General features: G+C 36.5%; 1 protein-coding gene across 4 annotated transcripts; it reads right to left on the reverse strand.

Moving 5' to 3' along the window:
- Nucleotides 1-7,028: 7,028 nt before the first annotated feature.
- Nucleotides 7,029-49,066, reverse strand: LOC136173568 (arylacetamide deacetylase). Of its 4 annotated transcripts, none has more exons than XR_010664248.1 (7): nucleotides 48,883-49,066; nucleotides 42,124-42,346; nucleotides 41,110-41,179; nucleotides 39,722-39,893; nucleotides 31,232-34,644; nucleotides 29,569-29,642; nucleotides 7,029-7,391 (listed from the first exon to the last, which is right to left on the reverse strand). XR_010664248.1 is itself a non-coding variant. In XM_065943254.1 (5 exons), the coding sequence occupies exons 1-5, from the start codon at nucleotides 49,018-49,020 to the stop codon at nucleotides 34,048-34,050; spliced, it is 1,200 nt and encodes a 399-aa protein (XP_065799326.1). In that variant the 5' UTR covers nucleotides 49,021-49,066; the 3' UTR covers nucleotides 28,358-34,047. The 4 variants fall into 4 exon arrangements, 1 of the variants encoding a protein (XP_065799326.1); XR_010664247.1 differs by lacking the exon at nucleotides 7,029-7,391 and adding an exon at nucleotides 25,567-25,622; XR_010664246.1 differs by lacking the exon at nucleotides 7,029-7,391 and adding an exon at nucleotides 25,591-25,622 and having other exon boundaries at nucleotides 29,569-34,644.
- Between the last annotated feature and the right edge of the window lie 4,636 nt (nucleotides 49,067-53,702).

Genomic DNA, 53,702 nt, shown 5'->3' on the forward strand with positions numbered 1-53,702 from the left:
TTGTGATATGAACTATTCCACAATATCTTCACTCTGAGCTTCTAAAAATAGATTGTGATTTTTTTTTTTAATCTTACTCTGTGTAGTTTACTGACAGTTTTAAAGGTCTTTGGGGATTACAGAAAACACTAACTAGGTAGATGATTTCATCCACAGTATTCTAGTCAGTGCATATTTGGTTGTAAAGAAGACTTATTTTAAAGAGTACTCATAAATAAGAATACAAATATAAGTGAGGTTAGGCCTCAATGAGAATCTGGAAGTTTAGAAGTCAACAATTAATGAATGGAAGCTGGTCTGTTAGGGCTTCCCTGCTGGCTCAGTGGGCCAACCTGCCAATGCAGGAGAGGCAGGTTTGATCCCTTGGTGAAGATCCCCTGGATAAGGAAGTAGCAACTCAGTCCCATAACCTTGCCTGGGAAATCCCATGGACAGAGGAGCCTAGTGGGCTCAGAGTCAGATGTGACTTAGCAGCTAAACAACAGTCTGTCTGTCTGACTTTCTCTGTATTTACCTATATCTATCTGTCCATATGTCTGCCTATCTATGTGTCTATCTACCTATCTATCATCACTATCATCTATTCTCTCTCATTATTTACGCCATCATCTTCTCTTTATGTTTGGCTTCAGATGGTCATTTTAGCAACTAAAAAACTGCATATTCTTTCATCACAGTTTCCTTAGCCTAATGACTTCATTCCTAATTTTTGAAAGAGAGGTCTAACTTTCTAAGTTCACTTTTTCAGCTGGGTCTATGAGTCTGCAGTAAGGAATAGACAAGGCATCAGGTCAAGTGGTCTATGTTGAATGCAGTTTTCCTTAGGAAGGAATAAGGATGGAATGAGCAGTAAGGCATCTCTCATAAACAAGCATTTTAATCACAACATGCTTAAAATTATAGTCTTTCTCTTCTCCACATCCTTCCTAATACATATCCACAGGATACTCATCTTCTCTGTATTCTTAACTTTATGAAAGGTTCATCTATTGATAGTTATCCAATCAAGTTATCCAGTCAAAAAAAAATAGAAGATTGATTTATCTTCCTTATCTCCACATATCCAATCAGCTCTCAAAGTCTGAAGATTCATTGGTTTTGTGACTATAATACCATTCACTTGATGGAAATTTATGTAATCTATTTCACTTCAATTTTTTTAAAGGATAAATTTAATACAATACTCATATTTTATAGGTTAGGAAACAAAAAACAAAGATTTAGAGCAGTTAGTTAACTTACTCAAAGTGACCTGCACAGCAAAAGGCAACTGAGTTTTATCCTAGCATTCTGACTCTAGAATTATCCCTGAAGCAAGGAGTCCCTTGGCTAACTTTATGGGAGTTTGGAGTACTTGTAAGCAGGTGAAACTTGAACTTGATGCAGATATTTTACTTTTAATGTTAACCTTATATTGGGCAAGTTAATGATTAATTCCTATCTTAATCAACTGTAAGGAAGCTGGTTGGATGGTGATAAATTAATGACTACTCTGTGCATATGTCTGTACTATTTCCTGCCTCTATTTCTTTTTCCAGCCACAGTTCCTTACTATTATGTATTCAGAATGCCTGGCTCAGTTCAGTGCTTGGATCTCCACTTTGTAAATTGTTGAAAGGACAAGTTTAAATAAATCTAATCTTACTTAAGCAAACTCATGAGTATTTCTACCTAAAAGTAAGATGCAAAGAGAAAGGCACAACTTATTTATCTTTCCCATAGTTAAAGGAAATTTCAGATGAGGGGAAGGGAATTCAATATATTATTTTATTATTTCTATAATTTTATTTTTATTATTTCAATTATTTTTCTTTATCCTATCCTACATGGGCCCTATTTCAGATTTGATTAAACATTGCAATCTTTTCCTCAATATTTAGAATAGGAATGTCTTAATTCTTTGCAAATATTTGTTCATGGTAATTGTTTGCCCGTCTTCATGCATATGTTTGTGTAACTGACTGTGTGGATGGCAAAGAGTGTAAACCATGTAACTAGAGTAGGGTTTCTGTGAACGTCACTTGAATAATAAACCTCTGATTGTTGCATATTTGTTCTTATGACATTGATAGCCAAAGCAATGATTTATTTTGTGTTAATTCTTGGTCAGATTTGTGTAGAAATCAATAAACCATTTTATAATGTCCTACTTTCTGTCTCATTTTATAGCAATATATTTACAGAGAAAGTTGGGATTGTATATACAAAATGTTTTCCATTCAAGATTACAGGATCTTGATTTATGATGTTACTTATTTTTTAGAGAAAATGTACTTTGCCTTATTGGCCACTATTTTGTACTGTGTTTTTAAACTTCTTTCCCTTCAGTCCCTTGTAGCTCAGTCAGTAAAGAATTTGCCTGTAATGCAGGAGACCCAGGTTCATTTCCTAGGTCAGGAAGATCCCCTGGAGAAGGAAATGGCAACCCACTCCAGTATTCTTGCCTGGAGAATCCCATGGACAGAGGAGCCTGGCGGGCTTCAAGCCATGGGGCTGCAAGAGTCAGACGTGACTCAGCAGCTCAACCACCACACTTTAGTCAGTTCAAAACTCAGTTTCCCCCTAGAATTTTTAAATAAATTTGTTAGGGCACATAATACATTTTGCTGTATAAAGTTACTTTGTTATTTTCATTGTTGAAACTCTAGATACTTCTCAAAGAGAGAGCATGCAATTACAGATCAATAAATATTTCATTCCTATCCCAAAGAAAGGCAATCCCAAAGAATTCTCAAACTACCCACAACTGCACTCATCTCACACGCTAGTAAAGTAATGGTCAAAATTCTCCAAGCCAGGCTTCAGCAATACGTGAACCGTGAACTTCCAGACGTTCAAGCTGGGTTTAGAAAAGGCAGAGGAACCAGAGATCAAATTGCCAACATTCGCTGGATCATCGAAAAAGCAAGAGAGTTCCAGAAAAACGTATATTTCTCCTTTATTGACTATGCCAAAGCCTTTGACTGTGTGGATCACAATAAACTGAAAAATTCTTCAAGAGATGGGCATACCAGACTATCTGACCTGCCTCTTGAGAAACCTATATACAGATCAGGAAGCAACAGTTAGAACTGGACATGGACCAACCGACTGGTTCTAAATAGGAAAAGGTGTACGTCAAGGCTGTATATTGTCACCCTGCTTATTTAACTTATCTGCAAAGTACATCATGAGAAACGCTGGGCTGGATGAAGCACAAGCTGGAATCAAGATTGCTGGGAGAAATATCAATAACCTCAGATATGCAGATGACACCACCCTTATGGCAGAAAGTGAAGAGGAACTAAAAAGCCTCTTGATGACAGTAAAAGAGGAGAGTGAAAAAGTTGGCTTAAAGCTCAACATTCAGAAAACTAAGATCACGGCATCTGATCCCTTCACTTCATGGGAAATAGATGGGGAAATAGTGGGAACAGGGTCAGACTTTATTTTGGGGGGCTCCAAAATCACTGCAGATGGTGATTGCAGCCATGAAATTAAAAGACGCTTACTCCTTGGAAGGAAAGTTATGACCCACCTAGGCTGCATATTAAAAAGCAGAGACATTACTTTGCCAACAAAGGTCCATCTAGTCAAGGCTGTGGTTTTTACAGTGGTCATGTGTGGATGTGAGAGTTGGACTGTGAAGAAAGCTGAGCGCCGAAGAATTGATGCTTTAGAACTGTGGTGTTGGAGAAGACTCTTGAGAGTCCCTTGGACTGCAAGGAGATCCAACCAGTCCATCCTAAAGGAGATCAGTCCTGGGTGTTTATTGGAAGGACTTATGCTGAGGCTTAAACTCCAATACTTTGGCCACCTGATGCGAAGAACTGACTCATTGGAAAAGACCCTGATGCTGGGAGGGATTGGGGTGGGAGGAGAAGGGGACGACAGAGGATGAGATGGTTGGATGGCATCACCGACTCAATGGACGTGTGTTTGAGCAAATTCCGGGAGTTTGTGATGGACAGGGAGGTCTGGCGTGCTGCGATTCATGGGGCCACAAAGATTTGGACACAACTGAGCGACTGAACTGAACTGAACTGAACTGAAATATCACCTGAAATAAAAGAACGCTCTGCCGAATTGATTGAATTATGTTTATTTTTCTGTTTCATGTTTATTAAAGCATTCTCCTTTTTTCTCTAAGTTTTAGAATTAAACTCTTGGCTATATTCATTAGGAGTTCCAAGGACATATTCTGATAAGAAAGGTATAGTTGAATTAGAATTAACTACTACGTTTAGCAGTGTGGAGTCATTGGTGACAGTCCCAAGAGTATTTTGGAGGAATTATGAGGTAAAACACAGATTTCACTGGATATATGAGGATATAAATGGAGAAGAATTGGAACCTAGGGTTAACACTTTTGAGAATTTCTCTATGTTTTAATCCCCCATTTAACCACCAACTTTCAAAATACCTTGTGTCTCAAACTCCAAGCTTACCTGGCTTTCTATGGCCCGAATCAGCTTGCTTTTCATAGAGATTTGCTACTGACGCTGGCAGGACCCTGTGGGGCTCCTGGTCATGGAAGATTTTCTGTGTACCCCATTTGTTATTTAAGCTTCAGCCTCCATGACCTTACCTGAGCTGCCAAGGATAGGTTCAAACAGCTTTTAATCCAGGAAAGGAGGGGCTACAGAGAAAAGGGGGAAGCAGTGAAGAAAGAACAGTACAGCCTTAGGGCAGGGTTCTGGTTCTACTTCAAAGGATACACATTACACTACCTTTGAATTCTTCTGTAAAACTAAGGCTCCCAACAAAAGGAAAATGCTAACTACTTGATGAAGCATTCTTCATCCCAGATACAGTCACACAGCTTGGTAACTTTGAGAACCACAGAAGCTCATCAGGAGACCACTTGAGATGAAATCAAAGGAATACAGGCACTCAGTTGAGTCAATTCAGTTCAGTCGCTCAGTCATGTCCGACTCTTTGCGACCCCATGAATCGCAGCACACCAGGCCTCCCTGTCCATCACCAACTCCCAGAGTTTACTCAAACTCATGTCCATTGAGTCAGTGATGCCATCCAGCCATCTCATCCTCTGTCGTCCCCTTCTCCTCCCACCCCAATCCCTCCCAGCATCAGGGTCTTTTCCAATGAGTCAGTTCTTCGCATCAGGTGGCCAAAGTATTGGAGTTTCAGCTTCAACATCAGTCCTTCCAATGAACACCCAGGACTGATCTCCTTTAGGATGGACTGGTTGGATCTCCTTGCAGTCCAAGGGACTCTCAAGAGTCTTCTCCAACACCACAGTTCTAAAGCATCAATTCTTCGGTGCTCAGCTTTCTTCACAGTCCAACTCTCACATCCACACATGACCACTGTAAAAACCATAGCCTTGACTAGACGGACCTTTGTTGGCAAAGTAATGTCTCTGCTTTTTAATATGCTGTCTAACTATCCTTCCAAGGAGTAAGCGTCTTTTAATTTCATAGCTGCAGTCACCATCTGCAATGATTTTGGACCCAAAAAAATCAAGTCTGTCACTGTTTCCACTTTTTCCCCATCTATTTCCCATGAAGTGAAGGGACCAGACGCCGTGAACTTAGATTTCAGAATATTGAGCTTTAAGCCAACTTTTTCAGTCTCCCCTGTCACTTTCATCAAGAGGCTCTTTAGATCTTCTTTACTTTCTGCCATGAGGGTGGTGTCATCTGGATATCTGAGGTTATTGATATTTCTCCCAGAAATCTTGATTCTGGCTTGTGCTTCCTCCAGCACAGCATTTCTCATGACATACTCTGCATAGAATTTAAATAAGCATGACGACAATATACAGCCTTGATGTACTCGTTTCTCTATTTGGAACCAGTCTGTTGTTCCATGTCCAGTTCTAACTGTTGCTTCCTAACCTGCACACAGGTTTCTCAGGCGGCAGGTCAGGTGGTCTGGTATTCCCATCTCTTTCGGAATTTTCCACAGTTTATTGTGATCCACACAGCTGAAGGCTTTGGCACAGTCAATAAAGCAGAAATAGATGCTTTTCTGGAACTCTCTTGCTTTTTTAATGATCCAGCAGACGTTGGTATTTTGATCTCTGGTTCCTCTGCTTTATCTAAAGCTAGCTTGAACATCTGGAAGTTCACGTTTCATGTATTGCTGAAGCCTGGCTTGGAAAATTTTGAAATTACTTTACTAGCATGTGAGATGAGTGTAATTGCGAGGTAGCTTGAGCATTCTTTGGCATTGCCTTTCTTAGAAACTGGAATTAAAACTGACCTTTTCCAGTCCTGTGGCCACTGCTGAGTTTTCCAAATTTGCTGGCATATTGAGTGCAGGCCCTCGACACATTCAAATCCTCATCAGCAATCTCACCCTTGAAACACTGCTGTAGAACTTCTCACCAAACCCCTCTGGATTGGGACACACAGTTTTGATGCCATTAGTTCACGGTGTCCCTGTTTCCTGGCAAAGCAAAAAAGCTCTTCTTTTCTACTTCCCCCAAAACTCTGTTTCCAAGATTTGAGTCAGCTCTGGTGCACAAAGGTCAAGTTTTTGGCATCACTACTTTAGCATTTTCAAAAATTTGTATCTTCCAAAAATTTGTAAAGCTCTCTTTTCTCCATTTCTGCTATTTTTTCCTTGAATATTTACATGATGTAATTCCCTCATTCTCATTTTAGTGATGTTTCTTGAGGAAGAAGAGAAATCCACATTTGTTCAATGCTCTGTTTAAGTAGAAACAATTTCAGATTCTTAGGGAAAGGTTATCATATCATTTATATCCTATATTGAATGAAAAGCAGAATATTAAATTTATTTTAGGGTAAATTTGACATTTATTTTTACCTAATTTTTATTTTTCTAGGCCTAAATAAATAAAAAATCCTAAGTTGAAATTATATTCTCAGTCATTGCATTTAGAATTTCTCTTTAGCCCCATATTTGGTCTAAAATCTGAAGAAGAAATCATACAATTTTAGAAAAGTCAAATAAAGCATTATAAAGCATATATCAAAACCAAACTTCCAGAAAAATAAAGAATGCACATTTATTATGAATCGATTAATCTTATAAAATAGTTGAATAAAGCTCAGTTAAAAATTCCTAAAAATACACACCAGAAAGCAAATGATACATGTGGGTTATTTGATGGATACACTTAAATGTATGTGGTTATATAATTATTGAGTATAGGAATTTAATTTATGAGAACTAAAAAGAAATAGATTGAATGACACAGTGGAATTTATGAGGTATGGGAGCAGAATTTCCCATTCTAAAATATATCTCTCTGGCATGTTAATTAACTTTTCCTCCTTCTTCCTCTTCTCCTTCTTCTTTTCTGAGAAACAACAGGTGTAGGAAGGGCTCTGAAAACCAAGTAGGAGCTGTCATTTTGTAAGACTCATTGATGTTTGTGAGGGATATCGCCATTTGTAAGGGTGTTTCCTTCTCTACATCTGAAAGAAGATGACAAAAGTCATTTTGAAACACATTTAGAAACACATCAATAGAAAAGCAAGGACAAATTTGCATCACAGTTTACCCTTGTTTACTGTGCTTTTCTTGGTAATCTCCCATAACTGAACCCCTCTGACCTCAACATCCTCTTTTGTCTTTAGCTGAAAATGGTACTTAAGGAGAGGCCTTTGGCCACTTTGGCCAGTGACTCAGTTTTTCTGGGTAACTCCCATGAATATGTGCTATTAAACTTTTGCTTGGTTTTCTCCTGCTAATCTGTCCCATGTTAATTTAATTTAATGTCAGTTTCTTCCAACAAGAAGGATAGAGGAAAGTTTCTTTCTCTCTTTATAGTCAGGCCATTAAAAATGGTTGTTCTCTTGCTCTCTGTTCATCCCCCTCTGCTTGTCCAGTTGCTACCTCACCTACATCCAACTTACATGACTTATCTTCCCTTTTCATTGTAAAGCCTAATTAGTAAATGCTTACACAGTTGCTCCCAGCTCCAACTAGCGATTGTTCTAATCTTTAGATCAAAACATCTTCGCTATGATTGCTTATCAAAGGGGTAGTGAGAATTGTGCTTCTTTGCTGGTTTCCCTGGCACAAACTTGATGTTAATTCTTCCTTTATAACTAATAACTTCCCCTCCCTTTGCCTCCATAGTGAAGATTGCTGCCATGTCCTGCCATCTGTCCATCTGTTACACAAGGTGGGGTGAAACTCCAGGACCTTGCTTCAGACGTATAAGACCCTGTATCCACTAAACCCTTGATGTCTCTGCCACTGACTGCAGGCTCTTTCTTCCGTCTTCAGGCTGGGAAAGGACAGAGCTTGTAGACCTGTAGCGCTTCCCAGGTGACCCAGCGATAAAGAATCTGCCTGCCAGTGCAGGAGATGTGAGTTTGATCCTTGGGTCAGGAAGATCCCCTGGAGAAGGAAACAGCAACCCCCTCCATCTTGCCTGGGAAATCCCATGGACAGAGGACCCTGGCGAACTACAGTCCATGGGGTTGCAAAAGAGCCAGATACAACTTAGTGACTAAGCAACAACAACCCCTCAACATTAAAATGCTGAAAATAGTAAATTATAACTTTACAGCTTGTTCCTGTGGTTTTGTTTTAAACACCATAGAAACCAAGTGTCTGAGATAACTAAATTATAAAACAGAAAGATAGAAATGGTTTGTTTAGCACTTCATTTCCAGAATACTAAAGGTCATGTAAACAATCGATTAAAATATACTCTGATCAGTTAGTACGTTGAATGGGGACACAGGAAAACAGCTTGATGGTAATAAAGCAAAATCATTTTCTTTTAATTCATAAGAATGATTAGTAAACATTATTCATATTCTTGCAAGAAATGCTTCCTTTAGTATACTCTTTATAGGCATAATCCTAAATGCTACAGGGTTTCTATTAAATTTGGAAAAAAATAAAAATTATTGATATTCCATTGCAGTGTTCAGTAACATAACATTGTATGTTCATTGCTTTGTTATTATTAGTGATAAACAGTTCAAGATGCTGTGTAAAATTATAGTGAGCAAAGCACATTTTCCTAAATCATGCAAGTGCATCTGTGATGTGCTGCCTCATATGATGTGCCTCCCACTTTTATTGAGTAAAACTTCATTTCTTACATATTCCAGAGGCAAAATAAGTAGTTTCATTCTGTTTAAAACAATTAAACACTATATCTCTTTCCAGACTTTATGGCCAATCTGTGCATTCTCATTCTATAGTACAATGGCATCAGAACAAGAACGCATTACAAAATAATGGGAAAAAGTATTGGCTCAGTTGTTTGTAAACCTAGGACTGAGTCTTAAGTGCACTGAACTGAGTTTTTCACCTCTAACAGCCTAAGATTCTTCATCTCTAAAATAAGGTTGTATGCATGCTAAGTTGCTTCAGTTGTCTGTGACTCTGCAACCCTACGGACTGTAGCTCAGCAGGCTCTTCTGTCCGTGGGACTCAACAAGGAAGAATACTGGAGTGGGTTGCCATCTTCTTCATCAGGGAATCTTCCTAACCCAGGGACTGAACCCACGTCTCCTGCAGCTCCTGCATTGTAGCTGGATTCTTTACTGCTGAGCCATTGGAGAAGCCCAAAATAAGGTTGCTAGAGGATCAAGTCATATGTCATAGGACATTTGAAATACTTTTAGACAATAAGATATTATAATATTATTATTATTACTGAAATTTAACTTAGCATCTTTTCAAATAATACTGTAATAAAAAGTAAGGCATGTTAAAAGATTTCTTACAACCACAAATACAAATCTATTGCTAAAAAAAAAAAAGATAGCAAAGGCTATGTCTCTGGCCAAAGGGCTGGGATTCAATGGAGAAGAAGCACGAGGAAACTTTTTAAAGGGTGATAGCAATGCTCTGTATCTTGTTAGGATAGGATTTGTATAGGCATATATATTTGTCAGGACTCAGTGTTTGATATATTTAAGACTTATGTATTTCCTTATACATATATTTATCTCAAAGAAGGCAAAAACAAAAATAACTACTATACTCTGGTTAGTGAAATGTTTACTAAAATGTTTAGAGGTGGAATTTACTGATGTCTGAGACTTTGACATATACTAAAAAACAAATTTGATTGATAGAGTTGATAGAGAATGAATAGATGAATAGAGAGCTAATGAAGCAGATGTAATGAGATATTTGTCGTCAAATCTAGGGGATGGGTGTATAAATATTTACTTTACAACTCTTTCAACTTTTATGTATGTGTGCCAATTTTTACGTTAAAAGTTGAAAAAGAAAGGACCAAAAAAACATAAATAAATAAAAACATACCCCTTCCCAAAAGATATGCCTTGCCTCTAGCTCTTCCTTAAGGGTTAATGAATTGACCTGAATGTCTATATTTGTAAAGCAAACAGAATATAAGTACCACCTCAAAGTCTCCAGCTAAGAAATCCAAAAAAAGGAAATATATTGAGAGCGAAACCAGATGAAACCGAAAGTAAATAAAATCAAGTTTTTGAATTTTCGAATAGACAAAGCATAGCTTAACTAATGAAAGACCAGATATGACTTGTCATTAAATAAAACGAAAACTAGAGAAGAGTTGGTTAAGCATTCTCAGTGAATTTCCAACTGGAAATGGAAAAATTTTATACTTAAAAGTATAAAGTGGCAAAAGTGAGAATATCAAATAGAGACTATGACAGAAACAATAAAAGAGGAATTAATGAGGAAAAAAGGAAATAATTTTAAAACTAAGCTAAACAGAAAATGTCAAAATTTCCTAGTGATGAACAATTTTTATGCTATAAATATTTCTCCAAGATATAAAAAGCATGACTTATTATCTGGTTTCTTTCGTGAAGAATTTAAAAATGTGTTTTTCTTTCTCCCACTTTTGGCCAGAGCAAAACTGAAAGGAAAATATTAGCTCTAGTGTATTTTGGAGATACACAGAACTGAAATTAAATCTTAGGAAATAATTTGAATTTTTAAAAAATGAAGTATTGAAAAATATCTTAGAAAATAGAATTTAGTTTCCAACCTGTTGAGAATTTCACTTGGAAAATAGAATTTAGTTTCTAACCTGTTAAGAATTTTACTTGTAAAGTGACTTAGGAAAAAATATATGAAATCAACATATTTGAAAATAAACAGTGAGTAAAATTAAATTCTACCTCTGGACACACAAAGAAGGCTTTGAATAACGTGTTAGGTACCTCAGAAAAATCATAAACTTTTGGAGGGCAATGTATGAGAAAGCCCACTTGTACACTTAAGAAATTCTGCTCACCTCCAGGCCCTGCCGAGCAAGTAAGGCCTTATTCTGAAGTTTTATTTAGGGGTGGCTGTGACTGGTTTGACCTTTGGTTTAAGTGGGCTAGTTTGGAAAAGTAAGTGCAATAATCAGAAAAAGAGGCAGAATCAAGAGCAGAAGCCAACACATATCTCAAGGTTTTCTATGAAGTTAAGGTTGTTGTTGTGTCATTTATTCAATTTTAAAACAGAAGTCCAGAACAAGAAGAGGACCCCTCTCTGAGAGAGAAAGATACTTGAAGTGCCTGACACACAACAGCAGATTAAATATTTGCTGAACAAATAAATTATAAAATAGAACATCTGTAAATGAATATTCCAATGAGGAAATAATTCACCACTTGAGACATGTTTTTAAAATGATAAAATTATGGAGAATGATTAACTTTTATTTATCTGTTCAGTCGCTCGGTCATGTCTGACTCTTTGCAACCCCATGGACTGCAGCACGCCAGTCTTCCCTATCCATCACCAACTCCTGAAACTTACTCAAAATCACGTCCATTGAGTCGGTGATGCCATCCAACCATCTCAGTCCCTGTCATCCCCTTCTCCTCTGGCCCTCAATCTTTCCTAGCATCAGGGTTTCTTTTCCAATGAGTCACTTTTTCACATCAGGTGGCCAAAGTACTGGAGTTTCAGCTTCAGCATCAGTCCTTCCAATGAATATTCAGGACTGATTTCCTTCAGGATGGACTGGTTGGATATCCTTGCAGTCCAAGGGACTCTCAGGAGTCTTCTCCAACACCACAGTTCAAAAGCATCATTTCTTTGGTGCTTAGCTTTCTTTATAGTCCAACTCTCACATCCATACATGACTACTGGAAAAACCAAAGCTTTGACTAAATGGACCTTGTTGGCAAAGTAATGTCTCTGCTTTTTAATATGCTGTCTAGGTTGGTCATAACTTTCCTTCCAAAGGGTAAGCATCTTTTAATTTCATGGCTTCAGTCACTATCTGCAGTGATTTTGGAGCCCCAGAAAATAAAGTCTGTTACTGTTTCCACTGTTTCCCCATCTATTTGGCATGAAATAATGGGACCAGATGCCACGATCTTAGTTTTCTGAATGTTTAGTTTTAAGCCAACTTTTTCACTCTCTTCTTTCACTTTCATCAAGAGGCTCTTTAGTTCTTCCCTTTTTGCAATAATTGTGGTGTCATCTGCATATCTGAGGTTATTGATATTTCTCCTGGCAAACTTGAACTTTTATTTTATCTTAGCAATAAATCGTAACTAGGCAAAAAATAAATAAATAAACATTTAAAAAATAGTTTAGTTTGTTAATTCTGTTTTTATGAAACAACTCTAAATCTTTAGACTCTACATCTGAACATAAGTTGCTATTATATGACAGCTGTGGAAGTCTCAATTTATAAAAAATAAAATATTTGGTGAAGTAAGTTATCTGAGTACTGATATATATTCTATTAAATGAAATAAGGTAAACTATGACTTTTTCCATTCTTCTTAGCAGCTGGGGGGGACCTTTGCATATGTTATCTACATAAAAATTCTACATATTAGATTTTAAATTACAAAGTTAACCTCATAGATATATTTTAAAAGCTCGCCTTTATTACACATTCAATGTTTTGTTATAGAAAATAGATATGGTCTTCATAAAAATCAGCATATTACTTGTGAACACTATAATATAGACCTGTTTGAATATAACTACTTTCTATTTTTTTCATTTCATGAACTTACTCAGGAAGTGTCAATATTTATATAGCTTTTAAGTACAAAACACCGTGATGGCACTGGAGAGGAATACAGAAGTGAAAAATGAGTGAACTACTACTAAGAGAAAAGAGGATGAAACTGTCACTGCTGACAAGTAAGTAAAGTTCTTACTGGAGAATTAAAAAGGATACAGTTTTGAATTGAGCCTTGGCGAATGAGATGGATTATGTTCAGTCAAGTGGTGTTAATTGACCAAAGTCCTGTTGTGTTTTGGGCATAACATTTTGCCAAGTTTTATAATTTGATTCTGGAAATAGAATATAGATTGATTCGTGGTAGACTTTAGAGGTAAACAAATAAAAAAAAAAGATCTTGAACATTCAGAAATTGATAAAACTGAGGAGAAAACAAGTAAACAAATAAATATAGCTCTGATTTCAGGCTATTATTGTTAGACGTAAGTAACCTTAGAAACAACAGCACATTCCAAACTGCACATTTTTGCAAAACCTAACTGTGTTTAACTTACATCCCTAAGTTGCTCTGAGCCTAATAGCTACCTTAACAGCCAATTGATTTGGAGCAAACATGATGAGACAACAACATCTCAGGAAAAAGAAATGATCAGGACAGCTGGAAAGCTCAGAGTCTTTAGAGGATGAAGTCTGTTGTCCCTCATGCAAAAGTACTGAATCTATTCCAGTTTGGGGATATCTGATGACCTGAGTCATCTCAGAACTGGATATGAAATTCACAGTCTTTCTGTGTGAAGGATCTGAACCGTCATCGTTCTTGGCCTTGTTATACTTGGCTCTCACCCTTTGTTTCCCAAGTGTGGTTCTCTTACTGATGGCAAGTCACCACATGATCATAGGGGATGCCAGGACATCTGCTCACGTACTCAGAAAGATTCAGTCACTTACAGTTAACTTTCAACCTTTGGGAATACATCAAGTAGACAGTCTGGTTTTAATATTCTAAAGAATATTAAGCTTTCAGCATTCTTTAGCACTTCCTATTGCCCTTATAGGGGCTTTCCTGATAGCTGAGTGGAAAAGAATCTACCTGCCGATGCAGGAAATGCAGGAGACACAGTTTCAATCCCTGGGTCAGGAAGATCCTCTGGAGGAGGGCATGGCAATCCAATTAAGTATGCTTGCCTGGGAAATCCCATGGACAGAGGAGCCTGGTGGGCTATGGTCCATGGGTCGCAGAGTTGGACACCACTGAGAAACTGGGCACACACATGCGTTGCCTTTTTGAGAAGAGGGCTGTGAAGTCTCAGGCGAGTGTTCAGATAGGGTTCTATGCTCGTTACATTCATGAAAGGTGATGTTGGTTTACTACTTATGAGGTTTACTTTTTAAGAATCAATGTATTTAATTTATAAGTAGTTAACACCAAGAAACATTAAATAAATTGTATAGTTTTCACGTAGGTATGGCAAAATTGCAAGGCTTTTACACAAATTAGTGAAGTATTGAGCCGTTGCTCTGAGCTGAGGGAGGAGCTGTGAGAGGGTGGGCTGTCAGCTAGAAGTCCCCGAGAGGACTTAGACGTTTCTTCTCCATGTGCCTTTCACATGAGACTGATCCACAGGAGAAACTCAAACAAGTTCAACAGCAAGTATACATATAGGAGAGGCCCCAAAGCACTGAGTAACTCATCAAAATGGCTAAACTCTCACCTGAAGTATCATCTTCAGCTAAAGACAAGAGGATCTGGGCATCACGGTTTGGGACTTCAAAGGAGAGGATGGCAATTCACAAGGAGATAGTAAGGACTTCCCTGGGGGTCCAGTGGCTAGGACTCTGTTCTCCCAATGCAGGGGGCCTGGATTTGATTCCAAGTCAGGGAATTAGATCCACGTGCCACCACTTAAGAGCTCCCATGCTACAACTAATGATCGCACATTCTGCAACTAAGATCTGGCACAGCCAAATGAATCAATAAATGAATATTAAAGCAGATGTTTGGTAAGTATATGTTTGCTGGGCCTTGCAGGGACAGTGGGACCCAGAGTGGATTCTAATCACTACCTCCCTCTGAGCTTCCCTCACCACAGTTAACCTATATTCTTTGCAGATCTCACTGGTGATAGCTCTGTTCTAGAAACAGGCCCTCTATCTAAAATCTTTTAAGGAAGTTAGGGGGAAAGTAACTATGTTTCTTGACTTTTTTGGGCCTTGATTGTTTTCAGCCTGAAATAATCAGCATGCCAGACACATTTGGGGTGTCAAGTTTGCTGGTTTTGTTGCCTACACCTTCCTTTCAGTTTATGAGACAGCATTCTCTCTAAGTTGAAGTTGGCAGCTGTGTTGATGACAGATGGCTTCAGTAAGACAAAGCCAGCTGTTGCTTTTATTCTTGTGTCCTGTGAAAGCGGGGACAGAGATGTTTGCTTTCTCTTCTATTTGTGTTATCTCCATAATAAAATATGACCTTTTCTGCTATTTGTCTTTGACCTTGAGGTCAGTTTCATCCTTTCTACAAAGTTACTCAAGCTGCTTGTTTTTCCATTGTTGGTAAGAGAAGAAGGGGCAGATCCAACTTAGATGTACAGTTTCTGTCTGAATTTTTGTTTTTATTTTAACTGTGTTTAATAAGGAATGAATATATAGGGCTATAAAGGATATTTTTTTAGGATTAAAAAATTTGTCTTTATAAAAAATATGCACCATTTTTAAAATTATTAACATACTTCCATTATTAATTAGAAGAATATCCCCTCTAATCTATGTACAGCAATGAAACGTATGTGTGACTAAAAAAGAAATTAATTGTATAACTGATATATTTCATAATAAAATGCTTGTTCAGTTATGAATTTTAAACTACTTATAATTTTTATTGAAAACCTTAACCATTAAATATTTTGATAACAGACTCCTGATTGTGTTAAACTCAAATTATGAGACCAAATTAAATAAAACTCAAACAGATCAGGACAGTATCATCAATATAGTGATTAAATAACTTGGTAGCTAATTATATTGAATTATAGAAATAAGAAATTCTGTATGTGACAAGTTTTGCATACTGCTTTTTTTTTTAAATGATCTTAACAAATTTGTGGATATTGAACTAACTGTCAGAGAAGACAAAGTTTGAACCTATCATTTTTGTTTGTAGAATAAATAAACAAACATATTTATTATTAGTTTTAAACAAACCTATGCTAGAAGCCCACTAGATATCATTCTTTTTATTTATAACCTGTTTCCTTCTGTCTGGAGTTATTTCTATTGATTAGTCCAAATACTCTGAACAATCTTTTCCATTGGAGTATGTTCATTCTGAACCGCATCAGCAGCCAGTCTGTCCTGTTACTAATTGCTCTTTTTATGTTTAGCCCATTCATTTATGACTTCACTTTTGCATAAGCTCTTAATTCCCTGACCAGGGATGAACCAGTGCCCCTGCAAGGGAAGGGTCCCTTTACAGTGACCTAACCCCTGGGTCACCTGGAAAGTCCTAAGCCCAATTATTTTAAAGGCTTCCTGGAATGACTTGGGTGCTTGTGGAGTGTATGTCCTTAACTTTTCACATTCTTTGCTTTAGCATCATTGGCCTTACAAATATGTTTCGGTTCTTGGCCTTTGTCTTCCCTCAGAATTTATGACATCCTGTCCTTCTCCCTCATTGAAGAGCCATCATGGCATCAGTTTACCATCATGCTATTTCAGCCAGCACTTCCTAGAGGCTGTCGATTTTCTTTCACACAACATTATTGCAGCTTTGCTTTAGACATCACGTGTGTGTGTGTGTTTGTGCGTGTGTTAAGTCGCTTCAGTCGTGTTGGGCTCTTTGAGACCCTATGGACTGTAGCCCACCAGGCTCCTCTGTTCGTGAGATCCCCCCGGCAAGAAGACTGGAGCGGGTTGCCATGCCGTCCTCCAGGGGACCTTCCCAACCCAGCGACTGAACCCACGCGTCTTAGGTCTCCTGCAGAGGCAGGTGGGTTCTTCACCACTAGCGCCACCTGGGAAGCCCCATCACATGTCTGCTAAGTTGATTTGCTTATTTTGACATGTGTACAGGAGATAAACACCCAAAAATAATGGAGAAAAATCAATTTGTCTTTCTTTTGTGGTGTGCGGCCTTCCTCTGGTAGTTCCATTTAAAGCTGATCAATATCAGATTTTAAAATAAATGTGAAAGGCTGAAGGGAAGTTAAGAAACATTTCTCTGATTTGAGCAGTGATGGAAGTCCATCAAGAGTACTTTTGAAAACTACAAAGATTCTTAGACTATATATTGAGAAACTCCTTCTTACAAATTCAGATTTAGGTTTTAGCTTTATGGTGTTGCCTGGTTATCTAATTTAGCACTCATCTAAATTACCCACAATTTGCATGTGCAATTTGCATTATTAAAATTATGAAATCAAAATACATATAAAATTCTCCTAGAAGACTGTGAACACCTGCAAATAGATATGAAGATATTAGTTTGAAAAATACTGACCAGCTCCCACACTATGATTTCACAAGGGAAAAAGCTAAGTTTAGAGAAGCGCGGGGGACTTGTTCAGAATCACTAAAGAGTTACACGTATAAGGCTTGGTAAGAAAACTTGGTGTGAGGGTGTGTGCATGTGTGATTGAGCATACATTTAACATAGTTTGTGCCCACCTAATTTTACTTTGTTTTAAACCTTGAAGCAATATAATTCCCTTTACTTAAAAGGTTATGGTCATACCGAAACCTGAGGCATCATTTGGGAAAATGGCATTGCCGTTAATTATAATGTTTGGGTTTATTCTTTCCTTTATTCACTTAATTTAAGAATCAACTTACTTATTAAAACATGGAAAGCTAAAAGCCAGTTGCATTACCAAAAAAGAAAACAAAACAGAAAAACAAATCCTGTCACAGAAAAATTGTGCATAATCTATTAAAAGTTAAAATGAAAGATACAGAATAAGTAATTTAAAAATTAAATCAAGTTTAATATTAGTAATATTATAGTTTAGAGATTATCTGTTTAAACATTCAAATTTAAGAACTAATACATCATTCATGTAGACCCATTAGTTACAAAGATATTCCAGCAGATAGTTATCACTGGATACCTTTTAAAATCTACAAATCATTGGTATTTGAAGTTTATACAAACCAAAGAAATGTGACAGAATCAGCATCAAAGTGCTTATCTGGATCGCAACATCTTCATTAGAGCAATTTCTAAGGGCAACCAGCTACAATAATATTGAATATGCCTTTTCCTCTCTCACACAATCAAATCTCAACTTATTTTGTAAGATTGTGGATAAATGCTTTCAAAATTTATTCATAGGATGTTGAATGAATGCAAAAAAGGCCTCAGCCAAATTGCTTCATATAGCAATTTTTGACAATTATTCCCAATATCCAATTTTTACAAAGTTTTTGAAAATAAAAATCTTAAAAATTTTGAAGTATGTGTGTAATTTGTATAGCATTTTCATTCTAAAAATAATTTTAGGAACTAAAAGAAATGTCATCAATTTATCCAAAGATGTTGATTTTGAGGCATGAGTACGTCAAGGCTGTATATTGTCACCCTGTTTTTTTAACTTCTATGCAGAGTACATCATGAGAAACGCTGGGCTGGAGGAAACACAAGCTGGAATCAAGATTGCCGGGAGAAATATCAATAACCTCAGATATGAAGATGACATCACCCTTGTGGCAGAAAGTGAAGAACAAAAGAGCCTCTTGATGAAAGTGAAAGAGGAGATTGAAAAAGTTGGCTTAAAGCTCAACATTCAGAAAACTAAGATCATGGCATCCGGTCCCATCACTTCATGGCAAATAGATGGGGAAACAGTGGAAATACTGGCTTACTTTATTTTTCTGGGCTCCAAAATCACTGCAGATGGTGATTGCAGCCATGAAATTAAAAGACGCTTGCTCCTTGGGAGGAAAGTTATGACCAACCTAGACAGCATGTTAAAAAGCAGAGATATTACTTTGTCAACAAAGGTCCATCTAGTCAAAGCTATGGTTTTTCCAGTGGTCATGTATGGATGTGAGAGTTGGACTATAAAGAACGCTGAGTGCAGAAGAATTGATGCTTTTGAACTGTGGTGTTGGAGAAGATTCTTGAGAGTCCCTTGGACTGCAAGGGGATCCAAACAGTCCATCCTAAAGGAGATTATTCCTGGGTGTTCATTGGAGGGACTGATGTTGAAGCTGAAACCAATACTTTGGCCACCTGATGCAGAGAGCTGACTCATTTGAAAAGACCCTGATGCTGGGAGGGACTGGGGGCAGGAGGAGAAGGTTGGATAAAGACTGGAGAAGGATGAGATGGTTGGATGGCATCACCGGCACAATGGACATGGGTTTGGGTGGATTCCAGGAGTTGGTGATGGACAGGGAGGCCTGGTGTGCTGCGGTTAATGGGGTTGCAAAGAGTTGGACACGACTGAGCGACTGAACCGAACTGAACTGATTTATAATTTTAAATATTTTTGTATGACAAACTAAAGCAGGCTGAAACATTTTTCTAAACCACTTCAAGAGATATTAAAACTTGACATTATTGGATATATATAGCAAGACTATTATATTTATATGTGTGTATATATATATAGCAATAGTATTTTATAACTGTGCTGTTTTATGTTGGATAACAGTTTTCTGGAGACCACAAGGGGGCAGACCAAGAACAAATGAAAGAAAATAATCCTTAATATGTAGCCTCTTAATTCTGTCAAAAAGTTACTTTCAAATTCAATGGATCTGGTTCTAATTTCTTTTTAATGAATTTTATATTGTTTTCTTGTGACTGTGAAAACAATTTCACAATCTCTTGCAAATAGTGAAAAACTGATTGAGCACTAATATCTAAATTCATTTGATTATAATCAGTTTCTTTTTTTTTTTCTAAGACATAGAAGAGCTGTGTGAAAGTGGCAAATTATACTGGAGGAACGCATTTTCATTCCATTATTTTCCACTAATTAATTTTATTTTGATACTTTACTTTAACTTGTGGGAAATATTAATCTTAGCTAATGTCTTATTTGTTTTCATACCAATCATATAGATTAATACTTTAAAAAGAAGTAGCTTGGAAAGTCTTGTATTTCTCTTATTCTTATGGCAACTTCATAGTTTGATTGAAATCATTTTATTTATTAATTTTTGGCCAGGCTGAGTGGCTTAGCCTAGTTCCCCAGCCAGGGATTGAACCCTTGGCAACCTCAATGAAGGCACCATCTCTTAATTACTGAACTGCAAGGGAAGTCCCTTGACTAAAACTTTTTAACACCCCTCTGTATTTACTGAAGGTAATTTGATTAGCTGGGAAAAATATTTTCCAACAGAAGCTGTTTTTTTTTTTTCCCCCAGCAAACTATATTTGTGTGTGCTCATATATCTAAAAAAGATAACTATTGTGTAACAATTATATGACTAACACATTGAAAACCATCCTTTGGGACAGATGAAAAAGCTCATGCTTGCATAATCCTTAATAATTAACTGAATGTCTGAATGTTTTGTTCATGAAGAGTTAATGCCTGTTTAGAATGAAGAAAAGATCTTCATTGAAGTCAACACTTTGATCTATTATAAACAAGTGAGATTTAGCTAACATGTTAATCTACATTACTTCTAGATTCAACTAGATTTAAAAGTGGAAGTTATCTAACAGGCTACATACTTAAATATATCCAAGTAAGGTATTTCATTTAAATTATTACAGATAAAAGGCTTCTCAGGCAGCACTACTGGTAAAGAATCCATCAGCCTGCCAATTCAGGAGATACGGGTTCAGTCTTTGGGTTGAGAAGATCCCCTGGAGGAGGACATGGAAACCCACTCCAGTATTCTTACCTGGAGAATCCCATGGACAGAGGAGCCTGGCGGGCTATGGTCCATGGGGTCGAAGAAAGCCATGACTAAGCACCTGAGCACTCACACAAGCATCACAGATAAACATGAAGTTTCCTATTCACTTAGCCCGTGTCTCTAATTCCAAATTACTGCTGAGATCTAGTCCAGAAATAATGCTTCCTACACTCCAAAACTTAACAATTTAATTCACTGCTGTTCTTTTTTTGAGATTTTAAAAATACATACATTTAAATTTGATATTTAATTTGCAGAATAAAATTTTTTAAAGTTATAAAATTGTGGTTAGATCTCTAAACAGACACCATACACCTCAACTTAAGGATAAAGAGAATGAAAGAGCAACTGAAATTAGAACTATTCACAGCTGAAAAGCCACTCCACACATCATCCTGCTGAACTGACCCCCACCCCTTAGCAAGAAAGCTTTGAATAAGAGGAAGTGCATATTCTAAACTCCAGCTGTTTTACAGGCATAGAGTTTTAAAGCCCACAACTAAATTTGATAATGATCTTTGCTTAGAATCAACCACTTTTTAGGGAAGAAGAGATTTAATTTCCAGGCAATATAATTTTGGGGACTGTTAGGGTCAGGATATAAGCTTTAGCTTTAATCACACTATGTTTTTGGTTGACGTGATCTGAACTGGAGGACCTAGTTCATCTTGTCAGTAGTTAGAGCCTGTCTTTCTGACTGCAGGCTTTCTGGGTTAGAACTGCAGGCATGAGTGGGAGTCCCTGCAGGGTGAGTTATCACCTGAAAACTTATGGGAGTCAAGGCCTCCGCTTGGAAAAGGAGAGTGACATCATTATGCTAAGAGCCAAGTGGAGGATATGCTCATCACACACACACACACACACACACACACACACACACACACACACACAAGTCTCCTGTTTTCTGGAAACCGACGAATGAGACACTTCCCTAACCCACCCTTGGCCCCCTTTCAGAATTCTACAACCTTTTATAAGAGATTTAAGTTTTAAGGGATCTTAGGCTTTCCAAAGAGGGTTATGATGTTATTTTATAATGATGATCCTTGCCTAGAGCCTAGGGGAATGGAAGAGCTGAGAATCTTAGAAATACAATTAGAAATAATTCCAATTCTAATCAAGAGAGAGAAGTGAATACCAGTCCTGGGAGAACATTCCTATGTAGAATACTGCCTACCAAGATTAGACTCCAGTTAAAAAAAAAAATGATATGAAAAAAAAATTTGAAAAAGACAAGTCAAAATTTGTAAAATTTTAAAAACTAGAAAGGTAGTTATCAATTATATGGTACAGTCAATAATATTAGGTGATCTCCTCACATCTGAACACAGAGATTTGCCGTGTTTGAGCTAAAATGTTCTAAATTCACCAGCCACAAGTGTGTGACTTTCCCCCACTGCTTCCTTTTTTGAAAGGTTGCTGAGCAGATTCTCCTCAGATCCATGTTAAAATGCTCAGAGCACAAAGAAAATCTAAATCCTTTCTTCCGGCTTCTGGCTCCTCTGTCTCCTGCCTCCTCTGGAATCTGATGAGTTTCGTAATACTTGGGCAGTTTTGTGCAGCTCAGACACTCCCCTGCCCTTCTCCCAACACATCCACTTGGGGAAAGAAACAGCCTGAGCCTGATCTACGAGGCAGAATACACGCTATTACTTGCAGTGATTGTTATGCAGAGAGTTAAATGATGCTTACACTATAGATGTACCTCAGAAATATGTTCTAAATTGGTGTATATGATTGGTGTGTGTGATAAACAACTGGTTTAGTCCCTAAGTCATGTCCGACTCTTGCTACCCCATGGACTGTAGCTGGCCAGACTCCTCTATCCACGGGATTTCCCAGGCAAGAATACTGGAAAGCGTTGCCATTTCCTTCTCCAGGGGATCTTCCTGGCCCAGGGATTGAATGTGGGTCTCCTGCATTGCAGGCAGATTCTTTACTGACTGAGTTATGAAGGAAGAATTCTTTGTGGTTTATGTGATACACTATCCCCAGTGGAGTCGTGGAACTTTGGGGCAGACGCAGGAAACTCAAGACTTGCCTGAGGTGACCTAGGTAGTTAACAGTTTTATAGTTATCCCTCTTCTCCCAATCCCCTCCCTAAGGAAGAAGAGTAGCCTCCAATATCACTAAATCATTTATAGGACAGGCTTTGAAACTGAGCTGTCTGGTGTTGATTTCCAGACTTACCACTTACTAGCCATGTGTCCATGGGAACCTACCTAATCTCTACTTATATATCTCTCTCTACATAAATATATATATATATATATTTATACTTAGATGTTCATTTAGTTGTATGATAAGTATTATGATAGTCTAAGATCTATGTCTTTAGGAGACAGATCTCTTTAGGAGTAAGGTCTGACACATTTTAAGTGATACCGATTATCATTGAGAAATAAACCATCACTTACTTTTAGATCTTCTTTTTGCCTGAAAAACACACACATATACACAATTTTTTTTCTTGACTCTGAGCAGCACAGGGCTAGCCTTCACTTTCCATTACTTACTCAATCTTATCTAAGAAGCACTATTATTGCTATCTTTTGGTGTAATCATGCATCAGCCAATAAAACTGAGAATCTTGGTATGTAACTCATCCGGTCTGAAAACAAACCAACACAGCTCTTGGTTGGTTGATATGACAATAGCATATCTGTCCATCTTGATAATCGGTCATGATTTTGTGAAGTTGAAATGAAAGGACTAGAAGTAGGATATTAGTAAGAATGAGCACGTGAAAAGAGCTGCGTTTCCTTCACAAGAATTCTTCTGTACTGATTTTATATTCTGGCAGCTCTCCATTGTCCCACATGAAATGCTAAGGAGGCAAATTTAATGCTGGGTTTTATAAGGAAGCACTCTTTCAAGTACAGCAGCACTGGAGTTTCTCAGTGAACCCCCTAAGTTCTCTCTCTCTTTTATCTTCTGTCCTCCATATTTGGTCATTGGCTATTTTAAACCAGCTTCATTCTCTGAAAGACTAATTCCAACTCCCTTATAGGAAGAGATGTCAATTTGCCTCTGTGTTAGGTGATGAATATTTAAACATAAAAAGACAAGTCATTGACTTGACCAATGTGCTATTAGATATGTGAGCCAAGGACATATAAATGGAATTGTGGTAATATAGAAGGACCACTTAAATCTTCAAGGACAATAGCAAAATTTCTAAAAACACGCAAGAGAGAACAACATTCCCTTAAAACGCAAAGCTGGAATGCCTTCATTAATTGCTTTTGTCTGCTTTATTATCCTAAAAATGTATCTGGCTAAAACTTGTCTTTGCCTCTTTTTGTTTTGTCTAGGAGGAAGCACCAATGTTCTTTGTAAGCATCTCCAATCCTTCTACACTGGTTGCTCAGTTGGTAAAGAATCTGCCTGCAATGTAGGAGACCCAAGTTCAATCCCCGGGTGGGGAAGATCCTCTGGAGAAGAAAATTGCAACCCATTCCAGTATTTTTGCCTGGAAAACCCCATGGACAGAGGAGCCTGGTGCGCTACAGTCCATGGGATCTCAGAGTCAGACACAACTTTGCGACTAAATCACCAATCCTTCTATCCACATCTGATTCTTTGCCAGTGTTCTGAATCTTCTTCCCTCTTATTTTCTCTGGGATATTCATCCGTTGGTCAATATCTCCAGCTCATCTATTTCTCTAACATGTTGCTATTAATTAACCTCACTTTTTTCAGTTTATGAACTTTGTCAGGTCTCTCCCACATAAAAAAATTAAAATGAAATGTTTCTTTATTCTTACTTCACTCTATCATCCTCTTGCTTATTACTTTCACAACTAAGTCCCTTTAAGGCCAATGTTTAAAAAGTAATTAGCTGCAGGACTCATAGAAATAATAATCAAGGAACTCACAAGTTGTAGAGCAAAAAGCAACTATGAGAGAAAAAAAAAAAAATGTTCTACCGCTTGAAACTCTTCAGTAGCTCTACAATGCCCAAATAATGAAAGCAGAATTGGCTACCATTGCCCACAGACCACTGTGGGGTTTTTGTTTCTGGTATTTATTTTCTTATTTAGCTACACCGGCCCTTAGTTGTAGTATGTGGGATCTCCTATCTTCACTGAGACATATGGAATCTAGTTCTCTGCCCAGGGATCAACCCTGCATTGGAGGTGCCAGGGAAGTCCTGCCTACAGACCACTGTTAATCTAACATCTTTGAATTAAATTACAGCTTCCCCATCAATCCCAAATGTCTCATAGGATTTCTTGAATTTGTTAGTATTTTGCGGCAGGGACTTCTTCTCTTTTTTACTAGCTCTGCTGGGCAACTTCAGCATTCAGGATGGCTGTTTCCTTTTTCAATATTCCAGTCTCTAAGCAGATGTTTCCTCTTCAGAGAGGAGCTCTGTGACCACACAGCCCAACCCCTCCCATCTGCCCAAATCACTCCTATTTATCTCCATCAGAGCACTTCTCCTGATCTTAAATTGCTCATTTATTCATTAATTTGATGTTAATTTGTTAATTTTCTCCACCACTAGAATGAATGCTCTGTGGGGACAGACTCCTTGTTTGACTGGTAGCATTTAATAAGGAATTCATTGTTGAATAAAGGAGAAAGAATATACCATCTTTAGAAAGAGAGATTTTTCAATGGAGGGAATAAAATAATCAAAGAAATATTAGGAAAACATACCCAAGAGGTTATACAGAGCCAAGTATTTTTTTGCAAGTCAGCCTCGGGAGCTACTCTGGCAGGCAGGCAGTTGCTATGACATCCTGAAGTCTTCCCCTCCTTCCATTTCTGCAAATCATGTCTCTCGTTGTTAACCCTGAGCACAGGTCAATCAGCTTGCTTATAGAGCATTTCCTTGAAGACTTCCTCACATGCCTTTAGTTTATACTCTGGATCCCCAGATGATGGCCTAATAGTATACAACTAATACAGGGTCAGATGATCTCTGATATGTTGGTGAAGTTAAATACTAAACAACATCTCAGATGAGAATTTCAAAGAGCTGCCACTCTTTTGACATTAATGCTACTTAAACAAAGCATTTTTATGTAAAAGTTGCTCAAATGCCTCCTTGCTTATTTTTGTTGATTTTTAAAACTATGGCTTCTGTTATTAATATATAAACTAGAAAGCAAACAAACAGGGAAGCAACATTTATAAACAATAAATAAACAAAAGATGGTGATGGTGGTTTAGTCGCTAAGTCGTGTCTGATTCTTGCTGACCCCACGGACTGTAGCTCACCAGGCTCCTCTGCCCACGGGATTCTCCAGGCAAGAATACTAGAATGGGTTGCCATTTCCTTCTCCAGAGGATCTTCTTGACTCAGGGATTGAATGTGGGTCTCCTGCATCGCAGGCAAATTCTTTACCAACTGAGCTAGGAGGAAAGCTCTAGTGATTTACATATAGACCAGTCCAAATAATAGATTTATGAGACCAGAATTATTGTTTTCTCATCAATGAATAAAATGCATTTTTAGAAGGTTAAGTAACTGGGCCAAGATCATATGTCTTAAGTAAAACAGGCAGAAGAACTGAGGTGGCTAAGGATGGCTTCCCTGATGGCTCAGGCCGTAAAGAATCTGCCTGCAGTGCAGGAGACCTGGTGAGATCCCTGGGTCGGGAAGATCCCCTGGAGGAGGAAATGGCAACCCACACCAGTATTCTTGCCTGAAGAATTCTATGGACCGAGAAGCCTGGCAAGTGACAGTCCGTGAGGTTACAAAGAGTTGCACTTGATTGAGCAACTAACACTTTCACTTTCAAAACTGGAAACAAAAGAATTTTTTAACTTTTAATTTTATCCCCAGATGGGCTTCCCTTGTGGCTCAGTTGGTAAAGAATCTGCCTACAATGTGGGAGACCTGGGTTCGATCCCTGGATTGGAAAGACCCCCTGGAGAAGGGAAAGGTTACCCACTCCAGTGTTCTGGCCTGGAGAATTCCATGGACTGTACAGTCCAAGGGGTGGCAAAGAGTTGGACACAACTGAGTGATTTTCACTAGTATATATATACACTCTAGAATGTTTGGAAATACAAAAGGAAAATAGTAATAAAAAATCACATCTCTACATTGCTGAGATCAGTACATTGACAGTACATTGACACCTTAGTATATTTTCTGCCATATTTTTTTTCTCTACACTTGCATCTTTTCTGTCTGAAACTTGAGATAACCATTTTTTCAAGGAGTCCTGGATTCCTTTAGTGAGGAATGAAAGCAAAGAAAAAAAAAATTGGCACATACTCATTGACATTAATCTATTTTAATGTACAGAGCTAAAAAATACATATTTAAAAATACATACATGAGTTTACAATGATATAAATTTAACACTACAGGATTGTTTATTAATTTTTTATTTTTATAATTCCATATACCTTTTTAAGTAAGCATTCTATTTTATATTACTAAAATTTTGTTTCTTATGATTGTAAAATTAGAAAACATTGATATGCCAAAAGGAAAATAAAAAACTTTAAAGTATTCCATGAAATATTGCTTTTAAAGCAAAAGAGTAGGAGAATAATTAATCTCAATAGATATTTTTTATATTCTTTGTGTATTCATTTTGGGTTTAGAAGTAGTATAGTGCAGTAATAAAGTAGATTTTAAAAATTAATGCAACAAATCCGTGCTTACTCAACTACCTGACCTGATGACATTTCTACTCGTGTGCATTCAGGGTCATGTTGCTGATACACCCAGTAATTTAGGGCTCGTTTTGCCCTTTTGTGGTGATATTTAACTTCCTGTGATGATGTTTACTACCCTGAAATGGGGTGAATCTGTGTCACATTTTATTGAACCTCCATAGGAATTATGTTTTTACCATTTGAGACAGGCACCTGTGGTCTTTTCTGTAAGGAACTTTCCAGAAGTCTTGGCTTCTTCAGGTAGTAATAGTAATAATTATATCTAACATCATTGACACATGTGGTTTTCTCATTTAATTCTCTTCACATTGATGAATTGTTACTCTCCACATATTAAAAATGAGGAAACTGTTGCACAAAGAGGTTAATTAACTCACCAATGTCATACAGCTAATTATCTTTTGCTATCACAGTAGTTTCTTATTACAAATGAATAATTTACTTCAGTGTGGAATTGTATCTTTTTTCACTCTTGCTTTTTATTCTCTTTAAAGTAAGACAGTCTGGGCTTGCATTTGGTTTATCACCCATTAGTTGTATATGTTTATTATCTTGAACTCTTTTATTGCTGATAATTACTTCACATTTGCTTTACACAGGAAATGTCTCAAACTATGGATAATATTTGCCCAGGTGGCTCAGTGGTGAAGGAGACATGGATGATGTGGATTCCATCACTGGGTCAGGAGGAACCCCTGGAGGAGGAAATGGCAGCTCCCTGCAGTGTTATTGCCTGAGAAATCCCATGGACAGAAGAGCCTGGCTTTGCTACAGTTCATGACGGTCACAAAGAGCCGAACGCGACCGACCAACTGAGCACACACATGCATATTAGTAACGATTTACTATAATTAATAAAATCACCTGGAGATTATTTAAATTTCTTTGCTGTACTTTCTACCTTGAATTCTTCCATTTGCTTCAATTACACAATAAAGTCACTAGAAATTCATTCTTTTGTAACGTTACCAATATAAAATATAGCTAGGTTCATTTGTTTCCATTTGTGTTCAACTAGTGGCAATATTCTATATCTAAATTATTTTTATAAAGCTCAACATTCAAGAAATGAAGATTGTGGCATTCAGTCCTATCACTTCATGGCAAATAGATGGGGGAAAAGTGGAAACAGTGGCAGATTTTATATTCTTGGGCTTCAAAATCACTGTGGACAGTGACTGCAGCCACAAAATTAAAAGACGCTTACTCCTTGAAAGAAAAGCTATGACAAACCTAGACAGGCTGTTAAAATGCAGAGATAATACTTCGCTGACAAAGATCCATATAGTCAAAGCTATGGATTTTTCAGTAGTCATGTACGGATGTGAGAGTTGGACCACAAAGCAGGCTGAGGGCCAAAAAATTGATGCTTCTCAATTGTGGTGATGCAGAAGACTCTTGAAAGTCCCTTGAACTGCAAGGGGATCAAACCAGTCAATCTTAAAGGAAATCAACCCTAAATATTCATTGGAAGGACTGATGTTGAAGCTGAAACACTTTGGCCACCTGATGTGAAGAGCTGACTCATTGGAAAAGACCCTGATGCTGGGAAAGATTGAGAGCAGGAGGAGAAGGGGATGACAGAGGATGAGATGGTTGGATGTTGTCCTTTACTCAATGGGCATGAGTTTGAGCAAACTCCAGGAGATAGTGAAGGACAGGGAAGCCTAGCATGCTGCAGTCCATGGGTTGCAAAGAGTCGGACATGATTTTGCAATCCAACACAACAACAACAAAAATATTTAGCAATATACTACTGTATCTCTAATTATAGCCCACCTTTCTGTATTCTTCTCTGTAAGGCTAGGGATGGACTCCTATAAACCCTGTTTTCAAACTCTTGTCCTCTGGATACTGATTACTTTCTGCCAGTAGAAAACACTCATACAAGATTGAACAATGGGAAAGAAGAAAAATTATTCTTCTTCCTACTTCTGGTTTCTTTTGACAGCCTTCTAATAGCCAAAGACATACCAGCTCCAGCATTTCTGAATGACCAACAAGAGCCCAACCACTGCCTGCTGAAGGTTTATGCACCTGCAGTATCAACATCCATCACGTGGCCTCTCTGAGAGGTCTGAACACCAAGGTGTGCAACTGCCCTTCTTCTGCACACCTGGGTTATGACCACTATCCCGTCCCTTTGGTTCATGGGTTCTGAGTTGTTGAGGGAAGCCTGCCTTCAGACCCCTTACCATGGGAGTCTCTCCACAGGGCCACTCACGTGGCGGCTGGCCTCATTAGAGTAACACAGGGAGAGTGTGAGTGCCTGAAAAGGAGAAGTCACAGCCTTTTACAACCCAATACTGGAAATTCCGTGTCCTCATTATCGCCCTATTCTATGCCTAAGAGGGAAAACATGAAGTCCAGCTCATAGAAAGGGGAAAGACAACATGCATGTATGTGTGTGAAGAGCAAGAGATGGGGAGTCATTTTAGAAAGTGTCTACTACTAAGAAGATAGTTTTTTTTTTAAATGTGAAGTACTAACACTGATATTTAAAAAAATAAGGTGCTTCAGTCCTGTATACCTATCATAGAAGTTAAATTAAAAATCTCACAAAGAAAACTGTAGCACTAGGTGTCTTTGAGTTCTTTCAAATATTTAAGGAAGACATACTATGAATGCTACACAAATTGGCATTTCTACTCATTTTAGGAGACCAACATTATGATACTAAAGCAGACAGGGCATTACAAAGAAAAGAGAAATGCATATCAATGTTCTTCAAGGACATAGATAAAAATCTTGAGCAAAGTATTAACAAACTACTCACAGAAAAAGTAATATTTTAAAATGTCAAATGTCTTGTCTTCAGCAGAGGGAATAAAGTCAAATGTGATGTTATGGTATGATGGTGACCAGGGTCTTTTGAATCACCCTAACCTAGTCAATTCAGGGTATTTAGAGAAAATACTGCAGGAAAACGTGCTTTTCTTGGAAAACCATTCTGAGTAGAATGTTCACCAAAAAATTACCAAATCTTCAAAAAGTTGGCCTCATGAAAATACTAAGTGGGTTTTCTCTTTTTTGACCACATATACTTTTAAATTGTTTTTTTGAAAACATACATTTTCTAACTTGTATCCTTAAAAAACTTTTAAATACAATTTTAAATGTTATGCTCCATTTACAGCTATGGCAAAATATTGGCTACATTCCCCATGTTGCACAGTACATCCTTCTAGCCTATCTTACACCCAACAGTTTGTACCTCCTGCTCCCCACTCTTATATCATTCCCATCCCTATGTCCTCTATACCTGTGTCTGCTTCTTTTGGTTGTATTCATTAGTTTGTTGTAGATTTTAGATTCTACATATAAGTGATATCATACAGCATTTGCCTTTCTTTCTGTTTTAAAATATGTAAATTTATTTAAAATAAGCAGCCGAATGAAAGTCTTGCCAAGAGGAGGTGGGGTAGAGAATATTTGTGTTCATTTTATTTCTTTTTAGAGGAGCTACTACTGATGCTGTCTCTCCAGATAAATTAGAAGCTCAGATTGCACCAGGCAGTTGCAACATGTAGAGATGAAGGAGGATATGCACACAGAGGTTGCCACAAATGACTATGATTAAATTATCAATGATGAATAAGTCAAAAGAAAAGGCAAAAGGCAAAGTAGGATGTCAAAGCTGAGCAAGAAATCATCAACTTCAAAAGCTGGTAAGAAGGCAAGTGCATGAACACAAGAGACCTCACATGTGATGGGACAGTGTGGGGATCTCTCAAAGACCTTTGACAAATTAAGCAGGCTTGGCAGTAGATTGAATGGAATGATACAGTGCCAGTCTTGTGGGGAATTACACCTGAGAGCACTTTGTGCTGTGTTTTTTGTTGTGCATTTTTATCCCACCTGACAGAAATTTCTATTGATGATTTCTCCTTTTCTTCAGCAGAGAGGGGAGGCATCATGATGGGCAGTTGATAAAGATGTGGGGCTGAATTTATAGTCATTCACTGACTGTCAAGTACCCTAATACTGATGGAGCACAATTAAGAGTCTCTAGTTGGAATAAAAATCTGTTCTTTAAAAAAAGAAAGGAAGAAAAGTATTATATAAAGTATTGTATGCCATTATGGAATTCATCTACTGAATACAAAAACTGATCAACTTTGTAGATTAATCAACTAGATAAATTGAATTTTAAAAAAGCATATTTTATCTTACTTTATGTGGCAACCATATTAGACAAAATCCAACAACTATTTTCTGGTCCCAAAGTCACCAAGGAAACTTGAGTCAGAAGAAAATACACACATTTGGTGAAAACGAGCTGTAAAATACAGACCTAATATCAAGCAGTTAAATGACTGACCTAATATCAAATAGTTAAAATCTGAACACTGGAAAAAACAATAGTCTCCATTCTCCTCAAATTTTCTGCCCCTAAAATTATACTGGAGATCCTAGACAATGCAATAAGACAAGAAAGAGACATAAAAGACATACATATTTTTAAGGAATAATTAAAACTCTTATTCACAGATGACAGGATTACTTACAAAGTAAATCATAAATCATTTAGTCTAAAGCTATTACAATTAATAAGTAAATTAAGCAAGGTCTTGGGATATAATAAGATCAATATATAAAAGCAAGTGTGCTTCTATATTCCTGATATCAACAATTAGAAAATGAAAATTACAAAAAGAAAACACTGAAATTTGCAATGGCCTTAAATATGAAATAATCAGGTATAAGCTTAAGAAATTATAAATGATAATCATATAGGAATTACACATCTGTACCTCTGTTCTTGTCAAATTCATCAGTCAGGTCAGTCGTTCAGTCCGACTCTGTGACCCCATGGACTGCAACGCACCAGGCTTCTCTGTCCCTCACCAACTCTATTCGTGTGCATTCACTTATTTGGCAGTGATTTTGCTTGTTTTATGTTACAGTATCACATGTAATACTACACTGATTCAGTTAAGCACAAATGTTTAATACACTGAACTCTGAGTAACACTGGACCGTCTTTATTAGCTAAATTTTTCTGTTGCAGCACCCTTTGAAGCAGGCAGAGGATAATGGCAAACACCAGTAATGAAACTGAGGGGGCGGGTAACAGGCAGGAAGGCCAGGGGTCTCCAGATGAAGGAAATAGGCTGCAAGTGCCAGGCATTTTTATCTCTCTTAAGTGGCAGGAGGAAACAAACTAGAGATAGTTTTCTTCCTTTCCCACAAATTTAAAAGGAGATCTCTCTTAAAATGCTCTGTTGCCATGACACCTGGTTTCACCTGAAGCTAACTATTCTCAAACCTTGAGTTAACCAATACAGTTTTCTTATGGAAATGTTTGTCTTAAGCTATGTTAATGTGCCCCAGATTCTGTCTTCAATCCTCCAAATGGCTCAGAACCTACTTGACAAACCAGTATGTTATACTCAGAGAGTATTCTCCTAATCTATGTAAAAGAAACTATTTGTATGGTAATCTGCCCTTCTACAAGATTCATGTCAATCATTTTATGGCCTGGGATGAATCATCTGGTGCCAGGATTATCACAAAATGCAATTTATGGATGAGGGACCTGGTACCATTCTGAATTTTAAAACATTCCTTTCTTTTCATTAACAGACAAGTAGTGACCATGGAACCTCCAGCTGAAGACTAGCAGGGGGGTACTCTTTCTGCCCCCTTCTGATGCCTATGTCAGAAGCTTCCTCTATCTCCTTTATACTTTAATAAAACTTTATTACACAAAAGCTCTGAGCGATCCAGCCTCATCTCTGGCCCTGGATTGAATTCATCTCCTCCGGAGGCCAAGAATCCCGGCATCTTATCATTCAGCAACAACCTTTCAAAAGTATTCCACAAAGATTTCTGAAATGCATTTTGCAAATTATTGAATTCATAATGTTTCAGGAAGTCTCCATTAGGGGCATACACACAATTTTTAAAAATCAATTTATTTCAAGTAAAACATCTTCAAACTTACCTATTTCATTCCTCAATAATTAATTTTCCCAGAATTATTTTAGAATACATATTACTATATTGAGGTTTGGTATGTGGATATGATATATGTATGGTGTGTGTGTTTACATATATATACATATATACATATACAAGCATATGTTACACATATATGTGTATATATATATATACATATGTACATACATATATATTTTGTTTACTTGTGTTTCTCCTATTACTGATCAGCCATGCATATTTGGAATTATTTACTTATACTGACTCCTTGCCAATCTCAAGGACCCAGATTAACCAAATGTATATGTTGCTTTTGTCTGGTTAAAGTAAGTTCTCCCTACCCTCTCATCAAAATTCAAGAGATCCAGATATCTTTAATATATAATGACTTATATTTCATTTTCGTGGACTAAGGAGATGAGTTGTGCACTAAGAAATGTATTTTGCAATGGTGAACAGTTGATATTGAACTGGGACAAAAAATACTTAGAGAAACAACTTAACTCATGCTAGAGATAAATAATATCTATCTATTCTGAGGAACAAAAGTGAGTGAATTACTCTGAGACTAACCTATAAAAATCATTCCTTGACAACAACAACAGTTATGAACATGTGAATTTAGGAAGACTGTGGTAGATAAAACATGTGTTCCTAACAGGAATCCACTGGGTTATTGTCCTTTTTTCCTGAAACTCTGGGGCTTACCTTTTTCTATATTGATCAGATTTTTACTACAGGTTTTCATGTAACCAATTAATATACTGATCGGCTGCTCTATAACCAACTTTAGTAAAAAGAAAAGAAAGTGTTCCATGGAATGCACCCTCTATGTGGTTATGGATCACTCGAACTCCAGAATTCTGAAGTCGAGTAACATACATGAGTCCATCATCTCTCAAGACATCATATTGACAAGTGATGACATAGGTCAGGGGTAAACCACGCAACTTGCTGTCATCAGCTAGCAATGGTGAAGCTTTCACATCTAGAATCCCTGGATATTTTTTAGCCAGCTCTGAACTACCATGAGTTGGAGTCTTATAAATGTAGCCTTTCTTAAACTTCTCAGGGAGCAAAGAACTCCAATTAACAAATTTGAACAGATGGCTTGATTCCAGAGGAATGTGTTGGTTGGAAAGCATTGCTTTCTTAAGTGACCCATCTGTAGTAAAATATTCACTCCAGAATCTGACCATGAGTGATTTTGACAGAACTGGATAATGTGCATTTTCTTGATATGATGGTAAATTGAAATCAAAATTCTGAAGGGCAGGATATATTAAAGATTGGACCTTGAGCTTGATCTTGACATCTGGATCCTCTAAGAGCTGAAAAACATTATAATATATTGTTTTAATAAGTCTTTTTAATGAAAAAATTAACCACGATGTTAAAATAATGCATTATTAAGGTTCTTAAAAATACAATTCAATAACACATTTTGATAAAAAATAAAAATGTTAATATAAGTAAATTTTAGTGTTCAGTTCAGCTCAGTCACTCAGTCGTGTCTGACTCTTTGCAACCCTATGAGACCCAGCATGCCAGGCCTCTCTGTATATTAGATGTTCATAAATTTTAATATGTTTTAATTTTCAAAGCAAAATTAATTCGTATCCTCCTCATAGACTGTGCAAAAGAATCATTATTTTTTTAAAGAGGATCTTTTACTAAATGTAATTTCATACTTATGGAACCTGGACTTATAATCTGAGGTTCTATAAGTTTATAATCACATACTTGATCTTCTCTTTTCTATTATTGAGCTTCCCTTGTGGCTCAGATGGTAAGGAATCCACCTGCAATCCCGGAGACCTGGATTCAAACCTAGGAAAAGGAAAATCCCCTGGAGAAGGGAATGGCTATCACTCCAGTATTCTTGCCTGGAAAATTCCATGGACAGAGGAGCCTGGCAGGCTACAGTCCATGGGGTCACAAAGAGTCAGACGCGACTGAGTGATTAACATATTTTTCTATTATTAGAGTTATTTTAAATATCTAAATATGTTAGCAAGCATTGAGATGGGAAGAAGATAGCTTGAGGTTTAAAGAGATGCTTGATTCTGGATAAGTTTAAATTATACAGAACTATTAAGTTTTTAATATTTGAACTTATTTGATATTTTAACTTACTACTCAAACTTAATATTTAAACATAATAGTTCAAATAATATTTGAATTTTTATGCTTTTCTAAATATAGTCCCCATCTTCTTCTGGAAACAGTAGAATTCTATAGCTTTCTTCAAAGCTAATTTTCCTGCAATGTGCTTCTGTTACTGGAACAAACTGATCATTTTATCAGTCATAAAATATGTATCTAGTTTACTGCATAGTTATGTTTGGTAAGTTAAAACTTTTAAAACCAACTTTATCTTGTATATGCTTGAAGCTCTGACATACTCAGGAAGAATCAAACTGATTAGCACACCAAAAAATAGTATCACTTGCTTATCATTGAGAGCACTGGCCAGGATTTCAGGTACAATTGGGTACAGGTAGTGTGTATCCAATTTTCAAGAGAAAACTTTTAAGAATTACCTATTAAGTATGATGTTCCTTCTAAGTGATTTTGTATACATACTTTTTCAAATTAAGGAGATTCTTTTCTATTCACTGTTTCCTCATTTTTTCATATTTATAGATGCTGGATATTATCTGTAAACAATTTACTTTTATTAAGATAATCATTATTTTCTTCTTTAAATTATTAATTTGGAGAATTGTATTAAAGGTATTTTAATGTTAAACCTATCCCAATCTACTAGAATGAACTCAAAATAGTCATGATATACTAACTGTTCAAAGTATTGTTTAATTTTTTGGATAGTATTTTAGTTCAGGATTTTGCATCTGTGTTAATAAATGTAGATGTTTATCATTTTTCCTTCTCAAATTGACCTTGTCAGGTTACAAGTCAAGATATGTCAGCCTCCCAAAATGCAACTTTTGGAATTTGCTTTTAGAAGTAGATATTTCTATTTAAAAAACTTGTTAGAGTTTGTGTTTAAAACTACTTGATCCTGGAGTGTGTGCATGTAAAAATATTAAAATGACCATTCAGTTTATTTCATGATAATAATATAATCCTTGTTTCATATTTCCCCTAGAGTCAGTTCTTTTTATGGTGAATATTTCTATTTCATGTAAATTTGAATGCATTTCAGTAAAGGTGTTCAAAGTATATTATTGTATTTTTAATATCTGTAAGATACATAGCTATAGTCTCCTTTTCTTCCTTATATCAGGTTATTAAGATTCTCATCATTTTTTCTTGGTCTGTCTCACCCAGACTAATCAACTGTATTGCTTTTTCAAGAAACCATTTCTGCTGACTTTGCTGTTCTTACTGTGTTTATTTTTAATTTCATTTTTATGCTCTCATCTATCTCTTATCCCTTTTTATTTTGTCTTTGTTTCTATTTTTAAGGTTTCTTTTCTCATTTTAATTTCATGAAACGGATACTGACCTGTCAATTTTAGCAATTTTTTAATATTTACTTAAGGCTGTATATTTTCCTCCGGATGATGATATATATGTATTTCACACAGGATAATGTATATCTATTATAATGCAGGTCAAATATTTTCACATTTTCATTATGATTTCTTCTTTCACACTTGGATTAATCAGGAATGAGCATCTTACTTTCAAAACATAACAGAGTTTTCTTTTGATATTTTATTAGTAGTTCAAAGCATTGTGCTAACTGTGGACAGAGATATAATCAAAATAATTTGATTTCTCAAATTTTATTGTGCATACTTAGAATCACTTGGAATTCTTGTTACCTATGCATAGTGTCATTCAGGACGTCTGTGGTAAGACCAATGATTCTCTATCTCCAATAAGTGCCCAGATGCTGCTGATACTGCTAGTCCACATACTAGGCTATGAATGCTGCTAAATCACTTCAGTGGTGTCCGACCCTGTGCGACCCCATAGACGGCAGTCCAACAGGCTCCCCGTCCCTGGGATTCTCCAGGCAAGAACAGTGGAGTGGGTTGCCATTTGCTTCTCCCAAGTGTGAATGTGAAAAATGAAAGTGAAGTTGCTCAGTCGTGTCCGACTCTTAGCGACCCCATGGACCGCAGCCCACCGCAGCCCACCGCAGCCCACCAGGCTCCTCCATCCATGGGATTTTCCAGTCAAGAGTACTGGAGTGGGGTGCCATTGCCTTCTCTGATGCTATGAATAGCAGGGGTCTATTTGATTTCAGTTCTTTAAATTGTTTGAGACTTGGTTTATAACCCTGCATATGTGCCTGATTAAGAAAAATATTTTGTGTGTTTCAAAGAAATGTACATTCTGCTGTTTATTATTTTATGTTCACTATTTAAATTTATCAACCATGCTGTTCTATTACTGAAAGAGATTAGTAAAATTCTGCCAAGTTTGCTATTAACATGTTTATTTTCCTTTATTTCCTATCAGATTTGCTCTGTGTTTTCAGACTGTTATTAATGCATGTAAATGGATGTGTTTTTCTTTTTTCATCTTCCAGTAAAGGGAATTATAGTTAGGAATGTTGCATGTTAATTCTAGGAATAGTTTTCTTCCTCTAAGATTATTTAATATGATTATAAAATAAGTATACTGATTAGTATTTGCTTGACATATCTTTTACAGTCTTCTTTTCTTGCATCTATCTATATCTATGTTTTAAAGCATCCTATTCATGCAACTTCTGTTGAAATTTAAAATTTTATTGTTTCTATTTTTTGTATTCTACCAAAATTTTTAGTACATCTACATCAGAACATTTATTAATAGTTTTGGTTTAAATTTATAATGTATGTATTATTGTGCATTCTATTTATCTCATCTATTCTATTATTTTTTTTCCTTTTGTATTCTTTGAAATATTTTTTATTATTTGATTTTCCTGTGATATCATTTTATTGGTACATTTTAATAAAAGTTTTTTATATGTACGCTAAGGATAAACATAAAATTCATTACTTTATCAATGTCTAATACTAATTATATCTTTATTACCTTCTTACAGAATAGAAAGTTATTGGAATATTTTGATATTCTAATTAGCCCTTCTATGCACGGGTTATTGTTATTTTGCATAATAATTTATTTCTATTTTTACATCACAGGACACAATTATTATTGTTTTATAGAGTCATGTTCATTTTCATTTTAGTTTGTGAATATATTTACTTTTTTTCCTTCTCTTTATTTTTTCCTACCTTCTTGATCCTCCCTCTGTGGTTAATTTTCTTCTGCCTGAAACAATCCTCTTTAAAATTCAGAGGGAGAGTATGTTGGGTTGTGAATTTTCTGGAATTTTAATTCTAAAAAAAGTTATCATTTTGTCCTCAGATTAGAAGGATATATTCATATTAGCCTTTTTACCATATATTTAATGACTTTTCATTATTTTGTATTTTCTATCTTTTAATCTCTCTGTTCAATATTACAAACAATTTTCTCTCTCTTCCAATTTTCTATGTTGTTGTATTGCAATCAATATACTAACACTTCTACATAGTTAAACCTAGAATGAACCCTAATATAAACTATGGACTTTGGAGGATTATAATGTGTAAATACAAGTTCATTAACTGTAACAAGTGTACAGTTGGGTTGGGGTGGGGTTGTTGATAATGAAGGAGTCTATGAATGTGTGGCAGAGGGTAGACTGTAAATTTCTTATCTTCTTCTCAATTTTTATATGAATTTAAAATTGCTCAAAAAGTATAAAATCTTAAAACAACTACATTGAAAGCCTAATTTTTATGGGTAATGTTTTTATTTATTGAAATTTTATTTATTTTTCTAATATATTAGTTTTTATAGCTTCTTTCATGAGCATATTTCCAAATTTTAAAATATACTTTCATTTATTTTAAGCAGATTCTACTAAAACATTTTTCTAACAATAACAATATCTGAATCTGGGGGATCTCTTTTTCCTGTTAACTTGTTTTTATTTTCCTCTTTGTATATGTGCTTACCTTCAACTCTCTGTTGATTACTGAAAAAAAAATCAGTTTAAGAATAAATTGGAACCTAGGATCATGTTGACTTCTCTCAGTGATGACCTATATTTCTTTCTGGCAAGCATATTAAAGTATATTATAATATACAATATTCTGAACATATGTCATGAATACACTTGGATTACATGCAATATTCTGATTTCTTAATTATGCTTATTGTTACCCTTTATTGATTTTCTCTCATTAAAAATGCCAATGGACTATATAGGAAACTGTTTCAGCATTTTATATATAAAAAAGTATCAAAGTATGAAATCATTCTTCTCAACGTTTCCTAAATAAGTAAAATAAAATTAGTGACAGATTATATTTATAACCTTGATGTATGAGTCAAAAGTTAGTAAATGAAACGTAAGGAAAACACAGCAAGTGAAAATGCTGGGCATCTTACCCGCTGTGCTACTGCTGCGGCTAGATTCCCTCCTGCACTGTCTCCAGAGACACCGATTCTTCCCGGATCTACACCATAGCTCTCAAGAATCTGGGGGTCTAAAAACCATTTTAATGCAGTGTACACGTCTTCAAACTGAACTGGAAAATGGTACTTTGGGGCCAGTCTGTAGCTGTAAATAGGAAAACAATGCTTTCTTAATCACTGATTCTCTTATTATTTAAAAATTTTTATTTAATTTTTACTTTATATTGGCTTATATTTGATTAACACTGTTGTGTTAGTTTTAAGTGTACAGCAGAGTGATTCCGTTACACATATACATATTATATCCATTCTTTTTCAGATTCCCTTCCCATGTAGTTTATAGCAGAATATTGAGCAGACTTCCCTGTGCTATAACCATTGATTTTCCTGGACTCTTGACCCAAAATCAAAAGTAAAATTTTGCTTCTACCAACATACTTTTTAGGAACATGCTTTTCCTAATCATAAAATTTGACTGGGAATCTCTAAATATTGCCATTTCTATAATCACAATGTAAAGTCCAATTGTTAAATTTGGTTCAGTCTTGGGGGAAAACTTACTAGGTGCTACCTTTCCTAGAAAAAAATATTTGCAGAGTGTTTATTTTAGGTAAATGTTTTAATTAAAAAAAAAATATATATATATATCATTATTATTACTTGTTTCTCTAGAATTACTGTTATTTTATCAAAATATATCAATTTAATATGATAATTATTCCATTAGTCGATTAACTGAATTTTCTTTAGTTTATGTTTAAGAAGGTTCTCACAGAGAGTGTGTTCTATAGAAAATTTAAATGCTTTTTCTATTCTTTCTAAAGTGTATATTAGAATGCACCTTGAGATAGGTTTTGTCTTACTTTCATGGCAAATATGGGTAATATCAATGGATTACTAATTTCTAGGCACCTTTCTAAACACTGTTACATGTATTATAACATGTAGTCCCCATGTCAATGATGAGATATGCAAATCACTAATACTTAGAGTTCAGTATCCTTTAAAATGTCACACAGACCAGATCTGCAGAGCTGACATTCAACCCCCATCCTCTGGCTCCAAAATTTCCTTAATCATAGGGAAAGATCCAGAGGTAGGAGTTAAATCCACGTGATGCTGTTGGCTAACTTCACTTGAACAACATCTTGCCTTTCTGAGCTCTCTTCCATCTTCAAATATGGTGTATGCCTTTTCTCTCCTCTACTGGACTGGACAGCTTCTGACATTAGGTTTGTCTGTCCATTGTCAATGTCATCAGAGGCACAGATTAATTTTTGCCATAATAAGACACTCTATATAGTTGAGTGTATACTGACATGTAAGGCATATGGCCTAAAATAAAACAACACAGCTCTTACTTGGTTGATACGACAACTGCATCAAGTCTGTCTGCTGTCCATCTTGACAGAAGGTCATAGGTATAATAATCTGAAATAAAAGAAAAAATACTGGACCACTATAAGAATTGAAAAATGATACTGTCAAGAATAAAGTTCACTGTGATGACTTTATATTTCCTCCCTTTATCTTAAAACATTACCTAAAGAAAGCTTCCTGTTGATCAGTTTACACATTCACATGTCAGTAGAATGTGAATCGTTAAGTCTGGCGATCTTTTCAGTTGCCCCTGATCAGTTTTCCTTTTCGTTTGCCAAAGTTTTCAGCGGGCACAGTGGCATGTCTTAGCCTTGCCAACCATGCTCTCAGCACACTGGACCTTGGACCTTGAACAGCGTCCTCCTACTTTCAATCCACAGTCCTGTCCATTGTGATAACATACATGAAAAGAGGTACTAAATGTCTTCTTTCAACATAAAAACTAAACTGTTTTTCTGGAGTACAACTTGATCTGGGAAAGGATAGAAATGTTCTTCAAGGAAATAAAAGAAAATGCAATCCATTATTTAGTCCTATACTGTTAATCAGGAGATGATTTCAAGAAAGCTGACTATACCTTAACATTTAATTAAGTAATTGGAAAGTTTTTTCACATCTATATTGGGCCATTAGGAACTTGGAAAATAATCATTTGAGTCTTGAGGTATAAATAAGACATTTCCACAATATGTTAATGAGTTGAAAAGACAAAAAGGGTTTTTATTTCCTAAGGTGCTTAGTCTTCATTCTGCAAAATTTGTAGGTTCTGTCAGAGAGTGGTAGGATCAGAAACTGTCTTAATTTTTGTAACAAAAATGTGTTAAATTCTTAATGTTAATAAAATTTGATTCAGACCGAGATTTCAAAAACTTAATTCATGCTGCTTTCATGAAAAGAATTTCAGAAGCAGGAACATGGTATTTAATTTGTACCTCCTAATATGAGAATCATCATCTACATCATATGAAATGAATCTACCCATGCATCACCCTTACCATTACTGCCCAAACTCCAGCCACCACCATGAATATAAAACAAGCCTCTTCTTAACGATTTTGTTTTCCGTTGGGGCACGTATACACGGACAGGAATATCATTGAATGTGGTATCTTTCACAGTTATGTTTTCGTCTGATGTTGGTGGAAAACATTGAAAGCTTGAAAAGAATGTCATCGATTTCATGAAATGGTTTAGCCCCAATATTTCAGCAAACTGGGCCTAAAATGAAATAAAAGTACACATATACTCTAACTGTAAAAAATGTTTTGAGTCAAGAGGTGTACATAAATATTCAATATGACCCCCAAAATCTTAGTTATATAGTCAGAAGAATCAATGATTATACCACCAGAACATATACAAACCAGATGCTTTATTACTGTATGAAGAATAACTTAAGTGACATTAATCCTCACTTATACACTCACTCAATAGATATTAATATGGAGTATATAATTCTCTTGTCAATACCCAGAATTAGGCAAACTATTCATCCTCAAAAAAAAAAACAAAAAAAAAGAAAGAAAAGAAAAAAATCACAGTCAAATGAAAGACTTAAGTTATAAAAGGGCATTATAATATAAATGTGGGAAAAATTCTTTGGAATAATTGTCAAGGTGAGGAAAAGGTTTTTAACTTCCACTTTAACTAAGACTTAAAAGGAGAATAGAGTTTGGGTGATTAAGTGAAGAGATAACATTTCAGTCAGATTAAGTAAGCTTAGTCTAGAGAAAAACAAAATGTGGTGATAGAGAAACACAGGTTGTTTGCTATTCCTATACTTTCAGACTACAAGAGGTTGAATGAAAGGAAAGAGTCCTTAAGAAGAATTTAATAAAATATGCAACACAAACATATTAAAAACCAAACAAAACCCAAAGGCTATGAAAGACATATTGATAAATTAAGTTCTGTTATATTTAACAGTAATATTTTAGAAATCTAGTAAAGTGGTTGAAAAGTCAAAGCACAATGTAAACAATAAACTTGCAATTATGAAAATGATAGTCTTTAGAATCTATAACAAACTGATTACAGTAAGAAATAGACTAACAAGTCAATAGACAAAAGACTCCAACATTTTTTTTCATGAAAGGTCTACAATGACTGCAGCTCTAAGGAACAAAAATACTCAATTTTCAAATGTATAATTCGAAAGGAATGGCAAGTACAACAAAATGGTGGAATAAGCACTGTTTTAACCTTCTTTCATTTCTCCTAGTTTTGTTAAAATGATGGTAAAATAAAAATCTTAATACAGTTATGCTAAGAAAGCAAAATACAATTGGCCTCCATATCCGAGGGCTGTGATCTCTGGTGGGTTGAACCTAGGCCTCACAGGTGGCACTTTTGGCAAGGAACCCAGCTGCCAGTGCAGGAGACGAAGGAGAGGCCACTTTGACCCCTGGCTGGGGCACGTCCCTGGAGGAGGGCACGGCAAGCCACCCCAGTGTTCTTGCCTGGAGAATCCCGTGGACCGAGGATCCGGGCAGTCCACAGTCCATAGTGCTGCACAGAGTCGGACGTAACAAGCGACTTAGCAGGCACACGAGGGTTGAATCCACAGATACAAAATCCACTGACAGGAGGACTGGCTGCATTAATTGGTCTGTGCCATTTAATACAAGGGACTGCAGCATTGATACTGGTTTCTGAGGGGGTTTTTGCAATCGCCTGCCACCCTGATAACAAGACTGTATTATAACATATACTTCTGAAAAAAGGCACAATATAGGGAATCATAATAACAAAAAGCCTAGTTCTCCAAGACACAGCAATACTAAAATGGGTATGCAATAGCAGAGCTTAATATTGCAGGAATCGAGAACTGAAAAATTGAAAGGAGAGACAAAAAATAAATCCAAATTATCAGTTGGAAATCGACATTCTCATCTCATTTGTTGATAGAAAAAGTAAATAGGAAAATAGTAAGCATATAGAAAATTTGAAAAAACCATCAACTCAACAGAATTAATGTATTGAGGACATTCTACCCAATGAAAACAGAATACACATTCTTTTCAACTGCATAAAGAAATTTCACAAAGATGTACCACATGACAAATTTGGGGGAAAAATATCTCAACAAGCCAAAAAAATTAAGATCAGAATAATTAAGTAATTAAAAAAATTAAGATCAGATTAATACAGAGTAGTTGTCAACCCACAGCATAAGTAATATAAAAACTGGAAACATATAGTGTATGAGAAATCCGTACACATTCAGAAATTAAACAACATATTCCTAAATAACTCATTGGCCAAGGAAAAGATACCTCTAGACAAATTGAAAAAATATTTTTAAGCAATTGAAATGAAATTACAGCATATCAAAATTTGTAGAGTGCAGAAAAAGCATTGACTGAAGGAAAATTCTTAGCTTTAAATGCATTATTAGAGGAGAAGAAAGGTCTAAAGGAACTGATTTAAGCTTCCTCCACTACAAATTTAGAGTTAGATTAGCATATTAAACTCAAAGTATGAAGGAAAGAACAAAGGGGAAAAAACCTAGAAATCAATAAAATCAAAATAGATAAAGAAAATTAAAGATTTATTCCTTGAAAAAACAATCTCATAAAATTGACCAGCCTCCAGTCAGAATAATCAGAAAAAAAGAGAAGTTGCAGTTTACCAATATCAGAAATAAATGAAAGGACACAATTTTAAATGGTCAGACCCATAGACACAGTAGGCAGCAGTCAGCGTGTGCTCAGATCGACTGGACTGGCCACCCAGGGGGTGCAGTGTAGGGAAAAATGGGACCAGGACTTGGAAAACTGTTAGACATGTGGAAAGAAATTGAAGGTGACACAAATTGATATACGATGCTTATGAATTAGAAGAATTGATATTATTACTGTTAAAATGAACATACTCCCCAAGGCAATCTACAGAGTCAAAGCAATCTCTGTCAAAATACCAATGGCATGTTTCATAGAACTAGAATAAAGAACTCTAAAATTGTATGGAAATACAAGAGACTCTGAATAACCCAAACAATTCTGATAAAAAAGAACAATGCTGGAGGTATCATGCTCTCTTATTTCAAACTATACTACTAAGCTATATTGATCAAGTAAGGACTATACTGGAAAAAACAAACCCAGACATCAGAGAATTAGAATTGTGATACTGGAAAAAAACAGATCCAGACATCAATGGATTAGAATATCAAGACCAGAAATAAACTCACACTTATAAGGGCAATTAATCTATGACAAAGGGCAAGAATATACAATGGAGGAAAAGACAGCCTCTTCAATAAATGGTGTTGGGAAAACTGGACAGCTACATGCTAAGAATCAAACAGGACTACTTTCTCACATCATTTAAAAAATATACTCCAAATATATTAAAGACATAAATATAAGACCTGAATCAATAAAACTCTTTAAAAAATAGGCAGTATGCTCTCTGACATCAGTCTCTGCAATATTTTTTTTGTAAATGTCTCTTCAGACAAGGGAAACAAAAACAAAAATAAACAAATGGGACCACATCAAGTTAAAAAGCTTTTGCACAGTGAAGGAAACTATCAACAAAATGAAAAGTCTGTCTACTGAATGGGAAAAGATGTTCTATAAATTATATAACTGATAAGGGGTTGGTACCTAAAATATACAGATTATTAAAAACTAATGTGATCTTGTGTTTGCCTTAAACAATTGGTCTCACTTTTAATTATATGTATTGAAAATGAAGTTGCTAAAAGTATAGATCTTGCTGACCTGATGAATAACTTTATAGAAAGATGAGAAAAGACTTAATAAATCAAAAACATTACATTAATGTTATTATTCTTCATTGTAACACATAAAGACATGCATATTTTTGTAGTTTGTGTATGTTATTCATGTATTCACTATTACCTGTATTATTTGTTGCTGTGGTTTAGTTGCTAAGTCCTGCTTGACTTTTTGTGACCCCGTGGACTGTAGTCTGCCAGGCTCCTCTGTCCACGGGATTTCCCAGGCAAGAATAGTGGAGTAGGTTGACATTTCCTCCTCCAGGGGATCTTCCCAACCCAGGGACAAAACCTGCATCTCCAGCACTGGCAGACAGACTCTTTACCTCTGAGCAACCAGAGAAGCCCAAACATATCTAGCTCAACACTGTGTGTGTGTGATCGGTCGTGTCTGACTTTTGCAACCCCTGAACTGTAGCCCACTAGGCTCCTCTGTCCATGGGATTTTCCAGGCAAGAATACTGACGTGGTTTCCATTTCCTACTTGAGGGGATCTTCCCAACCCATGGATCGAACCCCTGTCTTTTGCATCTCCTGCATCAGCAGGTAGATTCTTTACCATTGCACCACCTGGGAAGCTCACATATACTATATATCATGAGTAATACATATTTTTAAAGGAGAAGTTTTATGATTAAATATTTTTGCACATTTTTCTCTCTGCCTTTTGAACAAGGGTTCTCGAGTTTTCACTTTGCACCAGGCTCGAAAAATTATTTAGCCAGCTCTACTTGATAAACACAAACTGGGGCTAGACTACTATTTTGCTTTCCTAATGGAGTACACGTGTCAGCCATTATCATGAACACTAGTGCAGATATAGACCCTGAAACAAAGCTGGTAGTTGCAAAGAGGAAGACATTTGTTATTTCCTTCGCCTTTCTGGAGCTCTCCCAGACTTGTCTCACGATACTAGCAGTATGAATCAGCTTAAAGGACTATCTGTGGGAAACACAGTTCCTGCTTCCTGAGCTTCCTAGGCAGAATCTAAGAGAGACCCAAAATAAAATGGTACTAGCATACAATTTATCATTTATTTGATTAAAAAAATCAAGAAAAATTGCAATATATTTTTGTTAAGAACTGAGAGAATATGGATTTTCTCATGCCTTGCTGGTTGGAGTGGAAAATATTACAGAATGACTTTGCAATAATTAGCAAAATTCCAATTGGCTCAGCAATCCCATTTCATGGATTTATCATAGACAAAATGCAACCTCTGAAAGTTTTTCATGTATTACTATTTTATTGCTTGTAATACCAAAATACTGAAAATAACAAAACTTTGCACCTCAATAGGGCTGAATAAGTGAACTGTATTTTATACACTTACTGAATCCTTTGCATTATGTAAAAGAATGAGAGGACTTTTTACATGAAGATGTGGAAAGATCTATAAGATATATGATTAAATGAGAAATGCACAAAAACCCAACAGAATATTTGTTATGCTGTTTCTTATGGAAGAATGAAAAAGAGACAAAAGTATGTTTTTATTGTTGTATTCATTATTATTAGCATCATGTGTAAAAAGCAACCCCAGGATGAATCACTATAGTTAATAAAACTGATGTTCTCCGAAGACCTGGGAGAAAAGAATGGAAAGAGACAAGAATGGGAGTAGGAATTCTCAGTGTCCACTTTTTTCATGTTGTTTTGATTTTTGAAATACATGGGCACATTACTATTCAAAAAATAAAATTTATTTAAAATTGTTTTTAAAAACTTGGAGTGGACTACATAAAACAGTAGTGAGCTTTCCATTCCTAGAAACATGCATGTTGAGATTAGCAGTTTCCAATCTGCCACCAAACAATCTTTGCTGATTCCTTTTATATATATATAGAGGGACAGAGAGAGAGAGAGACAGAGAGACAGACAGAGGGAGGAGGCTAATTTTGCAGTGAGGAGGTTAGAGGAGTAAACTGGATCAGGTTTCCAAATAAGCAGTCATAACAAATCCAGTGGTGATAACTGATTGCCTCTAACTAAACCTCTCATTCTTGACTATACGGAACTTGGACACTTGGACAAACTTAGAGATATTGTGAGGGACAGAAAAGCCTGGCATGCTGCAGTTCATGGGGTCACAAAGAGTCAGACACAACTGGGCAACTGACCAACAACAACAGACCTCTCATGTTTTTTATTAGGCATTTGCAGTCAGCTTTTCTATACCATGAGAACCTACGTGCATGTCTAAAGCACATCTTGTGTTCCAAAACCATTACTAGTGTTTAAATGTCATAGGTAACTACAGAGTAGTTCAAGCATATGACTTCTGAATTTTGTACGAAATTCTGAAAGATATACAGAGTGAAGTAAGCCAGAAAGAAAAACACCAGTACAGTATACTAACGCATATATATGGAATTTGGAAAGATGGTAACGATAACCCTGTATGTGAGACAGCAAAAGAGACACAGATGTATTGAACAGACTTTTGGACTCTGTGGAAGAGGGCGAGGGTGGGATGATATGGGAGAATGACATTGAAACATGTAAATTATCATATGTGAAACGAATCAGCAGTCCAGGTTTGATGCATGATACAGGGAGCTCAGGGCTGGTGCACTGGGAAGACCCAGAGGGATGGGATGGGGAGGGAGGTGGGAGGGGGGTTCAGGATGGGGAACACATGTACACCCGTGGTGGATTCATGTCAATGTATGGCAAAACCAATACAATATTGTAAAGAAAATAAATAAATAAAACTAAAAAAACAAAAGGAATTCTGAAAGCACGCAAGAGTGTGTGACAAGATTGTCACACACACATATGCACACCCACACATTTTTACTGCTAGGAGAATAGATCACTTTAGAAATACAACCCGAATGCTTCCTTGGTCATCTTGCTACAGCCTGCTTTGAGATCACTCGGCAGCATAGCAGTCAGGAGAATTTGACAACAGGAAGCCAAGGTCATGAAGAACTTGCCAAAACGAAATGAAACAAAACTAGAATCTTAGAAAACTTGACTTTCTTGATTAAGAAATATTTTCACTTACCAAATATGATGAAGTTTTTAAAAAGGTATTTAGCAGCATTATTTTCCATGGTTCTTCAACATTATCTGGAAGAGGTTCATAAATATAACCTGCTAAGAGGACTCCCAATATCAGAAAGCCAAAAGATTTTTTCCCCATGTTGTGACTGTTCTGTTTCTTAAGCAAGACAGTATTCGGCCTCTTTCAATGCCTGAAGCTAAAGAGAGGCAAACACCACCTAGTTATTATATAACTTCTGGGCCATGGAGTTCCCTCATTGGCACAGTAGGTTGTGACATGGCGGGTACAAAGGACTAGGGCTGAGGATAAGAGCTGAAGTTCCAGCTCGTGTGCGGTTTGTAAGGGATAATACTCACATTTTGACAGGTCATATCAAATCTGCCTGCATTAGCATATGAGAAAAAGAATTGTGGAGCACCACTTTAGAGAATATTCTCAAAGATTCTGGAAAAGAGAACAGACACATGCTTCCTCTGTGTATGTGTCTTAGTTACTCAGTTGTATCTGACTCTTTTGACCCCACGGGCTGTAGCCCACCAGGCTCCTCTGCCCATAGAATTCTCCAGGACAGAATACTGGAGTGGGTATTCCAAGGGATATTTTACAGGGGATCTTTTGATCCAAGGATTGAACCGGGTTCTCTGCATTTCTGACAGTTTCTTTACCATTTGAGCCACCAGGAAAGAGAGGAAAACAAAGGGATCCATAAAAAAGCTTAATATATCTTTAATGATATCTTTATTATAGCTTTATTAAAAGTCAGTCATATACAAATTGATCATCTTAATAGCTATGTAGTGACTGGAGTAGTTTTGGAGTGAATAATGGAAAACTTTGCAGCACCCAAGCCTAAGCCAAGTCTTAGGTCTGCTGTTGGGTTAACCAGGGAAAGATAATGGACTTTGTGAAATAAAAGGCACTGATGTAGACTTTGTAAGTCCAATTTTAAAAGTGCATTTCTCAGCTTAATATATAACTTCCTATTTCAAATTCTATTTGGTTAATATATAACCTCAATTGTTACATAACTCCACTAAATAATATTGGAAGTGAAGATGTCATGTACCCAAGCTAATTCTGCTGATTTATGTAAAATGTGTGATTCTGTCACTGTTCCACTTTCTAGAAAGGAAGAAAAAGAACTTGGATAACTACCTTGTTAGGTGTTGTTAAGGGAATTTCTGTATAGAAGGTGGATAGTATAAAAGGAAAATTTTTAAAGTACAAAACTACTTGCCCAGGAGAGAATCAAAACTTAATGCTAAAACACTTCTGAGGCTAATTTTCTTAAAGAACCATGAATTTAAGTAACCCTGACCTGAATTTAACTGGAAATTCCTTCCTGACTATTGATCGAGGGGCCTTGTATACAGACCTATGGACTCGTCAGTCCTACATAAACAGTTGCATTTCAGTTCTTAATGACCATAATCAATGTGGAGTATGCCCTTTCACTCCTTAATTCTTAAAAACGTCTGCTTTTCCTCCTCTGAAAATGACTCACTGAATTTCTTACCTGGTATGTGTTCTCTGCCTGGCAATTAATTCAGTGTTAAAACAAAAACATACAAATTTTCATATAGTTGTTGTTTTAGGAGAAGGCATTGGACAGGATGAAAGAGCAGGTTAAGACTCAGGGTGAAATGTCTAAAGATCAACTATCACACTTCTCTGCCTCTATCTCTTTCTTCTTGCTTTGTTCAACAGTTTCTGTCTTAAAATACATACTTTAATTTTAAAAACATTCAGGTGAAGTTTAGCAATAGGTCACAGTAATAGTATAAGTAATAGAATTTGTGAGCAATAGCTTGCCTATCAAAAAGCAAACCTTTCTCAGATTAAAACAGATACATAAAAGCTAAACTTCTGCATTAACATGCTATTAATTAAAAACAAATTCTTGAGGAAAATGCATAACATTTTTCATGGTGGAAGAACCAGTTTACATTCCTTCCAACATGGGATCGGGTTTCCCTTTTCTCAACATCTTCTCATTTCTCTCGTGGCTTTTTAAAAAATCACCATCCAAACTGGTGTGTGGTGATATCTCACTATTTGAATTGTATTTCCCTGATGATTAGTCATATTGAGTACCTTTTCATGTACCTGTTGATTATTTTGATGGAAGAAATTTTCATATACTGTGATATGCAGAAGTCATCCTGGATTATACATGATTTGGCTTGAACTTTCTGCCAAGTAGAGCAGTCTGTGTTACGGCCTGTCAAACATCCATCTGTTTTAACCAACTAAAAAAAAAGAATGCATATTCACTATTCCATCTATGTTTTATTACTGTTTCTAAATAAATTTTGCCAGTCTAAAGGAAAAAAAAAAAAAGAATGCAGTCACCAGGTTGTTTAGGATGTCCAAATTTGAAGGAAGGGATGAATGCTCCCCTTCCTATGTCACTAATGCTAGTACTACTGAAGATGAGGTTTTCTTCCCAAACACCAATGTTGAGCTGTCTTACTATGTGCATGCTATTCTGTCTCTTTGGAAACCTTGAAGGAATGTACCAGTCACATTTTGTTCTTTGTTTTGACAAGATGTAAAACTGTGGTTCAGGCATCCAAAATGGGGCTAGGTGCCATTGTACATGTGGTTTTGGACATGTTCCTGCATCATTGAATAGTTGAACTTTATGAACCATGTAAAATTCAAGGACAACACTGGTCATTCTCAGAACATCATCTGTTAGTGTTACTGAACATAGATTGGGGTCTGCTTACCCAAGACATATCAAAGCCTATCAACTGACCCTGAATTGTGGTAAAGGAAAGTACAGCATTTATTGCATGGTGCCAAGCAAGGAGACCTCTAGTCTTTCCCATTCTGTTGTTTTCCTCTATTTCTTTGCATTGATCTCTGAGGAAGACTTTCTTATCTCTCCTTGCTATTCTTTGGAACTCTGCATTCAGATGGGTATATCTTTCCTTTTCTCCTTTGCTTTTTACTTCTCTTCTTTTCAAAGCTATTTGTAAGACCTCCTCAGAGAGCCATTTTGCTTTTTTGCATTTCTTTTTCTTGGAGATGGTCTTGATCCCTGTCTCCTGTACAATGTCACAAACCTCTGTCCATAATTCTTCAGGCACTCTGTCTATCAGATCTAATCCCTTGAATCTATTTCTCACTTCCACTGTATAATTGTAAGGGATATAATTTAGGTCATACCTGAATGGTCTGTTGGTTTTCCCTACTTTCTTTAAGTCTGAATTTGGCAATAAGCAGTTCATGATCTGAGCCATGGTCAGCTCTGGCTCTTGTTTTTGCTGACTATATAGAGCTTCCCCATTTTTGACTGCAAAGGATATAATCAATCTGGTTTCAGTGTTGATCATGTGATGAAGTCCATGTGTAGAGTCTTCTCTTTTGCTGTTGGAAGAGGGTGTTTGCTATGACCAGTGAGTTCTCTTGGCAAAGCTCTATTAGCCTTTGCCCTGCTTCATTCTGTACTCCAAGGCCAAATTTGGTTGTTACTCCAGGTGTTTCTTGATTTCCTACTTTTGCATTCCAGTCTCCTGTAATGAAAAGGACATCTTTTTGGGGGTGTTAGTTCTAGAAGGTCTTATAGGTCTTTGTAGAACCATTCGATTTCAGCTTCTTCAGCATTACTGGCTGGAACATAGACTTGGATGACTGTGATATTGAATGGTTTGCCTTAAAAGACTCTTGCTCCTTGGAAGAAAAGTTATGACCAACCTAGACAGCAAATTAAAAACCAGAGACATTACCAACAAAGGTCCGTCTGGTCAAGGCTGTGGTTTTTCCAGTGGTCATGTATGGATGTGAGAGTTGGACTATAAAGGAAGCTGAGCGCCAGAGAATTGATGCTTTTGAACTGTGGTGTTGGAGAAGACTCTTAAGAGTCCCTTGGACTGCAAGGAGATCCAACCAGTCCATCCTAAAGGAGATCAGTCCTGGGTGTTCATTGGAAGGACTGATGCTGAAGCTGAAACTCCAATACTTTGGCCACCTGATGGGAAGAACTCTGACTCATTTGAGAAGACCCTGATGCTGGGAAGATTGAAGGTGGGAGGAGAAGGGGATGACAGAGGATGAGATGGTTGTATGTCATCACTGACTCAATGGACATGAGTTTGAGTAAGTTCCAGGAGTTGGTGATGGACAGGGAGGCCTGGTGTGCTGCAGTCCACAGGGCAAAGAGTAGGGGCATGACTGAGTGACTAAACTGAACTGAAGCAAGGAGAATGAGCAGTCAGTGCTCAAAATACCTGAAATCCCCATTGACTTTCAGGGAAGGGTTTTTAAAGGCAACATTAGTGGGTTGCAGGGTGCCTGATAAGACTTTGGATTTTTTTTTTTTTTTTTTTTTGATTGGTTGCTGGCTGAGGGAGATACTTGGGTCAACATCATCAACCTTATGGTACAAACCAGTCTGAGGGTTATGTATTGTGGTTAATAGTTTCCTAGTGTGGGAGTCCGGTGTCTGTAAAACAATTTAGGAGGAAGTTTCCTGGGGTCCATTGTCTAAGACTCTGAGTTCCCAATGCTGGGCACCCAGGTTCAACTAGTCAGGGGACTAGAGCCCATGGGCTGCACCTTAACCCTGGTGCAAACAAATAAATACACACTTATTTTTTAAAAAGCAACTTAGAAATGTGTTTCAGACAGGGTTATCATGTTCTGGGAGGCATGTTATCATGTTCTATATCCCTGCTATAAGGCTGATCTATTTTCTAAAGTGTTACTAGTTTCTGGCCCAATAGCTATTCTTTGTTGCTACATGTTCACATTTTCCAAATCATTACCTTTTGAAAGTTGGAGTATAATTGCTTTACAACATTGTGTTAACTTCT

The sequence above is a fragment of the Muntiacus reevesi genome, chromosome 8 (assembly GCF_963930625.1).
Source record: "Muntiacus reevesi chromosome 8, mMunRee1.1, whole genome shotgun sequence".
In the NCBI taxonomy this organism is placed as follows: domain Eukaryota; kingdom Metazoa; phylum Chordata; class Mammalia; order Artiodactyla; family Cervidae; genus Muntiacus; species Muntiacus reevesi.

Coding starts and splice junctions, on each gene's coding strand:
- LOC136173568 (XM_065943254.1), bottom strand. CDS start 49,020: ATGGGGAAAAAATCTTTTGGCTTTCTGATATTGGGAGTCCTCTTAGCA. Junction 41,180..42,123: donor CTGGAGTTTGGGCAGTAATG/GTAAGGGTGATG, acceptor CTTTTATTTCAG/ATTATTATACCTATGACCTT. Junction 34,645..39,721: donor CCGCAGCAGTAGCACAGCGG/GTAAGATGCCCA, acceptor AATGTTTTTCAG/CTCTTAGAGGATCCAGATGT.